The 72,089-nt window shown below is 44.5% G+C and overlaps 1 protein-coding gene across 3 annotated transcripts; it reads left to right on the top strand.

Moving 5' to 3' along the window:
* Positions 1-13,774: 13,774 nt before the first annotated feature.
* Positions 13,775-67,741, top strand: ZNF654 (zinc finger protein 654). Of its 3 annotated transcripts, XM_068270667.1 has the most exons (9): positions 13,775-13,947; positions 31,888-32,033; positions 33,824-33,905; positions 37,473-37,608; positions 40,771-40,973; positions 46,484-46,623; positions 49,702-49,843; positions 52,405-54,901; positions 67,470-67,741. In XM_068270667.1, exons 1-9 carry the CDS (start codon positions 13,816-13,818, stop codon positions 67,478-67,480), a joined length of 3,489 nt encoding a protein of 1,162 aa, XP_068126768.1. In that variant the 5' UTR covers positions 13,775-13,815; the 3' UTR covers positions 67,481-67,741. The 3 variants fall into 3 exon arrangements, with proteins under 3 accessions (XP_068126768.1, XP_068126770.1, XP_068126769.1); XM_068270669.1 differs by lacking the exon at positions 13,775-13,947 and having other exon boundaries at positions 31,914-31,996; XM_068270668.1 differs by lacking the exons at positions 13,775-13,947; positions 31,888-32,033 and adding an exon at positions 33,090-33,275.
* Positions 67,742-72,089: the final 4,348 nt, after the last annotated feature.

Raw genomic sequence — 72,089 nt, 5'->3', positions numbered from 1 at the left:
AGCCTGTGTCTGGAAGGCTGCCAAGTTCTTCAGTGTTGTGGTTCTGCTATGAACTCCCCCTTCCAGGCCCCTCTCTGCACACTGCCTGTGTGTTATTTAGATTAGAGCAGCTTCTCTCTTCTCTCTTATCTTTTACAAGCTGGATAAATCGTCCTCTGAGCTGGCTGGGCTTTCACATACTGAAGAATTACAGACAAGGGCAAAGCTGTTTGCAGGAAGAAAAGAGCAGCCTGAAACTTCAGTGCATGAGAGATGCAGGGGGAAAGAAACACACAAATGATCTCTTGAGATTCAAAAGGAAGGCTGTATACAGCCTGCTTGTGTATGGATGTATTTTCTATGTGTGGACATACTGTACATCAACCTACTTCCTGTTTTGGTGGCCATTTTGTTTGTTTATAAACAAACTTTTTAAAACTGTTTTTAACCACTTTTAATGCGGCGGGGAGCGGCGAAATTGTGACAGAGGGTAATAGGAGATGTCCCCTAACACACTGGTATGTTTACTTTTGTGCGATTTTAACAATACAGATTCTCTTTAAAGGACTTTTTTCGTGGTTATGTTTTTTGTTCAATTAAAATACTTTTTCTAAGTGTTTGTGTGTTTATTTACTTTTAACTCTTAAAGGAAATGGGTAAGGGGTACAAGTACCTCTATACTCATTTCTCCTGGGAGGGGGGGTGGGCATCTGGGGGACCCCTTTTTAAAGGGGACTGCCAGATTCCACCATGAACCCCCCCCCCAGGAAATCGCGGCCTCCACCTCCACCGCCCATCGGAGGTGGAGAAGAGCCCCTTGTCCTTGGATTGGACAAGGGCTCGGAGGGGGAGGGGAAAGCTTGGCTGCCCCTCCCCTTCCGAGACCGCCCATTCCATGGACCATGCGGGCTGGTATAGTCAGGGTGCGGAGCCCCACGCGGCCAGTGCTCCGCATTCTGGCTATCCCAGCCTGCATGGGGGACAAGGGGTTAAAGAGGTCTGGGAGGGGGGACCCCACGTCGTTTTTTTTTTATATTTCCCACACTCAGAACGAAGTAAGTAAAACTCTTCCCACTTGGGGGAATCTATGAAAATAATACACTATTGTTACCTGTGCAAAAAAAATGACATTTTCCGCATTTAAAAGACATTTTTGCCCTTGAAACTTAAAAATCGATTTTCTCAAAAACTATAAGGTCTTTTTGAAAAAAAAAATTTTCTCTTATTCCCACTGATCCCCTTAATATACCCTGGGAATTTGGTGTTCCTAAACTTTAAGCAGGCTTTGCTATTAACCGTTAAAGTCGGCGGGTTTTTAAATGTATACATTTTTACTTTGAAACTTTAACATCGATTTTCTCAAAAACTATAAGGTCTTTTTGAAAAAAAAAAAAATTTCTCTTATTCCCACTGATCCCCTTAATATACCCTGTGAATTTGGTGTTCCTAAACTTTAAGCAGGCTTTGCTATTAACCGTTAAAGTCGGCGGGTTTTTAAATGTATACATTTTTACTTTGAAACTTTAACATCGATTTTCTCAAAAACTATAAGGTCTTTTTGAAAAAAAAATTTTTCCTCTTATTCCTCCTGATCTCCTTAATATATTCTCCAAATTTGAGGCTCTTTGCATTTAAGGGGGCTTTGCTATTAACCCTTAAAGTCGGCGGCTTTTTTACATTATACGGAGCGTTACGGTTTAACGCGAAATTACGGTAGCGTTTAATGCAAAATTACGGCATGAACGAAACGCGAAATTACACGTTGAAAATTACGCTTACGGTATTTTCAATTACGATTTTAATGGCAATTACGCTACCGTAATTTTGCATCGTAATCGCAAATTTCGCATGCGTAATTATAGTAATGCGAAATTACGAAAATTTCGGCTCAACTCTAGCTGGGGCCCAAGCAGAGGTCGGGCCCCAGGGCAAATGCCCCTTTTGCCTCTATGGTAGCACCGGCCCTGTATACTAAAAGGGGCCTTTCTGTTGGAGAGGTATCAGCATAGGTATTCTTAACTGGTCTGTGGCTATACAACCCCATACACTGCATGTTCTAATGCTTTTCTAGCATGTCCAATTTTTCAGCAACTATAGTTTTTCTGTGAGATTAGAACTCACAACATAACTCACTGAGCTTTAGGCACCTGTGACCCTGTCACTAGTCACCTGGACAGCCTTCCTTGTACCACTTGTAGAAGGTTCCAATCCATAGCTCCCAACTGTCTCTCTTTCTGAGGGACAGTCCCTCTTTAGGAACCAAATCCATCTGTCCCTCTTTCTTCCTCATTCGTCTCTCTTTCAGGACTGATGTACACATGTGTAGGTATATATATTTTTCTACAGAAAAATGTGTTTAACTGACTCTAAACTTTATTCCCATTATTTAAATTGTTATATTTCTCATTTTGCAATGTTAAAATGAAGGAAAACTACTGATGATAGAGAGCATCAGCATTGTCTGAATGATGCAACTACATCTTTTGCTTCTGAATTCTTTGTGATATGCATGGGGAGGGGTGTGGTGGGGGCGTGGTTAAGTTGTGATGAGGCATGATGGGGCCCCTTTTATCTCAAAATGTTTAGAGGTACGTCTAACTACTGCAATACACTGGCGTAGGGCCCGTGGTCGCAACGGTCGCCGTGGCGACCAGGCCCGCCTCCTGGAGAGGCGGGGAGGGGCCCGGGGGCCTGGACCCCCCAGGTGTTGAAATCCCCGCAGCACACTGCGGGGACTGGCTCCCGGAGGCAGAGCAGGGCTACGAGAAGATGGCTGCAGAAGCCCTGCACTGGAGACTATTTGTGTCTCCAGTACAGGGCTTCGGGCGCCATCTTCCCGTGGCCCTGCACTCTGCCTGTCAGCGCGGGAGAAACTGGCTGCAGCCTGCAGGAGAGGATTGTCGCTGAGGAGCTGGATGGGGGAGGCTGGCTGCACGTCGGGGAGCTCACGTCAGAGGCTGGCCAGGTGAGTGAATTTTTTTTTTATTTGTACAGGTATTTTTCTGGTGACTGCTCCCCACATAGCATTTATTTTCTGGTGTCTGCTCCATACATAGCATTTATTTTCTGGTGAATGCTCCCCACATAGCGTTTTTTTTCTGGTGACTGCTCCCCACATAGCGTTTATTTTCTGGTGACTGCTCCCCACATAGCGTTTATTTTCTGGTGACTGCTCCCCACACAGTGTTTATTTTCTGGTGAATGCTCCCCACATAGCGTTTCTTTACTGGTGACTGCTCCCCACATAGCGTTTATTTTCTGGTGACTGCTCCCCACATAGCGATTATTTTCTGGTGAATGCTCCCCACATAGCGTTTATTTTCTGGTGAATGCCCCCACATAACGATTATTTTCTGGTGAATGCCCCCACATAGCGATTATTTTCTGGTGAATGCTCCTACATAGCGTTTATTTTCTGGTGAATGCTCCCACATAGCATTTATTTTCTGGTGAATGCTCCCACATAGCATTTATTTTCTGGTGAATGCTCCCCACATAGCGTTTATTTTCTGGTGAATGCTCCCCACATAGCGTTTATTTTCTGGTGAATGCTCCCCACATAGAAATTATTTTGTGGTGAATGCTCCCACATAGCGTTTATTTTGTGGTGAATGCTCCCACATAGCGTTTATTTTCTGGTGAATGCTCCCACATAGCGTTTATTTTGTGGTGAATGCTCCCACATAGCGTTTATTTTGTGGTGAATGCTCCCACATAGCGTTTATTTTCTGGTGAATGCTCCCCACATAGTGATTATTTTGTGGTGAATGCTCCCACATAGCGTTTATTTTGTGGTGAATGCTCCAACATAGCGTTTATTTTCTGGTGAATGCTCTCCACATAGCGATTATTTTCTGGTGACTGCTCCCCACATAGCGTTTATTTTCTGGTGAATGCTCCCACATAGCGTTTATTTTGTGGTGAATGTTCCCACATAGCGTTTATTTTCTGGTGAATGCTCCCCACATAGCGATTATTTTCTGGTGACTGCTCCCCACATAGCGTTTATTTTCTGGTGAATGCTCCCACATAGCGATTATTTTCTGGTGACTGCTCCCACATAGCGTTTATTTTGTGGTGAATGCTCCCACATTGCGTTTATTTTCCGGAGAATGCCCCCACATAGCATTTATTTTCTGGTGAATGCCCCACATAGCGTTTATTTTCTGGCGAATGCTCCCACATAACGATTATTTTGTGGTGAATGCTCCCCACATAACGATTATTTTCTGGTGAATGCTCCCACGTAGCGATTATTTTCTGGTGAATGCTCCCCACATAGCGTTTATTTTCTGGTGACTGCTCCCCACATAGCGATTAATTTTCTGGTGAATGCTGCACACATAATGATTATTTTGTGGTGACTGTTCCCCACATTGCTATTATTTTCTGGTGAATGCTCCCACATAACGATTATTTTCTAAAGAATGCTGCGCACATAGCGATTATTTTCTGGTGAATGCTGCCCACATAACGATTATTTTCTGGTGAATGCTGCCCACATAGCGATTATTTTCTGGTGAATGCTCCCACATAACGATTATTTTCTGATGAATGCTGCGCACATAGCGATTATTTTCTGGTGAATGCTGTGCACATAACAATTATTATCTGGTGAATGCTGCGCACATAATGATTATTATCTGGTGAATGCTGCGCACATAACGATTATTTTCCTTCAGACTGGCATCTTGCTACTAATTGCCCTATTTCCTCTGGGTGCTGTGTATGTTTGCGAAATGAACGTGGCACCCATGCTGCTGGAAAGCTGAATTGATATAGCCATGCCATGCACAGCTATAGGGATTCCGATATGTGTGTGCTTCGGGTGTTGCGGGGGGGGGGGGGGGGGCTGTTGTTGCCGGGAGGGGGGGGCCACATCCAGATTCCGCATCGGGGCCCAGAGGTTTGTAGCTACGCCACTGCTGCAATACCAGGTGCGACTTACTCTACCTGCAGTTTTGGAGATGCTCTTATCTATACAGATGTCTTAGGAATAACATTTCTCCTGATGGTTGCCCATTTTTCCTGCATTCAACATTCAACTGGCTATAATATATTTATTTTTACAGGCCTTTACCTAAGATCTGAGATGGGCAGGGGTGCTGCTTTGGGCCTCACCTACAGTAGCGGCCTGCCTTCCTGGGCTGCCAGAACTGTGCTGTCTGTGACTTGTTTAGACGTCCCTGCCTCCCCATGACTCATACACAGACCTCAAATCAGTGGCAAGACAAACAGAGGATAGAGCAGAACAATGAAGACGCATGAGGCCATTTCCCTTTTCCTACAATTTGGAGTGTACCACATGATTACTGTGCACTGTTTTCCTCTTTTGGGGTCGCTGCTGATCTGCAGGTCTGTGAGTGTTGGGGATTAGAGATGCCTCGAACCTCAGATTTTGGGTTCCCGAACCGCGAACGCGAACTTCCGCAAAAGTTTGCGAACCGGCGAACCGAACTTGAATGGGCAGGCGAACTTGAAAAGCTACAAACACTGTTTCTGGCCACAAAAGTGATGGAAAAGATGTTTTAAGGGGTCTAACACCTGGAGGAGTGGGATACACACCAAAAGTCACAGGAAAAATTACGCATTTGACGAACAGCAGGGTTATAATCCCTAAAGGGCAGAAATCACATTGCATTCCTAAATTGGAGCCATAAAGTGCTTACTTGTGTATACATGGATCAGCAGGTAGTCTAAGTAGTGTACTGCTTCACACTGAAGGACCAAATTCACTGTGTAACGCACCGCACACAGCGGTTTGTGTAGTGATGGCCGTGCTGGACTGGTGCGCACGATGGCAAGAGTGCAGGTGACGGCGGTTTTCAAGCTCAAATGGTCGGGCTGAGGTAGCTGAATGACAGAACAGTGACTGTCCAGCTGATCGAATTTGGTCAATCCACAATGAAGCAGCGACCTTATTATCTTGGGTGTGCTCCCAACACACTCATATAGGTCATTGCTTCATTGTGATACGCAAGTTCCTTCACCGTGGCAAGGTAACGATCATGAAGGGGAATTGACACTTGTACATGCCTTTTGTTTTGTTGTTGCAGCCTCAGTGCAGCCAGAAAAATTAGGCAGGCATGTACACGCACCAGAAAAATATTATTCTTTTTGCTAGCAGCGGCCTTAAAAATTCAGGAATCCCCTTGGAGTCCTGGACCCTGTAGGTGGTGGCGGAGAAGGCAGTAAAATGGCCTGTAGGCAGAGATGCTGTGTGGGGACTGACTTAGTCTTGGGGCAGGCAGTAGCACTCCGGGATCCATGCCTCAAGGGCCGGGCTGAGGCAGAGGCAAGAGAGGCTCCAGCCTCAGAGCACAGTGTAGGAGGGGGCGCACAACTCACTCAGCTAACATTCCCCTATTGTGTTTAAAGCAGAGAGAAAAAAGAAAAGGGGATACATGGCAGTGACTGCTAGCCAGATAACTAGAGATGAAGGTGTTGGTTGGCTGTGGGGCACCTCTTAGTCTTAGAGCAATCAATGTGTAACTGCCGAAATGGGAGGGATGGAGGGGCACACTTTTGTCTCAGCCTTGGGTGCCGGAGGACCGTGTCCCGGCTCTGCATGCCTCATTCATTTTGATAAAGGTGAGGTACTGAACAATTTTTTGACCTAGGCGACTTCTCTTCTCACTGACAATGGCACCAGCTGCGCTGAAGGTCCTTTCTGGCAGGATGCTTGAGGCAGAGCAAGCCAGAATTTGGATGGCAAATTGTGACAGCTCTGGCCACAGGTCAAGCCTGCGCACCCAGTAGTCCAGGAGTCCGGAATGGGAGCCTGAGAAACGGCTACCACCACACCTCTAAGGAAGGACCAAATGTGCTGTATAAGTAATGTAGATGGACCCTTGACCCAATGCTGTGTGCCAGCATTTGGGTATCGTCTTTTTAGAAAATAATTGCAGCCTGGTATCTTCCATTGCAGTGTGTAACAAACGTTGGAGAGGCAGCCGCGGTGAACAGCGCTACCACCGCAGCTGCCTCCAGCTCCCTGTTTAGCAATGTTTCCGTGCCTCAGGCGTCTAGCACGCCGAGGACGGGTCTGTCAGTTGCACATAAGGTTGCTTTGTCGCGTGCGCGCGCGCACAGACAGGACCTTTATGCAGGGAGGAGGCGCGTCAGCTGACCGGCCGGTCGGCTGACGTCAGAGGACACGCTCGCCGCTCCTCATTGGCTGATAGGAGGAGGCGTGCCAGAAGGGTCTCCTCTGCTACTTAAGCCTAGCTGAATCACTCGCAACTTGTCTGCTGTTGCAAATACTCTGTGTTAGCACTCAGACCCTTAGATACAGTAGTTCCGGTGTGCTTTGACCTGGGAGGAAATCGGGGATTTCACACAAGATAGGAATTGTTTGATAGCCTTAAAGATTTACATTACTGTGTTATTATTTGTGCATGACTCTGGCTGGTTCTGACCATTCTTCTGCTCAGTGACTCTGTACCTCTGCCCATCTGATCTTGCTGCCGACGCTGCTTTGCTTATACCTTCCTGTCTCTGCCTTCCGATTTTGTACTGCATCTGTCTGTCTGTTGCCGAACCCGATCTGTCTGACCACTCTACTCTCACCAGAGGGCCCTTGACTCTGGTGAGGGGCACTGTACTGTTAGTACCCACCAGCTCCTCTGGTGAGGTATTGCCAAAGCTATCAGTACTACTGTTCAGAAGGCCTCAGAGTCCACCAGCTGGTATGGTAACAGCTGGCGAGCTAACAGTTCCGCTAAGCCAGTTGTCAGATGCCGGGCAAGGGGGTGACTGGCAGACATTGGCTTCTTCTGCTCAAAGATTTCCTTAATGGACACCTGGCTGCTGTGGGCAGAGGAACAGGAACCGCTGGTATAATACAGTGTGCAGTCACACAGATGCAGTGAAAGGTATGCACTGACTGGTATAAAACAGTGTGCAGTCACACAGATGCAGTGAAAGGTATGGGAATCAGGGTTCGATTCCGGTCCAGAGTGGGAGCCTGAGAAACGGCTACCACCACACATCCAAGGAAGGCAGCAGGCACGGCACGCAAGTCCCGACTTAGGGAGGTAGTGACGAAAAATAACAATACAGGAGGACTGTTTTGAGGCCCTGCTGACTGCTGTATAATGATGAGACTAATACACTTGAAATCCTTTAACGTGAATCTGTTATGGAGGGCAAGTCTGCCATCTGCCATCCATTCAAGTGAAAGGTATGCACTGACTGGTATAATACAATGTGCAGTGACACAGATGCAGTGAAAGGTATGCAGTGACTGGTATAATACAATGTGAAGTCACAGATGCAGTGAAAGGTATGCACTGACTGGTATATAAAACAGTGTGCAGCCACACAGATGCAGTGAAAGGTATGCAGTGACTGGTATAATACAGTGTGCAGTCACACAGATGCAGTGAAATGTATGCAGTGACTGGTATAATACAATGTGCAGTGACAGATGCAGTGAAAGGTATGCAGTGACTGGTATAATACAATGTGCAGTCACAGATGCAGTGAAAGGTATGCACTAAATGGTATAATACAATGTGCAGTCACACAGATGCAGTGAAAGGTATGCAGTGACTGGTATAATACAATGCGCAGTCACACAGATGCAGTGAAAGGTATGCACTGACTGTGCTGGGACTGGCACAGTATAGTAAGGGCCAGCTGCATCAGACAGGGCTGTATATATGTAGTGTCAGTGGCGCACAAAAAGAAAAAAAACATCACAAGAAAATTAGCTCTCAAAAGAGCTTTTTTTGTGGTGCTTTTCAGCAACAAATATCAGCAAGGAGCAAGCTAACAAGACCTAACAAGCAAGCTAACAAAACGCTTTCCCTATCTCTCCAGCAACCTCTCCCTTCTCTCACTAAGCAGGCAGCAGACAGAGTGAGAAAGTGGCCAACGCAGCAGCGTTTTTATAGGGGGTGTGGGGATCCAGGAGGGAGTGCAGCCTGATTGGCTGCCATGTGTCTGCTGACTGTGATGTAGAGGGTCAAAGTTTAGCACAATCATGAGGTATAGGGGGCGAATTGAGCTCGCTATGTGTTCGCGGTTCACCACGAATGCAAACCCCCAGGGTTCGCGTGAACAAGTTTGCCGGCAAACCATTTCGGCCATCTCTATTGGGGATGAGGATACGGCAGTAAGCTACATACCCCCACTGACACCAATGCTAAATCCGACCTGTAGCAACTCGGGTGGAGTGGGATCTTTCTGCTGATCTGTGCAGCCAACTGCTGAAACTCTGGGCGAACAAATCAGCCATGCAGTACCGGCACCAAAACTATTGGTGCAGCACTGCGCCAAAATCAGCTACTTTGTGCTAGCTATACTGGGAGACACCTTGGCTAGCTATACTAGGGGCAGATAGCTATACTGGGGAGAGTGGGGACACCCTGGCTACCTATACTGAGTGTGGCTACCTTTACTGGGGAGACACCTTGGCTACCTATACTGAGGGTGGTTAGCTATACTGGGGTACTCCTTGACTACCAATATGGGGGTAACCATTACTACCTATACCGGGGAGACACCTTGACTACGTATACTGAGGGTGGCTACCTATACTGGGGGGGACACCTTGACTACGTATACTGAGGGTGGCTACTTATACTGGGGGGATACCTTAGCTTCCTATACTAGGGGTAGCTACCTATACTAGGGGTGTCTACCTATTAGGGTGGCCATCCGTCCGGATTTCTGCCGGACAGTCCGAATTTTGGACCTGTGGTCCTCCGGCCGGTGGAAGGCAAGGGAGGAAAGCAAGAAGTCCTCCTTTTCGGCCCGATCACCTCCATCTCCCTAACGCTGGCGCTGCCTGTAACGCAGTGATGATGTCACACGTTACGTGTGACACGAAGACGTCGGCGCAGCGGGAACAGAGGCAGCCTGTCCATCACGCAGCGTGATTCACGCTTGGCGGGGGGAGAAGCTGACCCGACGACGCACGACCCAGAGACAGCCACACCCAGGTCCATAACTACGCAGCCACTAGCCACTGCCAGTCGCTCTGGAGTCTGCACTAGTCTAGCTAGACTACTAGGCCTGCTAGTGATAAGCCAGCAGCAGCAGTAGTAGTAGTGGTGAGTGAGAGCCAATGAGATTGCATTTTGTGGGGAAATCTTTTGCCAATGAGATTGCATTTTGTGGGGAAATCTTCTGCCAATGTGATTGCATTTTGTGGGGAAATCTTCTGCCAATGAGATTGCATTTTGTGGGGAAATCTTCTGCCAATGAGATTGCATTTTGTGGGGAAATCTTCTGCCAATGTGATTGAATTTTGTGGGGAAATCTTCTGCCAATGTGATTGCATTTTGTGGGGAAATCTTCTGCCAATGAGATTGCATTTTGTGGGGAAATTTTCTGCCAATGTGATTGCATTTTGTTGGGAAATCTTCTGCCAATGAGATTGCATTTTGTGGGGAAATCTTCTGCCAATGTGATTGCATTTTGTGGGGAAATCTTCTGCCAATGTGATTGCATTTTGTGGGGAAATCTTCTTCCAATGTGATTGCATTTTGTGGGGAAATCTTCTGCCAATGAGATTGCATTTTATGGGGAAATCTTCTGCCAATGTGATTGCATTTTGTGGGGAAATCTTCTGCCAATGTGATTGCATTTTGTGGGGAAATCTTCTGCCAATGTGGTTGCATTTTGTGGGGAAATCTTCTGCCAATGAGATTGCATTTTGTGGGGAAATCTTCTGCCAATGAGATTGCATTTTGTGGTCGGCCAGCCGGCTGGCCCTCCACCATGTGGACTATTGTGCGCCACTGTCCTCGGTAAGATGTCCTCCTTTTTAGGGTGTGATGTCCTCCTTTTTGGGGTTCTGCAAGTGGCCATCATACTACCTATACTGGGAGTGGCCAGCAATACTTTGTGTGTGTGTGGGGGGGAATCTTGTATTGGATACCTATACTGAGATGGGGGAGCACCAATAACTGCCTATACTGATGATGATGGTATTGCGGCCTGCCGTAAATATCTTCAGGGTCAGGGCATACCTGTAAAGCCTATTACTGGACTGATCAAATTCATTCTCACTCATAATTATTTCACTTTTGGACAGGACCTCTATTTACAGCAGATGGGCGTAGCAATGGGTTCGCGATTCGCTCCACAGTATGCAAATCTATTCATGGCCAAAATCGAAGAGGAATACCTCAATGCATGTGGCATAAAACCCTTGGCCTACTTCCGCTTCATTGATGATATTTTAATCATCTGGTCCGCAAGTGAGGATGATCTTCTCCAGTTCCACAGGAACTTCAATGCCTTCCATCCTACAATCAAATTGAAACTTACCTACTCTCACACAGAGATTAACTTTCTGGACACCACCGTATACATCAGGGGTAACAACATACAAACCTCTGTGTGTCGCAAACCTACAGACCGTCCCACATACCTAAGATATGACAGTTTTCATCCCAAGCACATTAAGAACGCTATAATTTACAGCCAAGCTATAAGGTACAACCGGATTTGTTCTGACAGGATGGACAGAGACAAGCACCTGGATCACCTTAAGAACACTTTCATTAACCTCCCTGGCGGTAAGCCCGAGCTAAGCTCGGGCTATGCCACGCCGGAGGATTTCTCAGGGCCTGCTGGGGCGATTCGCCCCATTCAAAGTGCTGTGCGCGCAGCCAGCACTTTGCTAGCCGCGCGCACAGCTCGATCGCCGCCGCTCTGCGGCGATCGCCCTCACGCAGCGGCGAAAGAGGCCCCCCCCCCCCCGCCAGAGCCCTGCGCTGCCCGGACCAATGAGTTCCGGGCAGCGCTATGGGCTGGATCGAGTGCGCATGACGTCAGGACGTCGGCTGACGTCCATGACGTCATGCCGATCGTCGCCATGGCGACAGGAGAAGCCAAACAGGGGAACGCGTTATATACGCGCTCCCCTGTTTGCTATTGATGCCGGCGACGATCGCACTAGAGGGCCACATGCGCCCTCTAGTGGTGTTTCATGTAGCTACCACTCTGGTAGCTTTACATGAAACAAAAAAAAATACAAAAAAAAGGATTTTTGCCCATTTTTTTAAAAAAAAATTAACCGCCAAGGAGGTTAAACAAGGTTACAGTCCTCCCATGGCTGAGGCCCAAATCAGGAAAGCCAGCAACATCCCCAGGACTGAACTCCTGAAATATAAGCAAAACCAGAAAGAGGAACGTGTCCCTTTGATTGTCACCTACAACCCACACCTGGAGATCTTAAGGAGGATTGCTAAGGAACTTCATCCCATTTTACACAAGGATCACAGACTGAGAACGATATTCCCTAAACCTCCACTCTTGTCATATCGGCAACCACACAATCTAAAACAGATGATTGTCAGGAGCTCTTTGAATAGGCCTCAACAAAACGGAACATCACCCTGCCGACAAAAAATATGTGGGACCTGCAGACACATTTACTCCACTGACAGGGTAACGATACCAGGTTCACAACAGGAGTACAGAGTACAAGGTAAATTTTCCTGTGGGTCCACCAATCTGGTATATCTGATCATGTGTGCTAAATGCCCCAATGTTATGTACGTGGGAGAAACTGGACAAACTCTGCGCAAACGTATGAATGGACATAGGCACACTATTAATGATACCAAATCTGGACTCCCAGTTGCTACACACTTTCGGTCCAACGGACACAGCATGGATGATCTTCGTGTCACTGCCCTGAAGGGCGGTTTCAAAACGTCAAATGACCGATTAATAGCAGAAACAAAATGTATAAATTGGTTCAAAGCTGTGCAGAAGGGTTTGAATAAGGACAACAACTTGCTATATTGGTATAAGATTGATGATATATGAACTGTCTCAGCCACTCTAGCTGAGCTTGTGAACTAAGAATTTACGATACCTCTGGGTCAATCCTAATACCAGGTCTGTGAGCAATGGAGTAAACAAGGATCCTTATCTTACCCCATTTAGATGGTCTGTTTGTATTAAGGCATCTTAATGACGTATTTATGCTTGAAAAAAAATATCTGTTTTCCCTTTTGATGTTGCATGTATATAAGCTGTCTGTACCACCAGCTTGCAAACTAACAGGATGTAAACCTGACGAAGGCTGCAAGGCCGAAAGCTTGTTTATTCTTATTCATTTGTAGTTAGCCATTAAACGGTATCATCCTGATTTAAAACTTCTTGCTTTTACTGATGGCTAACACGGTACAATACCCTACTGCTACTACTATGCCTATACTGGAGGACTACCCTTTTTTTTCTTAGAAGGGGGAGGGGTGGTGGCTACCTATTGTTATGGGTGAAGGGACTTCTGACTGGGGAAGGGGGACACAAAACCTCATCAGCACCCCCTATGTAGGTTATAGAGTTACAGTTAAAGAAAAGAGAGGATTAGTTACTATAGGGATAGGGCCACAATCTATTACACACACACTCCACTCATGCACTTGAATAAGCTAATCAGGAACGCCCCCTTGGATATGGTTGCTCCTCCAGTGTCTCCCCTGTGAGACACACATATAGATAATTAGAATATAATTAGAAGGTGACAGCGCCACACACAACAATCACTAATAAAGGCTGCCAGCCAGTCGCCCCGCCTATTTTATGACAGCCCATTCTATCGGCTATTAATGACAATCCATGTCCCAGCCAATGACTGACGCCTAAATCCTGACGTCACCTCTTCCGGAGACAGTGTGTTGACGGATATAACAGGCATCCAATCAGCGTTCAGCGCCGGGTCCCCTAAGCGTCCCGCCCCGCCCCTCTTGGTGGGATCCCGGCGGATTGACGCGGCGTTCGGCCAATGGCGTGCGAGAGCGGGCGGAGCAGGAAGGGGAGGGGGCGGTTACCCGGCGCTAGCAGTACGCGCAGGTCGGAGACAGCAGCATGGCGGAAGATGAGAGTGATCAGGAGTTGGAGAGGCTGGTGGAGGAGCTGGAGGCGATAGTGGAGGAGGAGCTGGCGGGGATAGAAGTGCGAGAGCTGAGAAGCCGCGAGTACTGCCGGCGCTTCTGCGAGGTGAGCGAGGCTCCGGCTGCCCGGAGACTGGAAGGAACACTGGATGCAGTGTGTATGGCCGAGCCTGGCTGCACTACCCTGCCCGGACTACTCTGCCATGCCTACCTCACTGCCTGACAGCCTAACCTGCTGCTACACTGCTCTTCCTGCTGCCTGACAGCCTAACCTGCTGCCACCCTGCGCTGTCTGCTGCCTGACAGCCTAACCTGCTGCTGGCACGAAACTGTACCACTGCCTGCTGCTGACCCCTCCCACAGCACTCCCTGCCTGTTGCTGACTCCTCCCACAGCACTCCCTGCCTGCTGCTGACCCCTCCCACAGCACCCCATCCACATCAAATACTTCCTGTTGGCTGACACCTCTCACAACAGAACTCTGCCTGCTGCTGACCCCCTCCCACATCATGCACTCCCTGTCTGCTGCTGACCCCCTCCCACATCATGCACTTCCTGTCTGCTGCTGACCCCCTCCCACCTCATGCACGCCCTGCCTGCTGCTGACCCCCTCCCACCTCATGCACTCCCTGCCTGCTGCTGACCCCCTCCCACCTCATGCACTCCCTGCCTGCTGCTGACCTCCTCCCACCTCATGCACTCCCTGCCTGCTGCTGACCTCCTCCCACCTCATGCACTCCCTGCCTGCTGCTGACCCCCTCCCACCTCATGCACTCCCTGCCTGCTGCTGACCCCCTCCCACCTCATGCACTCCCTGCCTGCTGCTGACCCCCTCCCACCTCATGCACTCCCTGCCTGCTGCTGACCCCCTCCCACCTCATGCACTCCCTGCCTGCTGCTGACCCCCTCCCACCTCATGCACTCCCTGCCTGCTGCTGATATCCCCATGCCATGCTCTTCCTACCTGCTGCTGACACCTCCCACACCAGAGCACTCCCTACCTGCTGCTGACATCCCCACGCAGTGCACTCCCTGTCTGCTGCTGATACTTCCCATAGCACCCCTGCTTGCCTGCTGCTAACACCTCCCACACCTAAGCACACTGTCTGCTGTTGACACCTTCCACAACAGAACACACCCTGCCTGCTGCAGACACATTCCACAGCACTCAACTTTGCCTGCTGCGGACACCTCCCACGGCACTCTATCCCACTCCACAGCACTCCCTGCCTGCTGCCAACACCTCCCACTCCACAGCACTCCCTGCCTGCTGCCAACACCTCCCACACCAAAGCACTCCCTGCTTGCTTCTGACACCTCCCACAACACTTCCTGCTTGCTTCTGACACCTCCCACAACACTTCCTGCTTGCTTCTGACACCTCCCACAACACTTCCTGCTTGCTGCTGACACCTCCCAACACTTCCTGATTGCTGCTGACACCTCCCACAACACAGCACTCCCTGCTTGCCTGACTGCTGACACCTCTCAGCACTCCCTGTCCTCTGCCGACACCTCTCACCCCACAGTACTTCCTTTCTGCTGCCAACACTCACATCACAGTACTTCCTCTGTGCTGCAGACACATTTCACACCACAGTACTCCCTACCTGCAACTGACACCTCCTCCCAAAACAGAGCACTCTATGCCTGCTGCTGACCCCTCCCACACCATGCACTCCTTGCCTGCTGCTGACCCCTCCAACACTATGCACTCCCTGCCTGCTGCTGACCCCTCCCACACCATGCACTCCCTGCCTGCTGCTGACACATCCCGCACCAGAGCACTCACAAGACCGTTTTAAAGCAAACTGTTTGATACTTAAAGAAAACCTGTACTGAAAATTAAAAGTCAAAATAAGCATACACAAGTCATACTTACCTCCCGTGTAGTCTACTCCTCAGTGTCTTTCTCCTGTCCCGCGTCCTGTTTGTTCACTGGGATCAAGGGAATTTTCCGTCCTCCATTTTAAAAATGGCCATTACCCATAACAGCTTTCTGGTCAGCACACAGTTAAACTGTAACATGCCCACTTGAGTCATAGGGAAACATGGACATTACCTGGTACATCAGTTTTCCTCTCAGCTATAACTGAAAGCAACTGATAAATAACTGACAGCAACTGATATTTTACTGACAGCAACTGATATATTTCAGTTCTGACAAAATATTGTCAGAACTGGATGGGATTATTGTCAGAAGAAAATGGTGAGCTTCTGAGAGGAACTGATGGCAAGGTAACTATTGAATGCTCATTTGAAGTTACCTCATGTGTTTATTATAAATATTTTTACTCAGTACAGGTTCTCTTTAAGAAGATGTAAGGTTCTGGGTACCATAGAGGTTTCCTGGGTCTTGTTCAGTACTGTTGTTCCTGTGCTGTGCTCAGTTAAAGTTATTCACCTTCCTAGGTCTTTGGTACTCCTTCGCCTGCCTTTCGAACTACATTTCGACCTAGCAGGACAAATTACTTTAATAGGGGACAGCTCTGGAACGATGGGACAGACTGGTATCCAGAGCCTTCTCTGTACTTGCGTATGTATCAAATCTGAAGTGAGTTTCTTCACTTCAGGGTCCCTATAAGGCCTCTTGCACACTGCACGCGATTCCGATTCCGCTTTTTAATCAGTTTTTACATCAGATTCAGATTTGCAGTGTGCAGGGAGCAAACTGCAAATCAGAATCTGAAGCGGATGTAAAAACTGATTAAAAAGCGGAATCTGAATCGCGTGCAGTGTGCAAGAGGCCTTAAGCAGACCTGAACTCAGAACTTCCTCTCTCCTCTAAAAGATAAGCAACAGCAAAATAACCTTTAAAGAAAGTTTTTTACAGCACATACGAATCCTGCAATACATCTGCAGTGTCTACTTCCTGCTTTCATGGAAGGAGACGTAGGGTTAACATTCTGTGTTTACAAATTATCTGCTGTGCCGAGGCAGCTAGCTGACACAGCTGAGGGATCAAATGACAGTTATGATTAGTAACAGATGCGAGGGAATTAGACAGGCTGTTATCTCTAAATACATACGGGGTGCATTTCTCTGTGTTTTCCTTCTGTCCTGTGCAAGAGTTCAGGTCTACTGTAAAATGTACTGTAATTTTTTGTTGTTGTTTATAAATATCGCCTTGTGGAATGTAATGATAGCTTTCTTTTTTAGAATTAGTCGGATTTAGAACTGCCAGTTCCCCAGTGAGTCTGCAAACTCCGACAAAACAATAACAATGGCATCAACTAGTTTTATTCCCAGGCCAGCATGCAGTGAGGTTATCGGGATCTCTGATGTAAATGGTTCTGTGTAATGTGTAAACACTGCATGCTGTAAATTACATGTCCGCACTGTAACTCCGATCAAAATTTATGCAGGAGTGTCAGGTTGCATAATAGCGCGGTTGGCCTTCACACTAGTGAAGTAACTTCCCACTTGGATTTATTGTTTCAACAGAGAAGTACTTTTATTGTGACTATTGTCTGTAAAATAGATTTTTAACATAGCATGTTTTATCACTACAATTTGAGTTAGAACATTTTTGTTGACTCTGTATTTAAGACTCAAATTCCACAGCCCTGGTGTCAGTATACAGCAGGGGTGTCAAACTCAATCACTTAAGGGGCCAAAATCTAAAACCTAGTCTTAAGTCATGGGCCAAATTGTTTATTAAGAATTACCATCTATCGACGGTCTCACATAAAGTGGCATAGCTATAGTGACCGTGGAGTGAACCTGGATCCCTGCTCCTACCTTTTCTGCATAGTAGCACAGTTGAGAAATTTCTGTATACACTTACTTAAAGAGTAACTGTCGGGCATAAAATCAAAAATCAGTTCTTTTATTTTTATCTGGTAAACAAGTAATACAGATGCTAACCAGGCAATAAAAAAGTTAAAATCTCTATTACTTTTCTTGCTGATAAATAATCATTCCCTAGTTTACCTGACTCTTATTTGGTACGTTGCCGCACAAAGGAAGTTGCCGGGCATGCTGGGTTGTCTTCTTTTTTTGCTTCTTTGTTTCCCCTCAGACTTAAAGTGAACCTCCAGACTAAAAATGTACTCAGCAGCACTGAAAAGGCTTGGTGTTTCTATAACCACTTCAGGATTCTGCATACGCATAAGTACGCCCCTGAATCCTGAAGTGGATTCCATGGAAACGGCCGCTCGTACGAGCGGCCGTTCCATGTCAGTTCACGGAGGGTGTCTCCGTGAACACCCTGCGAGCCGCCGATCGCGTCTCGCAGGGTAAATATAAACACACGGGTGTTTACATATATACGGCGCTGCTGCGCAGCAGCGCCGTGACGGAGATCGGCGATCCCCGGCCTCTGATTTGCCGGGGATCGCCGGCATCTGATAGGCAGAAGCCTATCCTATCAGGCGCAGGACGGAATTCCGTCCTGCGCCGTTCACAGGGGGAGGGAGAGGGAGGGAAGGGGAAGGAGGCCAGGAAGCGCTGCGGAGGGGGGCTTTGAAGAACCTCCCCCCGCAAGCGCAAGCAGCCGGCGGCGAACAGACCCCCCCAGCAGGACATCCCCCTAGTGGGGAAAAAAGGGGGGGGGAAGTCTGATCGCCCTGGCTGCTATCTGATCGGTGCTGCAGGCTGAAGAGCCCATGCAGCACCGATCAGCAAAACCACCCCCTGGTACAGAAGTGGTTAACAGTTTTACAGCATCAGAACTTCGTTTTTTCTTATCCAAGCCTCATTATTAGCTGCACAGAAGAAAACTGCCCGGGCATTTTTCCCCTGATGCTGTGCAAAGCATGATGGGATTTCTGATGTTGTTCTCAATCTGCTGTTTTTGGAGCACATTTTTTTTTTTTTTTAAATTTGAGATTTGAAGCCTAGCGCGCGCAGCTGGGAGGGGAGATCAGGACACAGGACAGTTGGAACTGTGTCGCATGCTCCTTGTCACCTCCTTTCAACCAAAAAGATGGCCGCCCCCCCTGACAAAGATGGCTGCCCCCATGAAATCACAAACATTTGCCTGTTCTTTTAAAACAGGGTGGGTAAGAGATTATATTACAATACAATAACATTTCTATAGCGCTTTTCTCCCATAGGAATCTATTTTAATTAACATAACGTAACTTAAAGGACTTACGAGGCGAATTGCTTAAAAAAAGTTATGTACCTCATTGCTAAAGCAGACCTCAGGGCAGACGAACAGCACCTTCCTTTTCACTATCAGGTGCTTTATCCTTCTAATCCAGGTTACATTGCAGCTCCCGACCCTCCTCAGGGTCGCCCGAGCAGAATCGCCGCTTTAAAAATCTAACTCCTACGCAGCTTGCATAGCCGTGGCTGCTCAGGACTACAGCCCCGCTCGTGTCCGCCCTCACTCCGTGCGCTCTATTATACGTCATGTGGGCGGCTCCACATGACCACCCACATGACGAACTACACTGCCAGCCAGCCGCGCCCCCTCCGCAGAGAATACAAGCGCTGAGCGAGTGAGTACCTGCTCGCTCAGCGCTTGTATTCTCTGTCGAGGGGGCGCGGCTGGCTGGCAGTGTAGTTCGTCATGTGGGTGGTCATGTGGAGCCGCCCACATGACGTATAATAGAGCGCACGGAGTGAGGGCGGACACGAGCGGGGCTGTAATCCTGAGCAGCCACGGCTATGCAAGCTGCGCAGGAGTTAGATTTTTAAAGCGGCGATTCTGCTCGGGCGACCCTGAGGAGGGTCGGGAGCTGCAATGTGACCTGGATTAGAAGGATAAAGCACCTGATAGTGAAAAGGAAGGTGCTGTTCGTCTGCCCTGAGGTCTGCTTTAGCAATGAGGTACATAACTTTTTTTAAGCAATTCGCCCCGTAAGTCCTTTAATGACAGCATGTTTGTTTATGCTGAAGTTCCCCTTTAACTAATGTACAGAAGCACAAAAGGACAACCCAGAATGCCCTGCAACTTCCTTTGTGCGGCAACGTACCAAATAAGAGTCAGGTAAACTGGGGAATGATCATTTATAAATAAGAAAAATAAAAAAGATTTTAACTTTTGGATTGTCTGATTAGCATCCTTATTACTTGTTTACCAGATAAAAATAAAGAATTGATTTTTGATTTTATGCCCGACAGTTACACTTTAACTGCTGTATCAGGTCTCTTGCAAACATCTGTCATCCTCTGGATGGGAAGGCAGTGTACGGTTGTTGGTTTTTTTCTGCTTATAATGATGCACATTTGAAGCTCTGCAGGGCCACATAAAAAGGCAAGGAGGGCTGCATTCTGCCCGCGGGCCTTGTGTTTGACACCTGTGGTATAGAGAATGTTGCTCTCTATTCTGATTAGGCAGTACCAACAGGACCTAAAATTCTTTACACACGCATATCTGTGCAAAGATATAGAGTGCTATGCGGTCACTAGTATTCCTCACTTGGAGTTAAAGGGTTTTTTTTAACCTTTCCGGTAATCCCGAGTCAGGCTCAGGATGGAAATCCACAGCTCAGAGTGAGTTAAATGCAGGAACTGCTGCAGAACTTTGTGCTATGGTGTTTTTCTTTTTTTGTTGGGGGGGGGGGGGGAGAGACCAAAAGCTCGTGAAAAAAATAGCATGGCTTTTAGACCCTATATCTGGAAATAATCATAACGCCAGGGAGGTTAACATCCAGAAATAAATGGCAAAAAATAGTGCTCCCAAAAAAAGTGTAACCCCCTCTTCCCTCCCCCCCCTTTTTTCCTCTAAAATAGGCCCCTATATGTTCCCCTGCCTAACTGGAAGAACTGTGCAGTGCAAGAGGGATTGTGGGAAGTTTTTGTTTTAAGCTACAGTTACAAGCTTATCTGCATGTAAATATAAGTAAGCTTCCTATTTTGGGTAAGATGAGGACACTATGACTAGAAGGTAATTGAATCCACCCTTCCCTTTGGAGAGTTTACACAGTGATGTAAGCCTGTTGTTAGGCGACGTTTGCCGTTAGCAGAAAATGATTTTCCTCTTTTCATATCAAAGCTCTTCTAAATCTTATATTGAACACTAAACATAGAGAATAGACTAGCTAAATAAGCATTTTTTTTTCTTTTGGATGGTTTTATTTTCCAGTGCAAATGGCTTTTCATCCCATTTAAAGATAGCTTATCCAAAGACATAACTAACAGCAAAAGTTGTTTAGGTGATACCTTTAATGGCTAACTTTACAAGATTTCTTTGCAAGCTTTCAAAACTTTAAGTTTTTTCTTCAGGCATGCTACAGAACTGGTTCAGAACTATACAAAGTACTGTCACATACAGAAACTTTAAAGGGCAACTGAAGTGAGAGTGATATGTGGGCTGCCATATTTATTTACAGTTGACTGGACGCTGATCCTATGCCTCTAATACCTTTAGCCATAGCCCGTGAAAGGTGTTTCTGACATTTACAGTAGTTGCTACATTTAGCAGTTATTGTGTATGCACCTTAAAGCAAACTGCATCTGAAGTCAGTTTTTTTTTTTTCATTAACAAAAACCTTCCCATAAGGGAGGTTTGTTATAAAGTTTGGGAAAGTGTAATTACTTAAAGGACAGTTGACGTGACGTTAAGCAATGCCAGTTGCCCGGCAGCCCTGCTGGTCTACTTGGCTGCAGTAGTGTCTGAATCACACTAGAAACAAGCATGCAGATTATCTTGTCAGATCTGACAATAATGTCAAACGCCTGATCTGCTGCATGCTTGTTCAGGGGCTATGGCTAAAAGTATTAGAGGCAGAGGAATTAATATGGCAGCCTTCACATACCTTTTTGAATAGTTGTCCTTTTTCTGGGTGCCACCCCTCTAGACATGGAAGCTGCCATCTTTTCCAAGGACCACTTTATAAGACTGGAGACTATTAGACTGGAGATCAATGAATGGGAACCCAGTTCCCATTCGTTCATCCATGTCCCCGTTAGAATAATCGCTGGCTTCTGTGGAGAAGGCGATCATTTTGTTACACATCCCCTCTTCACCTTCTTTAAGCCTACAGTAAGCTCCAAAAAGACTGAGGCCATCTTGTGGCCAAATAGTAAAACTACATCTATATAAAAAAAAAAATTTCTTTATGAATAGGCACACATTTACATTTGATATTAATTATTTACTGCACACCCAAAAATACTCACATTTTTTTAATTAAAAAAAAAATGACAATTAAAAAAATCAGATAGTTACCGAAGGGTCTAAACTTTAATATGCATGTCAAGAGGGTATATTACTACTGTTTTTTAAATTATAAGCTTGTAAATAGTAATGGACGCAAATTGAAAAAATGCACCTTTATTTCCAAATAAAATATTGGTGCCATACATTGTGATAGAGACATAATTTAAGTGGTGTAATCACCGGGACAAATGGGCAAATAAAATACGTGGGTTTTAATTATGGTAGCAGGTATTATTTTAAAGGACTTACGAGGCCAGAATGCTTAAAAAAGTCAAGTACCTGGAAGCTGTTTAAATGCACGGAGGACGCCGTCCGCGCCCTCCATGCAGTTCCGCCGGGTCCCCTTCCTGCAAGCGCCCCCCGTACCAATCGCGACCCCACAGGTCGGGTCGGGCTCTCATGCCGCTCCTAATATGGCCGCCGGAGCTGGCCGCGGCTGCGCAGTCCGCATTGCCCCGAGTGCGGCTGCGCAGCTCTAGGGCCAACCCCTCCGATCCACGCTACAATGCAGCATGCAGCTAATCTTGTCAGATCTGACAATGTCAGAAACAGGGCTGTGGAGTCAGTACAAAAATCATCCAACTTGGATTCCTCAGTTTATGAAACCTCTGACTCCAGGTACCCAAAATTACTCCGACTCCTTAGTCTTATGCCTGGTACACACCATGCAATTTCCCATTGAATTGATTATATTAAATCCGATCGATTTTCGATCACTTCTAATCAAAATGAATCACATAAACAATAGGAAATCAGATTGGACCTGTTGATAATCGTTTTGACCAGTCTGATGGGAAATTGCATGGTGTGAACCAGGCATTATGCTTACCAGGCTCAGCATGACAGCCAGGCAACTGGCATTGTGTATAAGTTAATGCATGGCCTAATGCTGGGTACACACTATGAGATTTTCTGGCAGATTAACTGTCAGATCGATTATTTCCAACATGTCCAATTTGATTTCCGAGCATGTTCCGATAGATTTCCTATAGTAGTGAACGGAAAACAGTTGGAAGTTAATCAGAAATCAGATCGGACATGTTGGAAACAGGGCTGTGGAGTCAGTCGAGGAGTTGGAGTCTGAGCAATTTTGGGTACCGCGAGTCAGTCGGGGGTTTCAATAAACTGAGAAGTCGGATGATTTTTGAACCAAATCCATAGCCTTTGTAAAAATTAGATTACCGTATTTTTCGGACTATAAGACGCACTTTTTCTCCCTCAAAAGTGGGGGGGAAAAGTCAGTGCGTCTTATAGTCCGAATACTACATATTTGGACCTGAGCCTCCTTCCCGGGTGCATCCCCCGTCCATGTGTCCCTCTATTTCAGTGTCTGCCTGCTCCCGGCGTATGCATGTCCCTGTGTCTGCATGTCGTAGTGTAATAATCACATAGATAAAACTGCCCGGTGTCTGCTTGTCCTGGGGCCGCCTGTCTCCAGTGTTGATGTTCCAGCCAGGGTAATAATCATATACATGTAGCTGCCACTTATTAACCACGCTGTCCCCCGTGTCTCAAATACATACCTCTCATATCTTTTTTCATCGCGCTGTCCCCCGCTACCGCCGCAACTTGCATCATCGGGAAGTCCTGGACGTTTGCAGAGAATTAACCAATCAGGCAGGGGGCGGTGACTTTAACGGCCAATCAGAATGCTCTCTGCTCCCTGCTCCTATGTTGATAGGACGCGATGGTCTCGCGGGCGGGACCACCTCTCCGTCAATTGGGCCAATCACAGCGCGCAGAGATTGGCCACCAGCCTGATTGGTTATTCCTCTGCAAAGACGTCCAGGACTTCACGATGATGCAAGCTGCGGCGGTAGCGTGGGACAGCGCGATGATAAAAGATACGAGGTATGTATTTGAGACACGGGGGACAGCGTGGTTAATAAGTGGCAGCTACATGTATATGATTATTACCCTGGCTGGAACACCAACACTGGAGACAGGCGGCCCCAGGACAAGCAGACACCGGGCAGCTGCATGTAATTACACTTAGACACGCAGACACCGGGTCACAGAGTGACTAGAGACAGGCGGCCCCTGGGACAAGCAGACACGGGGTAGTTGCATTTATGTGATTATTACACTGTGACACGCAGACACCGGGTCACAGAGTGACTGGAGACAGGCAGACACTGGGACATAGGGGGTTGGCAGACATGCAGACCCTGGGACACAGCACACACTGGGACAATGGGGATAAAGACCCTGGACATGCAGGAAACAGGGGACTAAGGAAGAGGGTCAGAGCACAGGGCATTGGACGCCAGGACAGAGGACACAGGTGGACAGAGCACATGGAGACAGAGGAAGGGGGAAAGAAGACACAGAGGGCCAGAGGACATGGAGACAGAGGAAGGGGGAAAGAAGACACAGAGGGTTAGAGGACATGGAGACAGAGGAAAGGGGAAAGAAGACACAGGGGGCCGGAGAACATGGAGACAGAGGAAGGGGGAAAGAGGACACGGGGCAGAGGACACAAGGTGGACAAAGTACAGAGGGACATAGGAGGACCACAGGGGGCAAAATAAATACAAGGAATGCATAAGGGGAGCAAAATAATTGGAAGGAAAGATCCATAAGATGCCCCTGCACCATAGACACACCTAGGTTTAGTTTTTGTTTTTTTTCCTGATTTTTGTCCTCTAAACCTAGGTGCGTCTTATAGTCTGGAGCGTCTTATAGTCCGGAGCGTCTTATAGTCCGAAAAATACGGTAACCATTTCAGCCCGCGGGAATTTTTCACCTTATGGACGAGAGGAATTTTCACCTGTCAGCGCTTCTCCCATTCATTCCCCAATAACTTTATCACTACTTATCACAGCGAAATGATCTAGACCTTGTTTTTTCTGCTACCAATTAGGCTTTCTTTGGTAAATTATGCTAAGAATTATTGTATTCTAAATGCATTATAATGGGAATAATAAGAAAAAAATGGAAAAAATTCATAATTTTTCAGTTTTCAGCCATTACAGTTTTATAGTAATGCTATCATAATTAAAATCCACACATTTTATTTGGCCATTTGTCTCGGTTATAACGTTAAAATTATACCCCTGATGTAATGTATGGTGACAATATTTTATTTGGAAATAAAGGTGCATTTTTTTCAGTTTTACATCCACCACAAATTTTTAGCCCATTATTTATTAATTATATGTCCTCTTGACATAAATAATCATTTATGTTTATTCCCCAAAGTCAGTAGGTGTGTTTTACTATTTGGCCACAAGATGTCCCTGTTGAGCAAAAATCCCATTAGCATACAATGTACGCTAATTGGGATACAATGTATCACTACATTGTAACGAGGGAAGTGACGTAGGCTTCCATCGGAAACCTCCGATCCCAGTGGCAGTGGGGAGGTTATGAATGGAAACATTCATAAATTCATAAATTTAACGATCGGGCGGCGGAAATCGCAGCTGCTCCATTTACAGAATAAACACTGTTTTAGAACAAAAACAGTGTTTATTCTTGGCGGACATGTACGGATTGGCACAGGGGACTTTTGTCCCCTGCAGCCAATTTCCCCCCCCCCCCCCCTGCTAGCAGCAGCAGCACGATCGCAGGCACCTGCCCGCAGGATCGCTTGCAGACCCCCCCCAAATTGCAGGGACGTGACTAGCGTGTCCCTGCGGCTCTAGCACCTGCCGCTGCGGATGTGAAGCTCACGTCAGCGGGTGAAATGGTTAAGGAGTCGGAGCAATTTTGGGTACCTGGAGTCGAAGTCGGTGGTTTCATAAACTGAGGAGTCGGATGATTTTTGTACCAACTCCACAGCCCTGGTTGGAAATAATCGATCTGACAGTAAATCTGCCACAAATCTCATAGTGTGTACCTAGCATTATGCTGGGAATACACGGTTAGTTTTTGAGGTGATTAGATGGTTCGATGATTTCCGACATGTCCGATCTCCCTTTCGATCCTTTCGCCGCTCGATTTCTGATAGAAGTGAATGGAAAAAGATAAGAAACACGAGCAGTAGATAAGAGAATCGACTGCAGAATTGAGCAACAAAAACGATCGAGAGGAGAATCGAGCGCCTGAAACCAGGGCTGTGGAGTCGGTCCAAAAATCCACCGACTCCGACTCCTCAGTTTAGGATTCCTCCGACTCCTCGACTCCGACTCCTAATTTGCATATTACAATTTTGTTGATTAAAAGTATGTAACATGAAATTAGTCTCTTAACTGCCAACGCTTAGGAATTTTACAAGACAACTGAAGTGAGAAGGATATGTAGACTACTATATTTATTCCCTTTAGACTAAAACTAGTCCTTGGTAAGAGTATTTGTAAAAGGTACAAACCGGAACAAAGAACATCTATCAGGACCTAGGCAATGTAAGTGTGGGTACATGCAAGAATGATGTGCAGGTACTCTGCAGGGGAATGAGGAGATTGTAAACAGACAACACCTCTGTGTTCAATGTGCACAGCATTCTCAGTGGATTCCCTGCAGCTCTGTGGGGAGTGCATATGTAGAGTATAGTACTACTGTGTAACAAAGTAAACCTGAGACAGATGAAATTAAAGTTTTATACATACCTGGGGCTTCCTCCAGCCTCCTTCAGGATAATCAGTCCCTCGTTGTCCTCCTCCACCACCTGGATCTTCTGCTATGAGTCCAGGTACTTGAGCCAGTCGGGCGTAGTGTGCATGCACACACTCCGCCGCCAGGAGCATTCTACACCTGTGCAGCACTATTGCGCAGGTGCAGAATGTTCCTGGCTGTGGGAGCGGCATGCGGCCGGACAGCGCTGACTGGCTGAATTACCAGGACTCATAGCAGAAGATCCGGGTGGTGGAGGACAGCGAGGGACTGATTAGCCTGAAGGGGGCTGGAGGAAGCCCCAGGTATGTATAAAACTTTACTTTTCATCCGTCTCAGTTACCCTTTAATTTGTAGTCACCAAACCAAATTTTAACAATATATCAAATTATTTGATTTCATGAGCAAAGGGAGTGCATACATTTGCATAAATCAGCATCAATGCAGAATTATTTCCATCTCGTTGACCATCTCTATTAGTGACATAGCTACACATCAGGCTTCATTCTTACAGCATAGATGTTATTTAGTATATATAAGAGACTAGCTGATTGCCCGGCGTTGCCCGTGTATGTATTTGGCTGGTGTTGGCTCCGCCTACTTTTTCTAACCCTAACACACAATTACTCACTGACCAAGTTTGTGAGCTTTGCGGTCTTTGGTATCAATAATCTGCATTGAAATGAAACAAATGTGATTGGCTGTGTGTGGCTCCACCCCCTTTTCTGAATTTGAACCCCAGTCACCCAATAACCAACTGTACCAGGTTTGAGGCCTGTGCCATTAACAGTTCAAGAATGGTAGCAATTAAATATTCCCCTTGAAAAGCAACAGGTGAAGTTTGATTCACTTTTGTAGGCTCCACCCACTTTTCTGAATATTAATCCCAGTCACCCAGTGACCAACTGTGCAAAGTTTAAAAACCCTGCCATTAACAGAATGGATGCAGTTTACATTTTCCCAGTGAAATTTGTATTTGTCTCCACCCACTGATGACGCGGCGTTGCCCGGGTATGTATTTGACTGGTTTTGGCTCCGCCCATTTTCTAACCCTAACACACAAACACTCAATGACCAAGTTTGTGAGCTTTGGGGTCCTTGGCATCAATAATTTGTATATTCCCATAGAAATTAAACAAATCAGGCTGTTTGTGGCTCCACCCCTCTCCAGCATTTGAACCCCAGTCACCCAATGACCAACTGTAGCAGGTTTGAGGCATATGCTATTAACAGTGTAAAAATGGCAGCAATTAAAATATTCCACTTGAAAATCAACAGGTGAATTTTGATTGGCCATTATAGGCTCCACCCACTTCCCCTGAATATTAATCTCAGTCACTCAGTGATCATCTGGGCAAACATTGGGAACCCTGAAATAAACAGTGTAAGAAGGGCTGCAGTTTACACTTTCCCAGTGAAATTTGTTTTTGGCACCGCCCACTTTTTGTAACCTGGACACAAAGTCACTAATCAATGCCCAAGTTTGTGAGTTTTGGGGTCCTTGGCATCAATAATTTGTATTTTCCCATGAAATGAAACAAATCTGATTCACTGTTTGTGGCTCTGTCCCCTTTTCTGAATTTGAACCTCAGTGACCCAATGATCGACTGTACCAGGTTTGAGGCTTGTGCCATTAACAGTTCAAGAATGGCAGCAATTTTAATATTCTCCTTGAAAAGTGACATGTGATTTTTGATTGGCATTTTTAGGCTCCACCCACTTTTCTGAATATTAATACCAGTCACCCAGTAACCAGCTATGCTAAGTTTGAGAACCCTGCCATTAACAGTGAAGAAGGGCTGCAGTATACAATTTCCCAGAAAAATCTGTTTTTAACTCCACCCACTTTTTGTAACCTTGACACGCAGTCACTACTCAATGACCAAGTTTGTGAGCTTTTGGGTTCCTGGCATCAAAATTGTGCTAATGGAAGCAGTTTATCCAGCAAAGAAATCTGGCTGTTTTTGGCTCCGCCCCTTTACTGAATTTGAACCCCAAACACTTAACGACCGACTGTAGCAGGTTTGAGGCCTCTGCTATTAACAGTGTGAGAATGGCTGCAGTTTCAATATTCCCCTTGAAAATCAATAGGTGAATTTTGATTGGCTCTTGTAGGCGCCACCTACTTTTCCGAATATTAATCCTAGTCACCCAGTGACCAACTGTGTGAAGTTTGAGAACCCTGCCATTAACAGTGTAAGAAAAGCTGCAGTTTACATTTTCCCATTCAAAAAGTTAGTTGTTTTTGGCTCCACCCACTATTTCTAATCTTGACATACAGTCACTTAATGACCAAGTTTATGAGCTTTGGGGTGTTTGGCATCAATAAGTTGCATGTTACCATTGAAATTAAACAAATCTGATTGGCTGTTTTTGGCCCGCTCCCTTCAGAATTTAAATCCCAGTCTCCCAGTGACTGACTGTAGCAGATGTTAGGCCTCTGCCATTAAGAGTGCATGAATGGCAGCAATGTAAATATTCCCCTTGAAAATCAAAAGGTGAATTTTGATTGGCTGCTGTAGGCTCCACCCACTTTTCTGAATATTAGTCCCAGTCACCCAGAGGCCACTGTGTCACGTTTGAGAACCCTGCCAATAACAGAATGGCTGAAATAAATCTAACAAATCTGATTGGCTGTTTGTGGCTCTACCCCTTTAGTGAATTTGGACCCCAGTCACCCAATGATTGACTGTATCAAGTTTGAGGCCTCTGCCACTAACAGTGTAAGAATGGTAGCAATGTGAATATTCCCCTTGAAAATCAATAGGTGAATTTTGATTGGCTGTTGTAGGCTCCACCCACATTTCTGAATATTCATCCCAGTTACCCAGTGGCCAATTGTGTAATGTTTGGGAACCCTGCAATGTAAAAAATTAGGTTGTTGGCCCCGCCCACTTTTTCTAACCTTGACATACAGTCACTCAATTATGAAGTTTATCAGCTTTGGGGTCCTTGGTATCAATACTTTGTATATTCCCATTGAAAAATAAACAAATCTGGCTGTTTGTGGCTCCGCCCCCTTCCTGAATTTGGACCCTAGTCACCCAGTGACCAACTGTACCAGGTTTGAGGCATCTGCGTTTACCAGTAGAAGAGAATGGTAGCAGATGAAATATTCACTTTGAAAATCAAAAGGTGAATTTTTATTGGCTGTTGTAGGCTCCACCCACCTTCCAAAATCTTAATCTGTCACCCAATGACCAACTGTGTAAAGTTTGAGAACCCTGCCATTAACGGTGTAAGAATGGCTGCAGTTTATATTTTCACAGTAAAAGTTGTTTTGGCTCCGCCCACTTTTTGTAACCTTGACACACAGTCACTCAATGACCAAGTTTGTGACCTGTCAGGTCCCTGGCATCAAAAATGTGTGAATGGAAGCAGTTTGTCCACCAAGGAAAACTGATTGGCTGTATGTGGCCCCGCCCCTTTAGTGAATTTGGACCCCAGTCACCCAATGACCGACTGTAGCAAGTTTGAAGCCTCTGCCATTAAAAGTGTAAGAATAGCAGCAGTTTAAATATTCCCCTTGAAAATCAACAGGTGAATTTTGATTGGCTGTTGTAGGCTCCACCCATTTTCTTGAATCTTAATCACATTCACCCAGTGACCAACTGTGTCAAGTTTGAGAACTCTGTGATTAACAGTCTAAGAATGGCTGCAGTTTACATTTTCCCATTTAAAATGAATGGCTGAAATTTGATTGGCTGTTTTATGCTCCGCCCACTTTTCCTGGATTTGTAACCTCGGTCCCCAAGTGACCAACTGTGACATGTGTGGGGACTCTGGCTTGATTACTGTGAGAATGGCAGCCTTTTACATTTTTTCCATTGACTTGAATGGGTGGAATCTGATTTGCTGTTTGTAGCTCCGCCCAGGTGTGCAGGGGGGCTGCGAGACCCCCAGAACATATCATCCCAGGTAGTAAGGGATCTGTATACCAAGTTTCGTTCAAATCGGTCAAGCCGTTTTCGCGTGATCGCGGCACATACACACACACACACACACATACACACACACACACACACACACATACATCCGATTTTATATATATAGATTCCTGTGTACACATCATATATACAGTCACAATCAGATATGTATATCTGACCTTAAAAATATGGGGACTGCTTTATTGAAGCAGCACAAGTAACTAATTTTGATTGGTTTATTTCATTTTTGTGGACTAAGCACAGCTATTACTGTATATATACATTATTTTTTATAACTATTATCTGAGAAATAAAACATTTTATCATATTTTCTATTTTAATTACAGTTACAAATTCATTAGGAGTCGGAGTCGGTGCATTTTTTCCCGACTCCGACTCCAGGCACCCAAAATTGCCCAACTCCACGACTCCGACTCCACAGCCCTGCCTGAAACGAACCGTGTATTCCCAGCATTAGGTCCCGTTTTATTTACAACAGTGTAGATTTTGGTGTAATATGTATATTCCGTGTAAAAACGTGTGTTTGATTCCAGCTAAATGTTGGGAAATATTTACATTGCATTAATGATATTTGGTAATGCTACCCTGAGGCCTATGCTGCTTATAATTATACTGATTTCTCTGGCTGTAATGTGCCTGTGAATGCCAGGTGATCCAATTCTCCTCAGAATTTTTTTCCCAGCTTGGTGGCAGGAAAATGTGGCTGGGTGGAGCGTGGCAGGGAAATGCAGGGCTGGTGCTTCCATGAGGGGAGCCTGGGCAATTGCCATCTGACAGGAGACACAGAGAAATCACACAGTACTCACAGAGAAACAAACACACTACGCACACACAGAAACATACACTAAACACATTGCACAGTAGGCTCAGTCAAAGGAAAAGCTTACTGCAGCAGCACGTGGAGGAGGCGGGGCCAGCTAGGACTGCAATTAATATTTAGGGTAAGAGGCAGAATGAACATGCTGACACAGCTCTCCGTGTACTCAGCGCTGCTGTCCCCTAGAGGATGCTGTCTGAATTACATGTTTCAGGTTTTCAGCATTGTCAGGACACTCTGATAGTAGGAGACTGAGGAGGAGAGCTGATGACAGCCGGGCGCTCACCAAAATTAGCTGGACGGAACACCCGACTGATGGGGCTTGGAGAGAACACTGCAATCCACACAGCAAAAGAATGATTAGTAGGCACTCTACTGGCTTGAACTTGTGTTTTTCAAATATAGGACATTCACATCATGTGTTGTCCTCAGGACACCTGACGAAGGGGGACACAGCGAAACATGTTGTGTATGTCCTTTGATAAATGTAAGTTCAAGCCAGTAGAGTGCCTCCTCCGCGTCTGTTTGGCCTTGTATCGCTTCAAACATGTAAATATGATAGATATGTTTCTTGTTTCTGCCCATTTGCTGATCTGTCTCTTGTTTCTCCATCAGATTGTAGAAGAATATACTGCCCGGTGGCACATACCATTACCACAGCTGCAAGTCCTACAAACCGCGCTGTGCTGCTTCACCTCCGCCAGCGTGTCCTTCCCGGATGAATGTGAGCACGTTCAGTATGTTTTGAGTAGACTAGCTTTGTAAGTACACTTTTACCTTTAACAAAATAGTTTCAAACCTCAATTCTCCTTGTTACTCATTAGAGCACTAACTAACTGAATAGGTCATACCTGTATGTCTTTTCTGAAATGCACCTTGTGTATGGATAGTTAATGGCAGCCTTAACTCATCTTAAAATTCTGGTTAATTATGCATCATTTTTCACCTCTTACCGGAAAACATTTTGGGCCCGAGCCCACTAACGCAGTTGTCTGCTTCTGTGCGCTTTTCAGTATTTGTAACATTGATGTGTAACTGAAAAGCGGACACAACTGCATCAGTGGGCTCAGGTCCTTAACTACTTAACGACCAGCTGGTCGTTAGTGGTATAGCATGGAAACGGCCGCTCGTACGATGCAACTTTGAATAGATGTTGTATTTAAAATACAACATCTATTCAAAGTTGCATCAAGCCAGAATATAATACCTACCAATCAGCTTCAATTATTCATGTCCTATGGTTGATTTTTGATTATAGGAAGACAAATCATGTGGAATTGAAGAAGCTTTTTAACGAATTTTTTGATATTTTGTACCAATAAAGTTTTTTCTATAAGATTTTGCTAAAACTGCACTGTATTTCCTCGTTTTTTGAACTCAAGTCCTTTTCTATAAAATTCTTGCGCAGTGCAAGAAAGCACTGACACAGGGACACTTGCAAATTATATATAGAGATTGTATCTGTAGTAAAGCTAAGAAGTAGAACATTAATAGCAAAGACACGTCATATTTTTTCCAGTACAGGAAGAGTTAAAGAGGAACTCCAGTGAAAATAATGTAGTAGAAAAAAGTGCTTAATTTTTACAATAATTATGTATAAATGATTTAGTCAGTGTTTGCTCATTGTAAAATCTTTCCTCTCCCTGATTTACATTCTGACATTTATCACATGGTGACATTTTTACTGCTGGCAGGTGATGTAGCTGCTGCATGCTTTTTTGTCAGTTGGAAACAGCTGAAACAGCCATTTCCCACAATGCAACAAGGTTAACAGACAGACAGGAAACTGCCAGGACCACGGTCATCAGAGTTTTTTGTGGGAGGGGTTTCACCACAATATCAGCCATACAGCGCCCCCTGATGATCCGTTTGTGAAAAGGAATAGTTTTCTCATGTAAAAGGGGCAGTGTTCTCCCCAGGCTCTTTTAGCCGGGTGCTCCACCCGGCTAGATTTGGTGACCACCCGGCTGTCATCGGCTCACCTCCTCACCACCTCCTATGCTGTAAGCACAGTTGCCCTGCATTTTCAACTGGCCCCACCCGACTACTTTTTCATGCCACCCGGCTGGAAAAAAATTCTGGGGAGAACACTGAGGGGGTATCAGCTACTGATTGGGATAAGGTTCAATTCTTGGTCACGGTTTCTCTTTAAGAAACGTCAGTTGTTATCTGTGCAAAAGAGCTTCTCTGAGCTCCAGGGCCAAATTGATTTCTGGAGCACTATACATCAAAGAAACAGTGACAGACAGCTTCAGATAAGGTTAAGTGAGAATAGAAGTTCAAAGGGTCATTAGCTCTGCAGACCACACTCGGTATTTTAAACTATAACACAGAGCAAACTGCAAACATGACAATATGATGCAATGCTATAAAAAAAATGAAAATAAAAATGAGACTAATTCTTTGCTACAAATGTTGTATTCCTTATCTGTACTACACATACAATTCGTTATATCATTCGTTTTTTTCCGCTTCAGTGTCACTTTAATGTTAAGACCTGTTTTCCTGTATTTGTCAATCTTATTTACAATGTGTGTCTGTTATGTTTCAGGAGTCTCTTTGAATTGCTGCTGTTTTTTGGAAAAGATGAGTTTTATGAAACTCCTTTGAAGGACATTCTTGGTTCAGTCCAGGTAATTGTTTACCTTATTCTGAAACTCAGACATGATTTAGAACGGAAGCATGGTAGGGTGTGAGCTAACAAGAAATAAATAAAAAAAAGTTTGTCTATATATGCGGTGTATTCTTCCTCCAGTCACATGACCAATGCCAAGGTATAGGAGATACGGTCTCTACCAAGGGACCTAGTAGTCCAGTCTGCAGAAGAACTCGCCTCTCTGCACCAGACAATCTGATGAATTTTTTTATCATTCTACTCATTAAAGTGGAAGTACTTTTAACATTTACTGCCATTGCTCCCCTATTGGTATTTATAATTATGGCATATATAATTATGGGTGTATTTTAATAAGGCATCTTTTCCTTTTTGTATTTAGCCACTCCCCCAATGACATGATGCCAAGGCAAGATACCAGGTGCAGTGCTAGTCACACTGGGGGGCTGATAAGCAGTGGCGTAACTAAGGTGCAGGCATGGCTCATGCCATGGGCGCCACTGCACAATTGGCGCCATGCTTGCCCATGTTCTGCACTGCCACCGCCCCCAATGCTGCCTCTCTGTCATTGTCAGACCTCAGATCAGCAGCAACAGGAGAAACAGAGCGTGCCCACACTACCTGCCCGGTGCACTTCACATGTGAAAGGGATGTCATTTGGAGGGCATTGGGCGGGTAGTGTGATATACTGAGAGGTGGGGATGGGGGAACCAGGAGATAGCTGTGGTGTGGTTCGGTCGCCACTGATCTGAGGACTGTAACTTGCAACTGGCTGGCAACCAACTCCCAGCCAGCACCCACACTCCACTCAGCCTGCTCCTATTAAGAACTTGGGGCATGCTACCTAACACTGCTAAATGGGGGACTCATAGGACTACTTACTAATCGGGAGACAGCTATCACTACCTAAAACATATATATATATATATATATATATATATATATATATATATATATATATATATATATATATATATATATATATATATATATATATATATATATATATATATATATATTACCAAGGGGTGAGCAGCACAAACCAAATTTTTTTATGCAATTCTATGCAAAGCATGCACGCAGCGCTGGAGGTCCCCAGACTCCATAAGAAATATATAAGTACAGAGGGGCTGCAGCACACAACAGGAAAACAGTGACAGGGGCTCTTGGTTACGCTTTAACGCGCTTAAGCTCACCAACTGCGCCAAAGTGTCCCCAATCTGGTGAGTCCTACTCTACCATGCAAAATGCCAGTTTTTATAAGCAGTCTAGTGGGAACTAAACCAAAAACTCTAAAATGTCAACTAGATGGGGAAAAAAGGAAATTAAAAACACCTCACCCTTCACCTAGCTACCAAACGAACTCTCTTAACATGTGCAAAGCACTTATTTATATACTTAACTGTGCTAGAGGTGGGCGTGGTCATGCAGGCTCACAGGGGAAAATTATAAATAAATTACCAAGGGGTGAGCAGCACAAACCAAATTTTTTTATGCAATTCTATGCAAAGCATGCACGCAGCGCTGGAGGTCCCCAGACTCCATAAGAAATATATAAGTACAGAGGGGCTGCAGCACACAACAGGAAAACAGTGACAGGGGCTCTTGGTTACGCTTTAACGCGCTTAAGCTCACCAACTGCGCCAAAGTGTCCCCAATCTGGTGAGTATGTGTATATATATATATATATATATATATATATATATATATATATATATATATATATATATATATATATATATATATATATATATATATATATATATATATATATATATATATATATATATATATATATATATATATATTATATACGTGGCTACTTAATTCTTTTATCTGGGAAATATAACTACTTAATTTTTGTATGCAGGATGGACTTGTCTTAAATGTTTTATCTTAATGTTCCTGGCTGTTTTAATTTGTTTATTGTGAGATACCTGGCATCTTACTTTATTATATTATTTTATCCGGAGGTGTGTGACATCTGGGATTATTGTGACAACTTCATATTTTTATTGGATGCCATGTTTATACTTGATTTATTTGGAGACATGTGACTACTTGATTTTTTTTTTTTTTTTTATCTGGAGGCATGTGACTATTTTTCCAGTAACCTCCAGGACAGGTCCACCATGAGACGACATAGGCTCCTCCCAGGAACAGGAAACGTCCCACTTGAGCACTCTATAAATTTTAAACCGACCCCTCTAACCTCAGTTGACGTTTCCTGTTCCAGGAAAGAGTACTTATAATCAATAGGAAGGTTCCTTCTTGGGATCTATCCTTAGTATTAAGAGTTTTAAAGGGAGACCAATTTGAACCAATAACGGAAATTCCGATAAGACAATTAACAATGAAAGTAATTTTTTTTAGTAGCAATTACTTCAGCCAGAAGAGTGAGCGAGCTGGAAGCCTTATGCTGTGACGAACCCTTTTGTCTAATGTTTAAGGACAAGGTGATATTAAAAACATGTGAGGAATTCCTTCCTAAGGTAGCTACAAAATGTCATAGGTCACAGGAAATTGTACTACCATCATTCAATGAAGAACCATCCTTGGACGTCAGAAGGTCCCTTATAGCTTATTTGGATAGAGTAGCAGATTTCAGAGAATCAAGAGCTCTATTTATCAATACCACAGGAGCTACAAAGGGTAGAAAGATGTCTAAAAGAACTATAGCCAAGTGGATAAAGATATGTATAGAAGAGGCCTATAGGTTAGCAGGATCTACACTGCTAGGTACAGTTAGGGCTCATTCAACTAGGGCAGCTGCCACATCATGGGCCTACAGAGCGGGTGCTACGCCAGAAGAAATTTGTAGAGCCGCTACGTGGTCAAGTATGGGCACCTTCTCAAGACATTACAGGGTGAATCTGATGACTGCAAGACAACAATCCTTTGGGGAGAAAGTTCTACAGGCAGTCAGCCCACCCTAGAATTGGTAAGATCTTCTTGCTCATCTTCTCATGGTGGACCTGTCCTGGAGGTTACAGGAAAAACCAGTGTTAGTTACCTGGTAACATCCTTTTTAGTAACCTCCACCCAGATAACGGGATATATATATATGTATAGATATATGTGTATGGAAATGTATTTATGTATGTATGTAGTTATGTATATAGGTACATGGTATAATGACCCTCTTTTTGGTTAACCGTTCTTGTGGTTGACTGAGGTTAGAGGGGTCGGTTTAAAATTTATAGAGTGCTCAAGTGGGACGTTTCCTGTTCCTGGGAGGAGCCTATGTCGTCTCATGGTGGACCTGTCCTGGAGGTTACTAAAAAGGATGTTACCAGGTAACTAACACTGGTTTCATTTTGAGGCACGTGGCTACTTGAAGGAGAACTGAAGCGAGAGGGATATGGAGGCTGCCATATTTATTACTTTATACGCAATACCAGTTACCTGGCTGTCCTGCTGATCCTCTGCCTCTAATACTTTTAGCCATAGACCCTGAACAAGCGTGCAGCAGATACACTCAGACCAGTTGCTGTTGAAATGTGATTTTTATGGTGACAATACCGCTTTAAAATAAAAAAAATAAATAATAAACATACACTTACCACCAATGAACTCTTTTTTTCAGGAATGCCATGACCTTCTATTGCACTATGATAACACAGACCTGCGACTGGCCGTGTGTGTCATAAAGGATGGAGGCCCCTGGGAGGATCCCGTATTACAAGCTATTCTCAAAGGAAAAACTGAACCTGAAGACATCGGTGAGAAATTACTTTTGGAGACTGAATGCTTTGCAGACGGAATCATCATGATAAAGAACATGCATAATATTATTATTGTTCTAATTAAAGGACCACTGTTGCGAGAATCATTTAAAATATATGCAGGGCTGTAGAGTCGGTACAAAAATCATCCGACTCCTCATTTTATGAAACCTCCGACTCCAGGTACCCAAAATGGCTCCCACTCCCCGACTCCTTACGGTGACCTCTAACAATCCATTTTATAGCGGAAAATTGTTTGAGCAATCAGAAAATTCTGATTGGAAGGAAAATCATTCACTACACCATTAACGAACCAATCTTTGCTTCCTATCTGTCACAACCAACAAGAAAATCCAGATTTTGATTTGGCGAAAATCCAGTCGGACGACTATTTTTATAATCGATTGTGCCCATGAACTGAGATTATTTACAACCAATCCGATCAGACTTTCTGATCGCTTGAACGATTTTTTGCCAGATATTGGACCGTTGGTGGCCACCTTCAGTCTAAAACTTACCAGGGCTGTGAATTTGGTATAAAAAAAATCATCCGACTCCTCAGTTTATGAAACCTCCAACTCATACTCCAGGTACCCAAAATTGCTCCGCCTCCTTATGGTACCCATATACAGTACAATAACAACGTCTGATTTTCCTGTTTTTTCTACCAAATTGATCGAATTGAATGAAAGTTGAAAATAATTTTTCGATCAAGAAAAACAAACGATTATGCCATTTTGTTTTTTCTATAAAAATCAGATCAGACATGTTGGAAAAATCTCTATATTTAGTCTAATGGAATAATCAAATGAAATGATCTATTTGAAAAAATGTGTACCATGTATGGGCACCTTTTAGTGTAAGTTTTACAAAGGCTATGGAAATGGTTCAACAGTCATCCGACTCCTAAGTTTATGAAACCACCTACTCTGACTCCAGGTACCCAAAATCTCGACTCCTCAACTCCACAGCCCTGAATGTATGTAAACATATACAGATAAGAAGTATGTTCTCCCAGAGTAAAATGAGCCATAAATTACTTTACTCCTATGCTGCTGTCACTTAGTCGGTATCAGAAATCTGACAGAAACAAGGTTGTGGACTAGCACATCTCCTCTTGGGGAATTTTCAGGGTTTTCTTTATCTTCAGAAGCACTTGGTGAATGGCCGTTGCTCCGTCTGCCAAAAAAAAGTGTGCCGTGAGCACAGAGGCCGGCCAGCATCTTTGTATAAAATATTTTTCAAGTAGTGTTTTTATAAACAATAAATGCCATGCTGAGAATCCCCTATAGACATGGACCTGTTGGTCCTGTCAGATCTCTATTGCCTACTGTAAGACTAGGTCCACTCTTGTCTGTTCAGGATTGGATCCGTTTGTCTAACCCCCCCCCCCCCCCCCCCATGTTTTCCTAAAAATGCTTTTTTGCAGCATAAGTTTACAGTCCATGGAAACGTATGCCCAGCCGTGGGTGCCACCATGCTGGAGGGAGTGGCAGCCAGGACGGGGTTGTCGGTGGGGAGGGGGATCGCCCCCCCCTCCCTCACCTGGATCCTCCCGACCCCGCTCCCCCTCCAGCTAAGTAGCGAGGAGGGAAGCAATTTCCATACTTCCTTCCTCCATTCGCCACGTGACTTCCTGCAATGCTGCCCACTGACGTATAGAGGGCGGCATTGCAGGAAGTCACGGGGCGAGCAGTAGAACGCAAGGAAGGTAATTGCAAATAGGTGGAGGGGGAGCGGGAACGGGGTACCTAGGTGAGGGAGGGGGTCCGACGACTCCTCCCCGCTGCTGTGGCCACTGCCCACTACCTGGAGGAGCCAGCAGGTGAATTCTATATTGTATGTAAAAAAAAAATTGCAGCACTCAGGTAGGTTTACTTAAGGTATCCATGCACTTATCTATTTTCCTTGGCTGACTCTATCACTGTGGTTGAATTTGGCGGTGATTGATGCCCCAACGTGGACACCCAATCGTAATTACGTGCAATTTCTGGACAAAACTGACATGATTGCTCTGCATGGAAAGATCTTGCTTGAAAGGCAGTGCGGCAGAATGGCAACCAAAGGACCCCTCCTGGGCTCCCCTTATATAAAATGCTGCTCCCTGGTGTCCTTGCAGAGTGTTAGCAACTGAGTACACTCACCTGTCTGTTGGCGCACTCCCTCCCGTGTCCTCTCTCCATCCCCGCCAGGGTGCCTGTTCCCTATGACTTGGCAGAATGTACATTACATGACTATGTACATGCCGACTGGTCACAGTGAACAGGTGGCCATATATGATGGAGACAGCACACAGGAGGGAGTGCGTCGTGGGCAGGTAAGTGTGCTCCTTGCCAACACTCTGCAGGGGCTTGTGGGTAGCATTGCATTCCTTTTTGAATCTATTCTGATCAGAGAGGAATTGATGGTTTTGCCCTCAGAGTCCACCTCAAAACCTTTGGAGACAGCCTTTTGTCATGCTGCCCCTACACTTTGGAACTTCCTTCCACACCCAATCAGGACAGCTCCATCCCTGGAAGCAGGGCGTTGGAGTCGGGGCAATTTTGGGCACCCGGAGTTGGAGTCAGTCGTGGTTTCATAAACTGAGTCGGATGATTTTTGTACAAAATCTACAGCCCTGTTAAGTATTAGACTAAGGAGTCGGAGTCATTTTGGGTAACCGGAGTTGGAGTCGGAGTCGTGGTTTCATAAACTGAGGAGTTGGAGTCGGAAGATTTTTGTACCGACTCCACAGCCCTGCCTGGAAGCGTTTAAGTCCAAACTTAAAAGTCACCCGTTTAGCATGGCATTTACGAACACCTGACTATTTTCTCTATAGCACAGTCCAGGCAGTAACCCTGTACTGATCTGAGACATTTCTATGCCCTTGGAGTCCTATAGGAGAAAAGCAATTTACAAATGGGGGGGGGGGGGGGATCTACAAGACTATGGCCAGCTTTAGGAGCATATATGGGTCTATGAATTTGTGCAGCAGGTCTAAAAATTTTTTTTAGAAATTGTGACTTTTTTTTTTCATATCATTAAAGGAAATAATAATCTTTTAAAAGCATATCCAAAAACTGAGCCCAATCTTTGGCATTCAGCATATTATTTACTGACTATTAAAACCTTTTATGATCCGAAGTTGTATTGAAGGAACTGTCTTGTGCTTCTTTGCAGTGGACAGATACCTGATGTCTGAGAATGAGCTGTTCTTTGAATTCAGAGTGAGGTACCTCATTGCACTGGAGCGCATTTCCGAGGCTGTTGCTCTGATCACCACCTGCCTGAGCCATCCTGAAGTCAGCAAAAACCTCTATTACCATCAGGCCTACTTCACGTGCTTGTATATGACTAAGCTAACAGACAAGTTGCTTCCTGAGGTATGTTGTTTACATTGATCTTTTATTTTGGTTGAACACATAAAAGGTCTATGGCCTGACTTAAAGGAATACTATAGGGGGGGTCAGGGGAATATAAGTTGAACTTACCCGGGGCTTCTAATGGTCCCCTGCAGACATCCTGTGCCCGCGCAGCCACTCACCAATGCTCCGGCCCCGCCTCCGGTTCACTTCTGGAATTTCCGACTTTAAAGTCTGAAAACCACTGCGCCTGCGTGACGGTGTCCTCGCACCTGCTGATGTCACCAGGAGCGTACGGCCTAGGCACAGACCATACTGGGCCCTATAGTGCTAGATTTAAAATCTGATTGTTGCTCCCCTCTAGTGGATATAGCTAGTATTGCAGACACTCATTGTCACTGGTAGTAGACAGCAAGATCTATGTACCTGCTGTATAACGCTCCTCAGAGATTTCCATAGTGATGTTATGATGCTATAGTCGGTGGTTTTATTTACTGAGGTTTTCAGTAAGGAAACTGGCCTGTATTGATGAAACATTTTCTGCTATAAGGTGAACGAAGGCTGCAGCCCTTCCCTTTAGGACACCACTAGGGTGGCTGAAAGGCTGGCAGATTAGAGCTGCTTGTTTTGCAATAATTCAGGACAAGGTAATGACGTTTGCATGCGGGAAGATAGTTGTCTGCAGTTGCTATAGCTCACATACTAGTTGCCTACCCATTCACTAGAATATTTTGTAGTACAGTATATTTCAATTGTTTTATTGAATCTGAAGAGAATCGGCGCTGCAGCATGGATGCCCGATCAATCTTTCGTTTGATGTCTAGTCAAAATCAGTCAGGTGGATCGATTGGGAATGGTGGAAAATCTCGGTCGTGAGATCTAGATCAGGTGTGTGCTGGTAACTGTGCCCGATATTGCAACAACTCATGGACCCCAGGTGGTGTCCCCCAAGTGTAAGTGTCCCGGTGCCAGAGCTTGGTGTTAAAGGGAATATGAAGTGAAAATATACTTATGAGATGATGATGTGTATGTGTAGTACAGCTAAGACATAGAACATGAGTAGCAGAGATATGAGTCTAATATTGTTTCCAGTCCAGGAAGAGTGTTTCCAGTCCAGGAAGAGTTAAGAAACTTCAGTTGTTATCTATGCAAAAGAGCTTCTCTGAGCTCCACAAGTTTGTCGCAGAGAGCTCTGTCTTTTGAAGCTTATCTCAACTGTTAGTCACTGTATTTAGTTTTTTCTGCAGAGGAAAGTTCAAAAGGTCATTGGCCTGCTCTGTGAAATCATTTAGGATACGGAGTAGTGTGTAAACTGCAAATATTAGAGAATGATGCAATCTTATAAAAAAAAAAAAACTATATGACTAAAAATATGAGACCATTTCCTTTGCTACTAATGTTCTATTAATTATCCGTACTACACATACAATTTATTATATCATTTTTTATTTTATTTTTTTTTTGCTTCAGTGTCACTTTAAAGGCTCACCTGTCTATGCAGTGGCTGGATGGTATAATGGTTAAGGGCTCTGCCTCTGCCACAGGAGACCAGGGTTCGAATCTCGGCTCTGCCAGTTCAGTATGAGACCTTAGGCAAGTCTCCCTAACACTGCTACTGCCTATAGAGTGTGCCCTAGTGGCTGCAGCTCTGGCACTTTGAGTCCGCCAGGAGAAAAGCGCGATATAAATGTTATTTGTCTTGTCTTGATGTGACTCCTATCCTCTTTCAGTGTCCGGCATCGCAGCGAGCTCCTGTTCCAGGCGACACCAGCACCTGTAGTAACGTCACTACATGGGCTGATTCAGGTGGTACAGGTGCTCATAGTGACGCCAGACACCGGAGGAGGAACCCGCGCATTCTGGATGAGTATACGCGTCCTGATAGGATGAAGTGATAGGATGAAGTGGTTAAAGAGAATCTCCAGAGTAATTGCTAAAATCCGCAGTAATTGCTAAAATTGCTAAAAAGCCTGCAAGTAAAAGAAAGTTATATTTACCCGAGAAGCCTTGTCCCGCGATGCCGTCCCGAAGTCCCTGCATCACTCGACTTCCGGCACCTGGCCCCGCCTCCTCTCTCCCCGGAGAAAGACGCCAAGCTTTTTACTACAGTACTACAGTAAATAGCTAGGCATGGTCCCCGGGAAGAGAGAGGAGGAGGGCATGTGTGGCTGTTTATGTGCACTCCTCTGCAGTTCTTTTAGTGGGTCATTTATAAAATTCCCTAAAAGTTAAAGGACCACTGTCGTGAAAATCTTAAAATTAAAAATACATGTAAACATATCCAAATAAGTATGTTTCTCTCGGTGTAAAATGAGCCATACATTACTTTACGTTTCTCCTATGTTGCTGTCACTTACAGTAAGTAGTAGAAATCTGATATTACCAACAAGTGTTAGACTAGCCCATCTCCTGATGGGGATTCTCAGGAATTTCTTTAATTTGAAAAGCACTTAGTGAATGGCAGTTGCTCTTTCTAACTGCCAAAAAAGTGTGCTGTGAGCAGGGAAGCTGGCCAGCATCTTTGTATAAATCTCTTTCAGGGAGTGTCTTCAGGGCTGTGGAGTCGGAGTCGTGGAGTCGGAGTCGTGGAGTCGGAGTCGTGGAGTCGGAGTCGGGCAATTTTGGGTGCCTGGAGTCGGAGTCGGGAAAAAATGCACCGACTCCGACTCCTAATGAATTTGTAACTGTAATTAAAATAGAAAATATGATAAAATGTTCTATTTCTCAGATAATAGTCATTAAAAATAATGTATATATACAGTATATATACAGTAATAGCTGTGCTTAGTCCACAAAAATGAAATAAACCAATCAAAATTAGTTACTTGTGCTGCTTCAATAAAGCAATCCCCGTATTTTTAAGGTCAGATATACACATCTGATTGTGGCTGTATATATGATGTGTACACAGGAATCTCTTATATATACTAAATAACATCTATGCTGTAAGAATAAAGCCTGATGTGTAGCTGTGTCACTAATAGAGATGGTCAACAAGATGGAAATAATTCTGCATTGATGCTGATTTATGCAAATGTATGCACTCCCTTTGCTGATGAAATCAAATCATTTGATATGTTATTAAAATTTGGTTTGGTGACTACAAATTAAAGGGTAACTGAGACGGATGAAAAGTAAAGTTTTATACATACCTGGGGCTTCCTCCAGCCCCCTTCAGGCTAATCAGTCCCTCACTGTCCTCCTCCACCACCCGGATCTTCTGCTATGAGTCCTGGTAATTCAGCCAGTCAGCGCTGTCCGGCCGCATGCCGCTCCCACAGCCAGGAACATTCTGCACCTGCGCAATAGTGCTGCACAGGTGTAGTATGCTCCTGGCGGCGGAGTGTGTGCATGCGCACTACGCCTGACTGGCTCAAGTACCTGGACTCATAGCAGAAGATCCAGGTGGTGGAGGAGGACAACGATGGACTGATTATCCTGAAGGTGGCTGGAGGAAGCCCCAGGTATGTATAAAACTTTAATTTCATCTGTCTCAGGTTTACTTTGTTACACAGTAGTACTATACTCTACATATGCACTCCCCACAGAGCTGCAGGGAATCCACTGAGCAAATTAGAGGAGTCTGAGTCGGTGGAATCCTAAACTGAGGAGTCGGAGTCGGTGGATTTTTGGACCGACTCCACAGCCCTGAGTGTCTTTATAAAAAAATAAAGGCCATGCTGAGAATCCCCTATGGAGAAATGGACTAGTCCAAAACCTGTCTTATTTCTACTATTTTAAGTGACAGCAACATAAGAGAAAAGGAATTTATGGCTCATTTTACTCAGGAAGAAACATACTTCTTATTAGTGTGTGTATGTACAGTATATGTGTGTGTGTACATATATATATATATATATATATATATATATATATATATATATATATATATATATATATATATATATATATATATATATATATATATATATATATATATATATATATATATATATATATTTATTATTACATTTTATGATTGTCATGACAGTAGACTTTTAAAGAGACTCTGTAACAAAATTTTCAGCCGTATCTCTTCTATCCTATAAGTTCCTAAACCTGTTCTAATGTGGTCTGTCTTACTGCAGCCTTTTCTAGTTACACAGTCACTGTAATATCTCTGTTATATAATCTAATCTTTCCTTTGTCAGCTTTGTTGGCTCAGGCAGGAATGTGCTGTTTTGCTGCTTTGTTTTCTGTTTGTAAACACTGACTAAAACTGGCAATTACAAGCCAGGATCGCAGCGGGGAGTGGCGGAAACAGCACAGAGGGGCCCAGGAGAACATAATGAATAGAATGTTATGTTTTTTATTGTAAGAATTTTAGAGTACAGATTCTCTTTAAGGACTTACTGTAAGGTACATAAAACATTTAAAAGCATTTGCTGTGTATAAAAACCTTTACTTTCAATGCAGGTAGTAGGACATGTTTGTACTGGGGTACTCTGCTAATCAGCAAAATGTAATCATTGCTGGCTAGAGATGATGCTCTCTGTCTGGTCTCTCTTTGCTTAGCTTCCTCCTCTGCTGAATAGACAAGTCGCCATGGTAAACTCTGGCACGTCGCTTAGGACAGGTTTTTCCTAATTATAAACCAGCAGCATTGCCAGCTAAACTACTGTGCAAATATTGCTATCCAAGAGATGCAGATATTAATGCAAGCCGGTGGGAGGAGGCTTGTGAACTACAGCAGCCCTAAATCATCACTGTAAGGCCCCATTCACACTTGCGTTTTGGCAAGTAAACGGACCTGATCCTGACCAGAACCGTACGGTTCCAATCCGGATCCGGTCCGTTTGCATCAGGCATGCATCAGGCTGCCATCCGGATCCGTGGGCAGAAAATAGCGAAATTTAAGAAAAAAAATGTTGGGGTCAGCAGAAGGTGCACCTGGTGCACTTGTAGAATCAGGTTCCTCCGCTGTAGGCCTCACCTCCACCTCCGACATTCTGCCAAACAGCTCCAGCACGTCGGTCACTGCTGCTCCACTCCAGACAAGCTTGGCCCATGTGTCCCCATCCGAAATGGCCGCTTGCATACGCATAGGAAGTGGGGTAGAACGTCAGGTTTTTGTAGGCAGTGTGTTCTGTGCCTTCAGTTCCCCATTGGTTTCTGTGTTCCGGATGGTGCTGTCAGGCTCAGGTCCGGCTCCGGTCCGGGTGTGTGGGCCGGAGATCCGGACCCAAAAAATAGCGCATGTTGAAAGAGAGTCCGGATCCGATCCGGCTCCGGTACGTACGGAACGGAAGCGTGTGAACGTCCGCATAGACTTTACATTGCTATGCGGAACGTACGTTCCGTTTGTACAGTATGCGGTCCGGATCAGATCCGGAAAATCCAGATAGCGAATGCTAATGTGACCCGGGCCTAATTGTGGTTATCAGCACCAGAGGATTGTACCTGCCGCTGGATGTGGCCCCTGTGCAGCCGCACAGCACTGTGGAGGATATGAGCGGGTGTGAATTGTGAAAGTGGAAGATGTTTGACTTATTACCATGCTTTATAATGTGCTGTTTGTTTTCACATTTTAGCACGTGCTGAGAATAGACCCCAGCGACGGTGTGAAAATCATCTGCAGCATTGAAAAAGAAGGAAAAACAGCCTTAGCCATGCAGCTGACTGAGGCTTTTCTGGTTACACAGCTGCAAACTGGAAAAATGTATAGTGTTTGGTAGGTTTTGTTTTAGTTTTTTTTTTTTTTTTTCCTGCACCACTTTTACAGTACTATCTTGAGTTTGTATGCTAACATATGTAGTGTGTTAATTCATCCACGGATTGATAAGAGGCATATTGAGGCTGCCATAATTTTTTTATCTTTAAAAAGAACCCAAGGCCTAAAAAAAAAAAAAAAAAAAAAAAAAAAAAAAGAGGAACTGTCACAAAAATCTTAAAATTTAAAACACACACAAATGAGAAGTACATTTCTCCCAGAGTAAAATGAGCCATAAATTACTTTTCTCCTATGTTGCTGTCACTTACAGTAGGTAGTAGAAATCTAACATGTTTTGGGCTAGTCCAGCTCTTCATGCAGGATTCTCAGCATGGCCTTTATTCTTTGTAAAGACACTCCCTGAAAATGATTAATATAAATATGCTGGCCAGCCTTCCTGCTCACTGCACACTATTTTGGCAGTTGGGTGGAGCAACTGCCATTCACTAAGTGCTTTTAAAAATAAAGAAAGCCCCGAGAAGCCCCCTATGAGAAGATGGGCTAGTCCAAAACCTGTCGGTAATGTCAGATTTCTACTACCTACTGCAAGTGACAGCAATATAGGAGAGAAGTAATTTATGGCTTATTTTACTCTGGGAGAAATGTACTTCTTCTTCTTTGTGTTTTAAAGATTTTCGTGACAGTTCCTCTTTAACCACTTGAGGACCGCAGTGTTAAACCCCCCTAAAGACCAGGCAATTTTTCATCAAATTGATTACTGCAGCTTTAAGGCCTCGCTGCAGGGCCACACGACAATTGGGGGTCACAAGGTGGCAGCCCCAGAGCCGCGTAATGCCAATTGATGTCAAGTCCTGGGGTGGGGTTTTGCGCGCGCATCTGCTGTGCACGCGCATCCCCGCTCTGTCATCAGGCTACCAGCGGCGATCACCGCTAGCAGACTGTTAGACGGCGAAACTGCCATCTATTTACATTGTACAGTGCTGTGATCTACTGCAACGCTGTACTGGGGACAGCTGTGTCACTCGGCTGTCCCCTGGAGAGTCTCAGGAGCGATCGGCTCTCATAGGCTGATGCCTATGACAGCCGATCGCTGCCATTGGCTGGCGGCGGGAGGGGTAAAAAAAAGACAAATTTATTTTTAAAAAGATAAACAAAAAAACTTTGCAGGAGCGATTACAGTTTTCTGTTGGTGGTCTTTAACCACTTAAAGAGGAACTGTAACGACAAAATGGCCCCTGGGGGGTACTCACCTCGGGTGGGGGAAGCCTCAGGATCCTAATGAGGCTTCCCACGCCGTCCTGCGTCCCTCGGGGGTCTCGCTGTAGCCCTCCGTACAGCGGTGACGCAATATTTACCTTCCTGGCCCCTGCGCAGGCGCTCTGATGCCTGTCGTCGCCGAAGTGGGCGGAAATACCCGATCGCCGTCGGGTCTGCTCTACTGCGCAGGCGCAAGTTTCCGGCGCCTGCGCAGTAGAGCGGACCCGACGGAGATCGGGTATTTCCGTCTATTTCCGTGCCGAAAGTCGCCACAGCGCCCCCGCTGGAGCCAGCAAAGGTAAATATTGAACTGACAGTCGGCACAGTCGCCGGCTGTTCGGAGGGCTGCGGCGAGACCCCCGTGGGACAGAGGACGGCGTGGGAAGCCTCATTAGGATCCCGAGGCTTCCCCCACCCGAGGTGAGTACCCCCCAGGGGATGTTTTTCATGTTACAGAGTCTCTTTAAGCTCGAAGGGTTGAAATTTTTTTACATCCGAGCAACTTTCACCCCTAATTCATTTGCCAATAACTTTATCACTACTCATCGCAATTAATTGATCTATATCTTGTTTTTTCCGCCACCAATTAGGCTTTCTGTGGGTGGTATATTTTGCTAAGAGCCACTTTACTGTAAATGCATTTTAACAGGAAGAATAAGAAAAAAATGGAAAAAATTCATTATTTCTCAGTTTTCAGCCATTATAGTTTTAAAATAATACATGCCTCCATAATTAAAACTCACGTATTGTATTTGCCCATATGCCCCGGGTATTTCACCGTTAAAATTATGTCCCTATCACAATGTATGGCGACAATATTTTATTTGGAAATAAAGGTGCATTTTTTCCGTTTTGCGTCCATCACTGTTTAGAAGCCCATAATTTATTAAATCATATTGATATACTCCTTTGACATGAATATTTAAAAAGTTCAGACCCTTAGGTAACTTTGTTTTTTTTTTTTTTTTTTATTATTGTAGTATTTTTTTTTTTTTTTAATTTAAACTTGTATGTGGGTATTTTTTGGTGTGGGAGGTAAACAGGTTTTTTTTTTAATATATTTATAGGTTTATTCTTAAAACTTTTTTTTTTTTTGGGTGTAATTTGCTATTTGGCCACAAGATGGCCAGAATCAAAAAGTCCTGGGAGCGATCGATCTCGCTCCCAGGCAGAAGAAAGGAGACCAGAGCTCAGAAAAGCCGCAGCGTCTGAAGAGACGCTGTCGGCTTTTCTCCGGGGGGGTCCGATCAGCGAAAGGGATTTATAATCCCTTTCACTGATCGGTGGGCTAGCGGCCAGCAGCGGGGGCGCGCACGGGAGGGCGCGCGCGCGACCCGCGAGAGTGCGCGCAGTCCAACTGGACGAGAAATCTCGTCCAGTTGGGCTTAAGTGGTTAATCGCTCCTGCAAAGTGTATTTTATTTTTTTGGGGAAAAAAAAGTTGTCTTGTTTTTTTTTTTTTTTTTTTTTTTTTTTTTTTTTTTTTTTTACCCCTCCCGCTGCCAGCCAATGGCAGCGATCGGCTGTCATAGGCTGGAAAGTGGGGGGGGGGGGGTGACGGTGACGGGGACAAGGAACCAGAGGACAGCGCGGAAAGTCTTTATAGGAGGCTTCCCTTCTCTTAGGCAAGTAAGGCTTTTCCTACCTGAGCCTTGCCTTGGGCCTGTATACTTTACTAAATATCTGAGCAGTCCCATGGACATCTGAAGAGCAGTGTCCATTGTACTGAATTTACAGCAAAACATTTACAATTTCTTACATGTACTGAATGACTGTTCCATAAAGAGGTCTGTCACACATCACACTGTTCTGTTATTTGCAGGGAACTGGTTTTTATTTGGAGCAAGCTTCAATTAAAGACGAACCCCTCACAGGAAGCATTTGTTGAACAATGCTACAACATGCTGAGGATCGCTGCCAATGTTAAAGTTATATTTCCCTTCATGAAAGTCATCAGGGATGAGGTAAGTGTTGCCGGGCGTACAAGTGTATCTACTCAATAAGCCAGAGAAAATGGGCTCAATTCTGGTAGCGTTCAGTAGATAATTACTTCATGGAATTTGATTTACTTCATGAGGAAAATAAACTTTTGATTTCTGGTAGTTTAAGTAAAGTTTTACCTCATGTAATTTCATGAGGTAATTCATGTGGTAATTTTCGACTACAAATGTGTGGTATTTAGTAGTGAAATACCTCACACTTGAATTCTGAAGTGAAATAAGGGGTGTGTTTGCATGTCTTTTACCTCACATAATAAGACCTACCTCTATCACATGATAAATGAAGTGCTGTGACAGAATTGTGATATCTGTCGCATAACATGGAGCCTTTTCAGCTTGTTCTGTGTTCAGGGCCCCCATATTTTGCTGAAATAAGTAAAAGTGATCTGACCAACGAATTCCCCCCCCCCCCACCCAGCTTCCATTTTGTTTTAAAAAAGAAAAAGTGCTCCAAATCCTGTACAATCCTTCATCTGCCGCGCCCTTCCCCCCTCAACATTGCCATTGCCATTAAAAAGTTAAAATGCTCCAACTCACAGCCTCTATTTTTTATAAAATTAAGTAAAACTGTGGCAAATACCGATTTCCCTCCCCCTCCTCCTCTAGTTAAAAGTGCTCTGAGGCCCCCCCAGCAGCCTCTAAAAGTAAAAGTGCTGAAACCCCCAGCCTCTAAAAGTAAAAGTACTCACACCCCTAGTCTCTAAAAGTGCTGACCCCTCCCCCCAGCCTCTAAAAGTGCTCCTAACCCCCACCCCCAGCCTCTAAAGGTAAATGAGCTGGATTTTTTTTTTTTCATAATGGATGCCTATAAATTTTACTTTTCATAGGTTGCTACATAATCAAATACACCTTCCCTCCTCAAAAACAAACAAACACATCTTCCAAAGACTATCCTAACTGGAAGACAATTAAAGACTATTACTTATTTGCTGCAGGCTTACCATTGAAATACCTCATGTTTTACCTCACTCTATGCATTTACCTCATGTTTTACCTCATGTTTGGAAATGGAGAAAAATCTTTCAGAATTGATAAAAGAAGAGGAAAATACCTCATGAGGTATTTTACCTACAAAAAAATATTTACCTCCCATAGCTACCAGAATTGAGCCCAATGTGTCTGTAGTAGTACTACAGTACTTCAGAGCTGACCAGATGAGATATTCTGCGGGCCCTTCCATGTAGAAATCCAACAATGGGACGCAATACTGTCATACTCCCCCTGGTAGTGCTTAACCTTAAACCCAACCCCCCCCCCTGACGGGAAAAAAAACGAATGCCGGTCATTGGGGCGCCCTATTGCCAAAATTTAACACAGGATTCTGAAAAGCCTACTACTCGCAGTGCCCAAACTACCGGATCCGCACCTATGCACTTTGGGATGTACATGCAAAATGGGCGCCGTGTAAAATTTGGGTGCCGGAAATAGCAGCTTGTAGAATATCCATAAAATTACAGATGCTCTACTATTGTACAGTTCCAATAGTAAAATATTGATAAATTGTACTGATATTTTACTATCCCTGAGGCTATTCTCTCACAGAGTCTTCCATCTACCAATGCCTAACCCTAACTGCCCCCCACACACACTGATGCCTAACTGAACCCTCCCCCACGATCCCTAACCGTAATGTCCACCTGCCACATACCTGCCGGTTACCGCGTTGCTTTTCTGCTGTAAACTAAAAAAAAAATCAAATATTTATGGTTTGCACAACGCACCCAAACTTACCTTAATTACTGATGTTAACACGGGCACCAAAACCTCCGTCGGGTGTTTTGGTGGCTACACTTGATATAGGTGTGAATATTTTGATGTCCACATTTGTTTTATGCTAAAAACATCTAACCAGGCCAAGACCCGTAAATCGCGTTACTTATACTACATGGAAAAATACTTTTCCCATCAACCAATGGTTTGTCCTTCTGAGAAGATAAGATATTACACTTCTCATCTTGAAATTACCGATCATCAATATCATCAATGGTGTCTCCACCAGTGTTTTTAGCATAATCCATATACCCTTGGGGTTCTTAGTCACGAGGACTCATTGGAGTTCTCACCACTAATAAAGGAGAGCGACCAACCAGCTTCTGCACCAACAAACCCGGGATACCGAGCGGGGACAGCTATTCCCTGCAGGCTCAGACGGTGGGTGCAAGTTTTGCAACCCACCGTTGTTAGTATATTACCTACAATATTCTAATATTCACAAATATTCTTATACACAATTGACCAATGATATTGCACCATTGGGCTCCTGGTCTCTCTCTTCACTCAGATACTTGGAGGTTACGGTTAACCATCAAGGATCAAAACCCTTTCTATCTACACTTGTTTTATGACACTTGCAAGATGGTCTCTTTTAGGGTCATCAGGGGTAAGCAAGAGAAATTGTGTGAACTTTCGGGGGTAACCATCAAAGTTTTACTAGGTGGTGCCATGATTTGTAGTTACGCCCCTGATGAGAATAAATAAAATAGAACTCTTGTTGAAATCACTTCATTGTTTCTTTTCTTTTTCAGGTTGGTGAAGCCGGAGTTCAGCTTTCTGTGGAGCTGTGTGGATGTGCGCTACAACTGGATCTCCACGATGATAATGAAGCGAAATGTCTTATTTATAAAGCTGTCGCTCACCTTTTCCCCACCGACTTGGAGATCTGCAGAATCTGCGCTCTGTCTGTATTCTTTCTCCAGCGGACTGTAGAGTCCTACAGGGATGTGGAACGTTTGTACAAATGCTCCGATGAGGATTACAACGAGTTTAACAGCTGTGTGGAGAACCGGGTACGCTTCGAATTGCTTCCAATCCTCAAGAGGGGCTTATTGTTTGATCCAGAATTCTGGAACTTCGAGATGATCCAGCAGAACTGCATTCAACTGCTTGGCAATAACGCTGACTCGCTTTTAGCTGTAACAGAACCTTCAAACAACATGAACCAAGCATTTGGGGATAAGGCTGGCACGGATACAATGTCTCCAAAACCCTTGGACAATGTGGTCCAACAAACGTTGCCTCTGGAGGACTCTATCATGGGGTTACGTAATGGAATATTAAAGCACAAAGAAGCTAGCCACAAGCTGAAACTTCTTATCAATTCTAAGGAAAATCATGTAGTGCAAGGATCCTATAAGAACGAGCATAATGTTCCCTGGCATCCCTGTATATTGTGTAAGAAAGAGTTTTTGGGTGGTCACATATTTAGGCATGCCCAGACCCACCAGGAAGGAGGCGTCTTTACATGTGTCTTGTGTGCTCGGAAGTTCAGGAACAAAATCAACATGCTTCGACATTTAAAGTTCCACCTAAAGAAACTGCAAAGGCAACATATGACAAATTTGTCTGCAGATTCCGCAGGCAGTCCCATAGAGTCGTATTCAGATAACAGCCAGGTTAACTTGTCCGAGGAGTCCTGGCTGACTTTACAAAATGGAAACACTAGTATTTCTAGCAATGAAGGATTAACCACAGATGACCTCGAAGAGCCTGCTAAGGAATTTGTCACTCCTGGTAAAAACCAACATAAGGACCGTAAACTAGAACATTTAAATCACTCGGTAGCTACCCAGACGTCATTCACCTCTGACGTTAGTAATGCTGATGAAATAGCTGCTGCATTTGGTGAGACGGAAGTAGAACAGGAGTTCAAAGGTGACGTAACTGAATGTATCAAGCTAAACGGGTCGTTATATGCTAAATCAGACCCTGTTGTTAACAGCAACACTACCTATCCATGCCCTGCTCAGGGGTGTAACCGTCTGTTCGATCGGGTAAGGGCATTAAACAAGCACGCGCGGAAAGCCCACCCGATGGACGTAAATGTACAGCAGCACATCATGGCGTGGAATAAAGGCAAGTGCCGGTTCTGCCTGAGAAAGTTCTCCAACGCCAGGCATTTTATAGACCATTTAAAGAGACACATCTACCCCAAGGTTTACTGTTGTCCGCAGCAAGGCTGCACTGAAAGCTTCAAGTTTGCATTGCAGCTCTCAGAGCACAAGGCAAGCCACACTACCTTCAAAGTTCAGTGCGACTTTGCGAACTGCACTGAAGTTTTTGAAAAAATCTCGCTCCTTCACGAGCATGAAGCTCTGCACTATGAACAGACTGATGGAGAGGGCGGCACGCCATTACCCAACGAGAAGCCTGTAGGCTTTATTCCAACGGACAGCGTTCCACAGCTGGACTCTGCAGGTAATCAGCAGCTTATGGCTTCCAGTAAAAAAGCAAAGACTAAAAGAGCGGTGTCTAAAAAAAGAGAGCGTAAAAAAGCAGAAAACAAACAAACAAAGACTGAAAAAGCAGAGACTATACAAACCGAGAGTAAAAAGACAGAGACTATTCCAAGGGAGACTAAAAAATTAAAGCATGTTCCGGAAGAAATGGCAGATTTACCAGTTCCCATCTGGAAATCAAGGAAGGATGTCATCGAACCAAAGACTTATAAACAGACTGAGAAAAAAATTAACGGGGAGGTGCAAATAAATGAGCAGGCCTTTGAAACTAGTCATGATATTTCTGAAACAAGTATTAATTTGGATATGGTTCAGGAGACCCCACCCGCTTCCCTTGCAGTGGTTTCCAGTGGTTGCACTGTGCAGGAACAGACTGTTGCTCAAGTCGGTGAGTCTTTACCTACGGAGAATAGAACAGAAACCGACACCAACAGAACATTGGAATCGAACACAGCAGAAGATTCTGAGCTAACGAGCACTGCAAATGATGAACCTTCAGTTCTTCCAAAACCAAATCCAGTGAATAAATCCTTGCCCTTGTTTAGCGGGCATCCTTTTAGAAGGCCACTGCCTTCAAGTTATCTAGATGAACAGTACATTAGCATGCCAAAACGTAGAAAAAGCAACCAGGATCACAAAGTTGAGGTCCGCAAGGTTCCTGACACCCCGCCAGAGAAACTGAGGTGTGGAAAGTGTTTGACGAACTATGGTAACTCGGAGGAACTTAAACAGCATCTAGCACAAAAGAAATGTCAGTCGTATTTTGGGTTTGACTCAGATGATGAAAGTAAGTAAATTATGTGGTATTGCAACCTAATTCCTAATGTTGAAGCATGAAGGATTCTTCTATCATTTGGTAGTAATATTAGGTTTAAGGTAAAAAACCATAATCTGAAGAACTGGCTGAGAATAATTTAGCCAAAATTTGTTTTTGTAACAATGAGTTGATGGTTAGGATGGTTTAGTTACAGGATTGGAGGGGAAGTGGGCTTTCTAAGGTTTAAAGTAAACTTGTAAGGGAAAAGTGCCCCTATGAGGTACTTACCTTGGGAGGGGGAATCCTCTGGATCCTAATGAGGCTTCCTGTCTTCTTCATGATCCAGCGCTGATGACACCCGAAAATCTGCCGACAATTTTGTCGGAGGGCGTGCAGGTGCAGTAGGGGCCTCAGCGTGTGGCAATATTTACCAATCTGTGCTCCTGCACAGGTGCAGTACAAGCTTCTCCTCATGCTCCATCAGAAATGGCAGACTCTGGCTCCGCTATCTCCATTGAAGAACGAGGGGAAACTTGTACTGTGCCTGCGCAGGAGCGCGGATTGGTAAGTATTGGTGCATGCTTTTCGGGGGCTGCCAGCACTGGACCCCTAAGGCTGAAGATGATGGGAGAAGCCTCATTAATCCAGACAGAGACTCACCCCCCCCCCCCCTGCCGAGCCAAGTACCCCCCAGAAGCACTTTTTTCCCTTAACCTCCTGAGCGGTATGGACGAGCTCAGCTCGTCCATCACCGCCGGAGGCTGCCGCTCAGGCCCTGCTGGGCCGATTTTCCTCAAATAAAAAGCAGCACACGCAGCCGGCACTTTGCCAGCCGCGTGTGCTGCCTGATCGCCGCCGCTCTGCGGCGATCCGCCGCGAGCAGCGGCGAAAGAGGGTCCCCCCAGCCGCCCGAGCCCTGCGCAGCCGGACCAATCAGTTCCGGCCAGCGCTAAGGGCTGGATCGGAGGCGGCTGACGTCAGGACGTCGGCTGACGTCCATGACGTCACTCCGCTCGTCGCCATGGCGACGAGGAAAGCCAAACGAGGAAGGTTGCTCATTGCGGCCTTCCTTGTTTGTTCTGGGCGCCAGAGGCGATCGGAAGAACGCCTCCGGAGCGCCCTCTAGTGGGCTTTCATGCAGCCAACTTTCAGTTGGCTGCATGAAATAGTTTTTTTTTAATTAAAAAAAAACCCTCCCGCAGCCTCCCTGGCGATCTCAATAGAACGCCGGGGAGGTTAAAGGATTACTTGAACCTCCCTGGCGGTGCATTTGTCTGAATTTATGGGTCTAAGACCGGTACATTTTTTTTCAAGAATTTTAGGCCTCCAATTCTTAAGTCTTAACTCACCAAAATATATCAGAATAAGGGCCTGGTAGACATCCTGTGTATAAATAAAAGACTAGACCACAAAGGCTATAATTCATAAAACATTACCGCATGCGGTAATGCAGAAAACAGCTGACCTTCCCGAGCCCTTAGCAAAATGTCAATTCATAAAAGCTGTTACCGCATGAAAAGCTGAAATTCCTGAGCAGTGAGGTAAATTACTACCTTGTTGCGGTGATTATCTCAACACGTCACTAAATGTCAATTCACAAAGATTAGAGCAGGCGGTATTGGGACAGAGAATACCGCTTGCTTTGAAGAGGTGATAAGCAGGTGGTGATAAGCGTGCGGATAACAGCAAAGTTAATGGAGACAGATCTACCAGGCAGCAGCAGTGAGAGCAAAACAAAACAGGCTTCCAGAATACCCCAGGCTGTGTTTTTTTTTTAAACCTTTTGGGTACCTGTTTTCATATGTTTTTTACATTAGAAAGCCTGCATGTGTAACATTTCTTGAAGTTCTTCTAAGCTGTGGCAATTAAATAGATTGTTTAGAAAGACTAATAGACAGATTCAGGGCAAACTGAGGCAGTTTAAAAATATGCACATCTAAAGGAAAGCTGGGGGTGCCTCTTTTATTGTAACGTCGTCTCTGCAGGAGAAAATGTATCAACTCAGGCAGCTTCTCATGTTACCACCAGCCTAGTTCGGGAAATCGCCGAAATCTATCGCAACTGTAAACATTTTTATGAATTAGCACACAGAAGTCTAAAGTACCGAATTTTTCCCGCCCAGATTTTTTTTACCGCAAAGCCTTTTATGATTCGAGGCCAAAATTGTTGAAATAATTAAATTTATGAATAAGCTTAAGCAAGGAGTTTTAAATCAGGATGATACCATTTATTGGCTAACTTAGAGATAAATAAACAGTGAGCTTTCGGCTTATGAAAAGCCTTCGTCAGACTGGTTTGACAAAGGCTTTTTATAAGCCGAAAGCTCACTGTTTATTGATCTCTAAGTTAGCCAATACATGGTATCCTCCTGATTCAAAACTCTTTGCTTTTACTGATGGCTAACACGGTACAACACTCCACTGCTTCTGAATAAGCTTAAAAAATAGTGAAGCTGTAAAAATAAAGCACCAGACTATACTGTATGTACAAATATACTGGTACCGAATACACCTCCCACGTGTGGTATATTTTGAAACCGGGAATGGCTCAGAGGGCGACATCACAATCTCGGTAGTAGAAGCGTGATTCCTTTCGGACCTTATTCCCTTTTCTATCAGTCTTAGGCGGCAGGCAGAGAGTAGTCAAAATCCAGGCAGAGGCCGTACGCGTACGGTGCTTCACCGCTGATTGGCCAGAAGAGCGGAGGTGAAGGGGATCCAGGTGGCCGGGTAGAGAACCCTGGGTCCCGCTGGCCAGCGCTGATCTCGCAGGACCCAGGCAACAGGCATGAGCGGCGGTTTTAGCTAGCCTGAGCTGAGCTCGGGCTTACCGCTTTCAGCTCCTGATACCTAGCCTGAGCTTAGCTGGGGAATAGAGCCGGGGAGGGTTAATGTACACAATTCTACAATACTTCCGGGGCACACAATTATTAGAGGCGCCTGTTAATTTGTGATATGTGATTTTGCTGATACTAAAATATCAATGATCTTACCAATATTGTACGATTGACTTCCCTAACCTAAGCTATTCCTCACATTAACCCTCCCCTACCTATGCCAAACACTAACCTCCCCCCTGACACTAACCGTAAACCCATAGCTCTCAACTATCACCTAACTGTTGGCTCCTACTGTAGCTAATCCCTTGGTGCCCCTTGCCTATATTATTAGCTGAGTGCCCATTACCGATAGGGAACCACTGAGCTTGGCTATACTATAAAAAAAACTGAAGGTGGCCATCTTGTGGCCAAATAGTAAAGCTACATCTACATATTTTTTACATTACAATTTACACATATAATAACATTAAAAATTAACTGCTTATTTCCCACATCAAAATATTACCCATTAAAATGTTTAACCACTTAAGGACCGCAGTCTTTTCACCCCTTAAGGACCAGGGCCTTTTTTCCATTCAGACCACTGCAGCTTAAATGGTTTATTGCTCAGTCATACAACCTACCACCTAAATGAATTTTACCTCCTTTTCTTGTCACTAATACAGCTTTCTTTTGGTGCTATTTGATTGCTGCTGCGATTTTTACTTTTTATTCTATTCATCAAAAAAGACATGAATTTTGGCAAAAAAATGATTTTTTTAACTTTCTGTGCTGACATTTTTCAAATAAAGTAAAATTTCTGTATACATGCAGCGCGAAAAATGTGGACAAACATGTTTTTGATTAAAAAAACCCATTCAGTGTATATTTATTGGTTTGGGTAAAAGTTATAGCGTTTACAAACTATGGTGCAAAAATTGAATTTTCCCATTTTGAAGCATCTCTCTCATTTCTGAGCACCTGTCAGGTTTCATGAGGTGCTAGAATTCCAGGATAGTATAAATACCCCCCAAATGACCCCATTTTGGAAAGAAGACACCCCAAAGTATTCACTAAGAGGCATGGTGAGTTCATAGAAGATTTTATCTTTTGTCATAAGTTAGCGGAAAATGACACTTTGTGACAAAAAAAATAAATAAAAAAAAGTTTCCATTTCTGCTAACTGGTGACAAAAAAAAATGAAATCTGCCACGGACTCACCATGCCCCTCTCTGAATACCTTGAAGTGTCTAGTTTCCAAAATGGGGTCATTTGTGGGGTGTGTTTACTGTCCTGGCATTTTGGGGGGTGCTAAATTGTAAGCACCCCTGTAAAGCCTAAAGGTGCTCATAGGACTTTGAGCCCCTTAGCGCACCTAGGCTGCAAAAGAAATGTCACACATGTGGTATCGCCTTACTCAGGAGAAATAGTATAATGTGTTTTGGGGTGTAAATTTACACATACCCATGATGGGTGGGAGAATTATCTCTGTAAATGAGATTTCTTTTGATTTTTTTACACACAATTGTCCATTTACAGAGATATTTCTCCCACCCAGCATGGGTATGTGTAAAAATACACCCCAAAACACATTATACTACTTCTCCTGAGTACGGTGATACCACATGTGTGACACTTTTTTGCACCCTAACTGCGCTAAGGGGCCCAAAGTCCTATGAGTACCTTTAGGATTTCACAGGTCATTTTGAGGCATTTATTTTCTAGACTACTCCTCACGGTTTAGGGCCCCTAAAATGCCAGGACAGTATAGGAACCCTACAAGTGAGCCCATTTTAGAAAGAAGACACCCCAAGGTATTCCGTTAGTAGTATGGGGAGTTCATAGAAGATTTCATTTTTTTTTCACAAGTTAGCGGAAATTGATTTTTATTGTTTTTTTCACAAAGTGTCATTTTCCACTAACTTGTGACAAAAAATAAAATCTTCTATGAATTCCCCATACACCTAATTGAATACCTTGGGGTGTTTTCTTTCTAAAATGGGGTCACTTGTGGGGTTCCTATAATGCCCTGGCATTTTAGGGGCCCTAAACCGTGAGGAGTAGTCTAGAAACCAAATGCCTCAAAATGACCTGTGAAATTCTAAAGGTACTCATAGGACGTTGGGCCTCTTAGCGCACCTAGGTTGCAAAAAAGTGTCACACATGTGGTATCGCCGTACTCAGGAGAAGTAGTATAATGTGTTTTGGGGTGTATTTTTACACATACCCATGCTGGGTGGGAGAAATATCTCTGTAAATTAAAATGTTTTGATTTTTTTTACACAAAATTGTCCCTTTACAGAGAGATTTCTCCCACCCAGCATGGGTATGTGTAAAAATACACCCCAAAACACATTATACTACTTCTCCTGAGTACGGCGATATCACATGTGTGACACTTTTTTGCAGCCTAGGTGCGCTATGGGGCCCAACGTCCTATTCACAGGTCATTTTGAGGCATTTGGTTTCTAGACTACTCCTCACGGTTTAGGGCCCCTAAAATGCCAGGGCAGTATAGAAACCCCACAAGTGACCCCATTTTAGAAAGAAGACACCCCAAGGTATTCCGTTAGGTGTATGGTGAGTTCATAGAAGATTTTATTTTTTGTCACAAGTTAGTGGAAAATGACACTTTGTGAAAAAAAACAATACAAATCAATTTCCGCTAACTTTTGACAAAAAATAAAATTTTCTATGAACTCGTCATACACCTAACGGAATACCTTGGGGTGTCTTCTTTCTAAAATGGGGTCACTTGTGGGGTTCCTATACTGCCCTGGCATTTTAGGGGCCCAAAACCACGAGGAGTAGTCTGGAAACCAAATGCCTCAAAATGACTGTTCAGGGGTATAAGCATCTGCAAATTTTGATGACAGGTGGTCTATGAGGGGCCAAATTTTGTGGAACCGGTCATAAGCAGGGTGGCTTCTTAGATGACAGGTTGTATTGGCACTGAAGTGCAGGAATGTTCTCAAATCGTGACCTGGACATGGCAATTAAGTCGTACCAGCAGTGATCAGAAAAAAAATTTCTGTCACTGCGGTGGGGCGGGTGAGGGTTTGGCCGGGTGATCAGAAGCCCGCAGGGGGCATATTAGGGCCTGATCTGATGGGTAGTGGTGACAGGGGGTGACGGGGTGGATGATAGGTGATCAGTAGGTGATTACAGAGGAGAATATATGCAAGCAATGCACTGGCGAGTTGATCAGAGGGGGTCTGGGGGGCTAATTTAGGGTGTGGGCGGGTGATTGGGTGCCCGCAAGGGGCAGATTAGTGTCTGATCTGATGGGTAGCAGTGACAGGTGGTGACGGGGTGATTGATGGGTGATCAGTGGATGATTAGAGGGGAGAACAGATGTAAACAATGCACTTTCAGAGGTGATCTGAGGGTAGGTCTGCACGCAATCTGAGGGTGTGGGTGGGTGATCAGGTGCCCACAAAAGGCAGGTTAGGGTCTGATCTGATGGGTGGCAGTGACAGGTGGTGACAGGGGGTGATTGGGTGATTGACAGGTGATCAGTGGGTGATTATAGGGAAGAATAGATGTATACAGTACACAGGGGGGAGGGTCTAGGGAGGATCTGAGGGTGTGGGGGGGGTGTGTTCAGGAGCCCCCAGGGGGCAGTTTAGGACCTAATCTAAAAAATAGCGTTGAGATAGTGACAGGGAGTGATTAATGGGTGATTAGGGGGGTGATTGGGTGCAAACAGGTGTCTGAGGGGTGGGCAGGGGGGGGTCTGATGGGTGCAGTGGGCGATCAGGGGGCAGGATCAGTGTGCTTGGGTACTTACTAGGAGGGCTGCAACCTGCCCTGGTGGTCCCTCAATCACTGGGACCACCAGGGCAGGAGGCAGCCTGTATAATACGCTTTGTATACATTACAAAGCGTATTATCCGCTTTACATGCGGCAGATCGGGGGTTAACAACCCACCGCCGCTGGTAATTGGCTGGCGGGTTGACGTCACGGGTGGGCACATCCAGCGTGCGATCCCCGGCCAGCTAGTCCGCAACGAGCCGCCGCCGATCGGCGTATTGCGGTCGTTGCGGGCTCCACTTTGCCGCCGAGGGGCGGTCGGCAAGTGGTTAAAATCACAATCCAGTAAAAAAAAAAATATCTATCTATCTATCTATCTATCTATCTATCTATCTATCTATCTATCTATCTATCTATCTATCTATCTATCTATCTATATATATATATATATATATATATATATATATATATATATATATATATAGAGAGAGAGAGAGAGAGATCTCTCTCTCTCTCTCTCTCTCTCTCTCTCTCTCTCTCTCTCTCTCTCTCTCTCTCTCTCTCTCTCTCTCTCTCTCTCTCTCTATATCTATATCTATATCTATATCTATATCTATATCTATATATATATATCTATATATATATATCTATATCTATATATATATATATCTATATATATATATATATATATATATCTATATCTCTATATATATATATCTATATCTATATATATATATATATATATATATATATATATATATATATATATCTCTATATATAGATCTATCTATATCTATATATAGATCTATCTATATCTATATATAGATCTATCTATATCTATATATAGATCTATCTATATCTATATATAGATCTATATATAGATCTATATATATAAATATATATAGATCTATATGGGAGGGGATCAAGGGATACATGGGGGGGGGGGAGAGCTGGATAAAAGTTTATTTTTATACTAAAATCGCACAGCCTGTCACGGCTGCAGGCTGTGCGTCTCTCCCTGTCACACAAGATCCACAGTGACAGGGAGAGGGAGGCGGAGAGGGAGGCGGAACGGCAACTATGTTGCCTTTCGGAGGGTGATCGCTGTGATTGGCTCACAGCGATCACATGGCAGGGAGCCAATCAGTGACGGCTCCTGCCGATACCCGGAAGCCTTAGCTGTCATAAGACAGCTAAGTGCAGCCGGTTCGGTGCGCGCGATCGCGGCGGGGAGCGGCGGCGCCGGTGATAGAGATCTACGCCCTGCCAGCCAGGAGCCCATCAAAACAGGGCGTAGATCTCTATCACTGCGGTCCGGAAATGGTTAATGGAAAAAAAAATTACAATAAAAATTACAATAAAAAAAGTTACCTAAGGGTCTGAACTTTTTAAATATGCATGTGAAGGGGGCATACTACGAACATTTTTTAAATTATAAGCTTGTAAATAGTAATGGACGCAAAATGGAAAAAATTCACCTTTATTTCCAAATAAAATATTGACGCCATACATTGTGATAGGGACAAAATTTAACCCTCCTGGCGGTCTATTAGAAACCGCCAGGGGGCAGCGCAGCGCTATTTTTAAATTTGTATTTATTTATTTTTTCTTTTAAATCATGTAGCGAGCCGCTGTACAGCGGCATCCCCCCGCCCGCTTCGATCGCCTCCGGCGACCTTTGATCAGGAAATCCCGTTCAAAGAACAGGATTTCCTGAAGGGCTTCCCCCGTCGCCATGGCGACGGGGCGGGATGACGTCACGGACGTCGTGGCGTCTAAGGGAGTCCCAATTAGAGATGTCGCGAACCTCCGATTTTAGGTTCGCGAACCTCCGCAAAAGGTTCGGGTCGCGAAAAAGTTCGCGAACCGCTATAGACTTCAATGGGGAGGCAAACTTTGAAAATTTTAAAAACTTCTACCAACTGGAAAAATGATAGAAAACATGTTTCAAGAGCTCTAATACCTGGAGGCACACCTGATTTCGTGAAATACACATCACTGCTGGAGGACCCGCCCTCCCTTCCACCTCCAAGCAAGGTCCTTATACCATTTGACTCAGTTGTCTGCCTACACTAATTAGTTATAGGACAGCTGCTACACACTCTGCTAGGGAGATTTTAATTAGCCTCTTGTGGGTCTCCTCCCACCCTTCTACCTATTCTCTCCTACCGGAGGGAGGAGGGTCTCATCTGCCAGGGAATTATACTATTTAAAAAACCAGTTTACATCATGCCATGGCTGGGAATCGAACCCAGATCTCACTGTGTGGTGGGCAAGCACACTAACAACTGTACCACAACAGTAGTAACTGAAGCTGGCCTAAAACTTACCATGTATGCTCAATGCAATAGAAACATTAGGTTGCTAAAACGGAACCTTAACTGAGAGTGATATGGATGTTTCCTGTAAACAATACCAGTTGCCTGGCAGTCCAGCTGATCTTTGTGACTGCAATAGTGGCTGAATCACACCCTGAAACAAGCATGCAGCTAATCCAGTCTGACTTCAGTCAGAGCACCTGATCTGCATGCTTGTTCAGGGGCTGTGGCTAAAAGTATTAGAGACACAGGATCAGCAGGCAATTCAGGCAACTGGTATTATTTTAAAAGGAAAAATCCATATCCTTCTCCGTTTAGGTTCCCTTTAAGGATTTGTAGCATAAAAGCCAACACACATTGGCTGGGATTTGAACCTGGGTCTCACTGTGTGGTGGGCAAGCACACTAACCACTGTACCACAACAGTAGTAACTGAAGCTGGCCTAAAATTTACCATTTATGCTCAATACAAGAGAAAAAGTAGACAAGACAAATAACATTTATATCACACTTTTCTCCTGACGGACTCAAAGCACCAGAGCTGCAGCCACTAGGGCATGCTTTATAGGCAGTAGCAGTGTTAGGAAGACTTGCCTAAGGTCTCCTACTGAATAGGTGCTGGCTTACTGAACAGACAGAGATAAGATTTGAACTCTATGATATGAATCTACCTGGCTATCTGGGGTTCTCTTTGGACAACTGTTGAACACAAAAGACAAGGCCATGTCTGGCTACATATCTGTAAGCAGTGGCTGCATGGTGTAATGGTTAAGGGCTCTGCCTCTGACACAGGAGACCAGAGTTCAAATCTCAGCTCTGTCTGTTCAGTAAGCCAGCACCTATTCAGTAGGAGACCTTAGGCAAGTCTTCCTAACACTGCTACTGCCTATAGAGCATGCCCTAGTGGCTGCAGCTCTGGTGCTTTGAGTCCGCCAGGAGAAAAGTGTGATATAAATGTTATTTGTCTTGTCTACTTTTTTCTCTTGTATTGAGCATAAATGGTAAATGCTAGGCCAGCTTCAGTTACTACTGTTGTGGTACAGTGGTTAGTGTGCTTGCCCACCACACAGTGAGACCCAGGTTCAAATCCCAGCCAATATGAGTTGGCTTTTATGCTACAAATCCTTAAAGGGAACCTAAACAGAGAAGGATATGGATTTTTCCTTTTAAAATAATACCAGTTGCCTGAATTGCCTGCTGATCCTGTGTCTCTAATACTTTTAGCCACAGCCCCTGAACAAGCATGCAGATCAGGTGCTCTGACTGAAGTCAGACTGGATTAGCTGCATGCTTGTTTCAGGGTGTAATTCAGCCACTACTGCAGTCACAAAGATCAGCTGGACTGCCAGGCAACTGGTATTGTTTACAGGAAACATCCATATCACTCTCAGTTAAGGTTCCCTTTAAGCAACCTAATGTTTCTATTGCATTGAGCATAAATGGTAAATTTTAGGCCAGCTTCAGTTACTACTGTAGTGGTACAGTGGTTAGGGTGACTTGCCCACCATACAGTGAGATCTGGGTTTGATTCCCAGCCGGTAGGAGGGAGGAGGGAATAGGTAGAAGGGTAGATGGGGAGGAGGGAGGAGACCCACAAGAGGCTAATTAAAATCTCCCTAGCAGAGTGTGTAGCAGCTGTCCCATAACTAATTAGTGTAGGCAGACAACTGAGTTAAATGGTATAAGGACCTTCCTTGGAGGAGGGAGGGTGGGCGGGCTTACAGCAGTGAGACCAGTGTGTTTGGCAATAATGTGTCTGCTGACAGTGATATGGAGGCTTAAAGTTTTGCTCAATAGAGCATTATGGGGCGAATCGAACTTCCACAAAAGTTCGCCTGATGCAGGCGAACGCGAACCCCCAAAGTTCCCCTGGAACCGTTCGCAGGCGAACCGTTCGCGACATCTCTAGTCCCGATCCACCCCTCAGCGCTGTCTTGCACTGATTGGCCAGGCAGCGCACAGGGTCTGGGGGGGGGGGACGCGGCGATCAGAATGCACACGCAGCTAGCAAAGTGCTAGCTGCGTGTTGCAAAAAAAAAAAAGTAAGTAAATCGGCCCAGCAGGGCCTGAGAAATCCTCCTGCGCGGCATAGCCCGAGCTCACCTCGGGCTTACCGCCAGGAAGGTTAAATGGTGTCATAACCGAGACAAACGGGCAAATAAAATACCTAGGTTTTAATTATGGTAGCGTGGATTATTTTAAAGCTAGAATGGCCGAAAACTGAGAGAGAATTAATTTTTTCAATTTTTTTTCCTTATTAATCCTGTTAAAATGCATTTATAAAAAAATAATTCTTAGCAAAATGTACCACCCAAAGAAAGCCTAATTAGTGGCAGAAAAAACAAGATATAGATCAATAAATTGTGATAAGTAGTGATAAAGTTATTAGCGAAAGAATGGGAGGTGAATATTGCTCTGATGCATAAGGTGAAAAATCCCTGCGGGCTGAAATGGTTAAAAAAAACAAAACCTTTTTTTATATAAAAAAAAAAAAGTAAAAAAAATTCTAAGAATTTTTAAAAATATTTTGCTGCAGGACACTATACTATATAGCGAGTTCTGCATACGTGTTTTATACATTTTTAAGAGGAGCTGTTAGGTATAAGGTCTCAGAGAAAATAAACACATATATCAGTAGCTAAAGATTGGCTGTACTTACATTACATATGCATTTCACTGTCCACGTTTGGATTTCACAGAATTTGTATATAGTATATGCAGAGATAGATGCTCCTGACAGCTCATGGCAGGCTCCATGTTTTTCTGTCAAATGTGTCATCATGTCCTGCCTGCTTCCTGATCACAGATAAGCTCGTACTTGAACAACACAGTGTGCAGTGAATATTAATGAGCCATGTGGCTAGGAACAATAGCTGACTCCTGCAGTGTACTCTGCCCGAGATTTATCAGTGCTACGCGCTGGACTGATTACAAGCTGCTGTAACGTCTCATTAGCAGCCGAGGGGAGGGCCCCAGAATGCTTTGCAGTTTAGTATGCGGCTTGCGTCCTTATGGGTCTATAACAGCCTTGCTGATAAGCACACATCAAAGGTAACTGAGATTTTTATCTTCACTAATGGCTTTATGGCTTCCTTCTAAACTGTTTAACACAGGAGAATAGAGGTTTAAATTAGCTTCTGCAGCCTGACAGTTACTCTTTTAAAGCAAACCTGCGATCCAGCACTGGTATCTTCTGGAAGTTTGCGTAGATTATGTGGAATTCAATTTCAAAATCGTAACTGTGTATAATCGTAGTTGTGAAATTAGTACATTACGCTCATCACTAGGACTGAAAGAGGCACAAAAGGGGACCGGGAAAGAGGGTGCAGAGATAGTACAGCGGGAAACAGTGGAGGCAGAGGGGGATGCTGAGGGAATAGGGGAACAGCAGTGACACAATGGGGTGCAAAGGTGACACAGTAGAGGCAGAGGGGGATGCTGAGTGAACAGGGGAGCAGAGGTGACAGTGGGGGGCAGAGGTGGCACAGAGGGACACACTGGAGGCAGAGGGGATGCTGACGGAACAGGGGAGCAGAGGCACAGGGCAGCATAGAAGAGGAACAGTGGACGGATTCAGGTTAAGAATGAACCAACAGTCCCTGTCTTGTTTGTTAACTGTACCCCTGTCGCCTGTATTGTATTATGTTTTTTGTTGGTTTAAAGTTGATTTACACTTGCCTTCATTTACAAACCTGATTTCTTTTCACAGGTGCCTGGTGAAAAAATTGCACAAGAAAACTCAGAAACGGCCCCGTTTTTCCAGTCTCAATTTGGCCTTAATAGGACTTAACCAGCTTTCATACTTTTTACTGAACATACTTGTGGAGTGCTAGGTGTGTATATTTCATGGCCGGAAGAGAAAAATGTTCACTTTCACAAGAACAGGAAAAAACAAAAACAAAAAAAATCAGAGTGCCATGTAATTTCTGAAGTGTGTGCTGCCTTGATGAGTGATTTGAATAAAATATTTTATATTTATCACATCTGCCTTTGTTGACATTCCTCTGAGCATGCCATTTATTAGAACATCTCAGCCTTTCTTTCTGTGATGCTTAATGTCGAAAAGAAGACCACAGTCAAGAGAGAATAACTTAAAAATGTTTCCCTCATGCTGAATAAGAATTAAATTTAAGCACCAGCCCACAAAGAGGCAACCGATGAAATGTGAAGAAAGGAAATTAAGTAAACGCAAGGATATCCATTACAAGGAGAGTCTAAATTTAGAAGAGATGGTTGAGAAATGACAAATATTTAGATACTTTTATGCGAAGGTCAACGTAGAAGATACGGGGACTAGCTCCACTCTGCCTTGAGCTGGGCCGTAGTTCAGGTGTGTTCTAACAGAGGATCCTGGGAGAGAAGAGTTGAGGAAGAGTTTCTGAAACGGATAAAAGGTTTTATAGTGGTCCTGGAGGTTCAGAAGTAAAGGCGTTGCTGCATGGCCCACTGTTAGCAGATTTGCTGTAGCCACGTCTTATACAACAAGGCTGGACTGAAGTCGTTCTTTGAGATTCTTCATAGTCCTCTCTACTCTGTAGCTACCAGCGCTAGGAGGAACCCTCTCATCCGGAAGCTTTACTGAAACAAATCAAGCGGTCACCTGAAGGCACTTCTGTCTGGAAAGATGATGAGGCTGCTTAGTCAAGTAGTTGAAGGATATCTGTAACCAGGCTCTGGATATCTTAGTCTTCCTGTTCCTCTGTGAGCCACCTTGTTGCACCTCCAGGCCCCTGTTCAGGGTTCCTGCCGACAGCTTCTTTGGGTCTCCTCGGAAGGCTACTGAAGTACTTGGGCCTTCAAGTATTTCAAAGATGAACAGCTACATACTGTGCACAATGTTCTTTTCCTGGCCATTTGAGCAAACCCAAATGCTTCTTCAACATTAGTCGGATGGTGGAACGCGGGGGGCTTGGTGGTGGAACATGGGGAGTCAGAGAGTACCAAGAAGGTTCTAAGGAATCCAGAGCCTTCCCTCTTAAATGTGTAACTCCCCCTCCTTAGCGGTAATCCCAACTCAAGCTTCGGATGGAAATCCCCAGTTTAAAGTGATAATCTTGTGCCTGAGTGAGTTAGTGGTTTGCAAAAGTATTCCACATTTTGTCAAATTACTGCCACAAACTTGAATCAATTTTATTGGAATTCCACATGAAAGACCAATACAAAGTGGTGTACACGTGAGAAGTAGAACAATAATCATACATGATTCCAAACATAGCTGCAAAGTGGGGTATGCGTAATTCAGCCCCCTGAGTCAATACTTTGTAGAACCACCTTTTGCTGCAATTACAGCTGCCAGTCTTTTAGGGTATGTCTCTACCAGCTTTGCACATCTAGAGACTGAAATCCTTGCCCATTCTTCTTTGCAAAACAGCTCCAGCTCAATCAGATTAGATGGACAGCATTTGTGAACAGCAGTTTTCAGATCTTGCCACAGATTATCGATTGGATTTAGATCTGGACTTTGACTGGGCCATTCTTAGACATGGATATGTTTTGTTTAAACCATTCCATTGTTGCCCTGACTTTGTTTAGGGCCGTTGTCCTTCTGGAAGGTGAACCTCCGCCCCAGTCTCAAGTCTTTTGCAGACTCCAAGAGGTTTTCTTCCAAGATTGCCTTGTATCTGGCTCCATCCATCTTCCTATCAACTCTGACCAGCTTCCCTGTCCCTGCTGAAGAGAAGCACCACCATAGCATGATACTGCCACCACCATATTTGACAGTGGGGACGGTGTGTTCAGAGTGATGTGCAGTGTTAGTTTTCCACCACACATAGCGTTTTGCATTTTGGCCAAAAAGTTCCATTTTGGTCTCATCTGACCCTAGCACCTTCTTCCACATGTTTGCTGCCCCCCCCCCCCCCCCCCCACATGGCTTGTGGCAAACTGCAAACGGGACTTCTTATGCTTTTCTGTTAACAATGGCTTTCTTCTTGCCACTCTTCCGTAAAGGCCAACTTTGTGCATTGCACGACTAATAGTTGTCCTATGGACAGATTCCCCCACCTGTGCTGTAGATCTCTGCGGCTCGTCCAGAGTCACGATGGGCCTCTTGACTGCATTTCTGATCAGCGCTCTCCTTGTTCGGCCTGTGAGTTTAGGTGGATGGCCTTGTCTTGGTAGGTTTACAGTTGTGCCATACTCCTTCCATTTCTGAATGATCGCTTGAACAGTGCTCCGTGGGATGTTCAAGGCTTTGGAAATCTTTTTGTAGCCTAAGCCTGCTTTACATTTCTCAATAACTTTATCCCTGACCTGTCTTGTGTGTTCTTTGGACTTCGTGGTGTTGTTGCTCCCAATATTCTCTTAGACAACCTCTGAGGCCGTCACAGAGCAGCTGAATTTGTACTGACATTAGATTACACACAGGTGCACTCTATTTAGTCATTAGCACTCATCAAGCAATGTCTATGGGCAGCTGACTGCACTCAGACCAAAGGGAGCTGGATAATTACGCACACTCCACTTTGCAGTTATTTATTTGGAAAAAAAATGTTTGGAATTATGTATGATTTCCGTTCCACTTCTCATGTGTACACCACTTTGTATTGGTCTTTCACGTGGAATTCCAATAAAATTGATTCATGTTTGTGGCAGTAATATGACAAAATGTGGAAAACTTCAAGGTGGCCGAATACTTTTGCAAACCACTGTATATGCAGGAGCTGCTGCAGATTTCTCTGTGGTATGGTTGGGGTTTTTTTAGGCTCTAAAAGCTTGTGAAAAATTGCATGGCTTTTAGACCCTAAATCTGGAAATAATCATAAAGCCAGGGAGGTTAAGAAAGCCAAAGCTTTGTATGCAGCAGTGCTCTCTAAAAATCATCTTTTAGAGCAGACCTTTTATTTAGCGTAGGCCTGTTTTGAATGATTTCTATCCACCACAGTTGGAAATAGTCTGTATTTGTTTTTTTCTTTTATAATTAGATGTAGCTCATATTAGTCTTCCCAGAATTATTAGCTGAAGGTAGTATCCCTCAATGACCTACAGCAAGATCTTCATGTCGGTTGCCCTCAGCCTTGATTCAGAATCTCCTTCCGTACCCTGTAGACTTTAGAATGGCTAAATCATGTAAGAAGCTGAAAAATTGCACTGCAAAATCTTGTCACTTTGAATGGACCAGTTATAATGTGATTCAAAACTTAAGTAGCATATGGTTCCCTGGTGTTTCTTGGTACTGCACTTTATGGGAACATGTTTACAGTCCCTTGTGTAAGAGTAGCCTGCAGGAATGCCATTAATTTTAGACATGCAATTTTAAATTGGGCTACTTCGTCAATTCATAATGAATTGTACTGTTGTTCTTGTACTGTTTCTCTGAATCATGGTAGAGCCACTGCACACGCGTGTCCTCGATCACACTCCACAGTAGAGATTTCTTCGTACTGTGTGTGAACAGAGCGCTCCCGTGCACGGGAGTGCAATCAGGAGGCACGTGGACCAGGGCCGTGCAACAAAACAAAAATAGGGAGCTACAGGGGACAGAAGAATCGCTTTGTGATGGCACGGAAAAAGGGTGGCTGCAGGGGGATGTTAGAAGTCCCGGGTAACTTAAACTTTTTTTTTTTTTAAGAATTCAATTTAGGTTCAGTTTAAGGACCAGAGATTTTTTTTTTTAATGAAAATCTGTGCTTTGACCACTGTGTTGATTGGCTCTCAGAGATCAGAGGTTTAGAAGCCAAAGAAATCTGCATACAGCGTTTAGCTGTCTGTCGTACAGCTGAGCGAGTGGGCTGCAGCAGCACCAGAGAGACACGAACGACGAGACGGGGACTGTGCAGCGAGAGTCGTTTAAATCTATGCCCTGGCAGGAATAACAGGCTGTAGATTTCAACTACCTTAGATTGGAAGAGGTTAATCTAGCCTTTACTAAACAAACGTATTCTCAAGGCAAATGGCTTACTAAGCACTGTGAGGAATCCTCAGTTTGAAGCTTCTGAAGGACGAAGGCAATAGGAATACTGAACCCACCAATGGTAAAATCTGTTTCTTGGATGGAGTGTTTTACAAAGAGTCAGTGCAAAGTACTGAATAATGGTGATTGGATCGGTTTTGGTAAATATTGGTCTTCTGGCTTGCTGTAACTCCTCACCTCGCTTATTCGCAGATTTATTTAGGTTTTCTCCTCATGGGCAGCTAACAAAGGTGGGTTTCACTGTTCTTGTGGAACTGCAAGGCTTTAGTTGGTAACTTGGTAGCGTTAGGGATCTTAAATGGTGCCATATTCATTTATGTACATTTGATGGATGTTTTATGTGCGTCTGTCAAGCATTCGACACCCACAGCATTTATGAATACCACCAATGCATTACACCGCAAGCAATTGGTGGTG

This window comes from Hyperolius riggenbachi, chromosome 2 (genome assembly GCF_040937935.1).
Source record: "Hyperolius riggenbachi isolate aHypRig1 chromosome 2, aHypRig1.pri, whole genome shotgun sequence".
Taxonomy (NCBI): Eukaryota; Metazoa; Chordata; class Amphibia; order Anura; family Hyperoliidae; genus Hyperolius; species Hyperolius riggenbachi.
Note: the sequence above shows the minus strand (reverse complement) of the source record. Positions and strands in the feature narration are given on the sequence as shown.

Bases quoted from the DNA above. Each gene is read 5' to 3' on its own strand.
- ZNF654 (XM_068270667.1), top strand. From the start codon at position 13,816: ATGGCGGAAGATGAGAGTGATCAGGAGTTGGAGAGGCTGGTGGAGGAG. The intron at 32,034-33,823 runs GTAAGTACACTT...GTTATGTTTCAG, and splicing joins GTTTTGAGTAGACTAGCTTT to GAGTCTCTTTGAATTGCTGC. The intron at 37,609-40,770 runs GTGAGAAATTAC...GCTTCTTTGCAG, and splicing joins AACTGAACCTGAAGACATCG to TGGACAGATACCTGATGTCT.